Source organism: Leptodactylus fuscus, chromosome 3, assembly GCF_031893055.1.
Source record: "Leptodactylus fuscus isolate aLepFus1 chromosome 3, aLepFus1.hap2, whole genome shotgun sequence".
NCBI lineage: Eukaryota > Metazoa > Chordata > Amphibia > Anura > Leptodactylidae > Leptodactylus > Leptodactylus fuscus.
This window is the reverse complement of record NC_134267.1, coordinates 144,413,928-144,486,016: the sequence shown is the minus strand read 5'-3', so window position 1 is coordinate 144,486,016 and position 72,089 is coordinate 144,413,928. Positions and strand designations below refer to the sequence as shown.

General features: G+C 44.1%; 1 protein-coding gene and 4 non-coding genes across 7 annotated transcripts; all 5 read left to right on the top strand.

The window, feature by feature from the left end:
- The first annotated feature begins 43,866 nt into the window (after window positions 1-43,866).
- On the top strand, window positions 43,867-52,968 carry NCL (nucleolin). Of its 3 annotated transcripts, none has more exons than XM_075268487.1 (16): window positions 43,867-44,018; window positions 44,781-44,873; window positions 45,679-45,856; window positions 46,011-46,118; window positions 46,503-46,595; window positions 47,421-47,573; window positions 47,653-47,742; window positions 48,363-48,486; window positions 48,611-48,756; window positions 49,259-49,385; window positions 50,049-50,206; window positions 50,880-51,003; window positions 51,158-51,291; window positions 51,752-51,884; window positions 52,159-52,424; window positions 52,504-52,968. In XM_075268487.1, exons 1-16 carry the CDS (start codon window positions 44,001-44,003, stop codon window positions 52,551-52,553), a joined length of 1,995 nt encoding a protein of 664 aa, XP_075124588.1. In that variant the 5' UTR covers window positions 43,867-44,000; the 3' UTR covers window positions 52,554-52,968. The 3 variants fall into 3 exon arrangements, with proteins under 3 accessions (XP_075124588.1, XP_075124589.1, XP_075124587.1); XM_075268488.1 differs by having other exon boundaries at window positions 46,008-46,118; window positions 51,755-51,884; XM_075268486.1 differs by having other exon boundaries at window positions 46,008-46,118.
- Window positions 45,013-45,079, top strand: LOC142198697 (small nucleolar RNA SNORD82). Its single transcript, XR_012715370.1, has one exon. It is a non-coding gene; the product is annotated as a small nucleolar RNA SNORD82 (small nucleolar RNA).
- Window positions 46,283-46,351, top strand: LOC142198696 (small nucleolar RNA SNORD82). Its single transcript, XR_012715369.1, has one exon. It is a non-coding gene; the product is annotated as a small nucleolar RNA SNORD82 (small nucleolar RNA).
- LOC142198700 (small nucleolar RNA SNORD20) lies at window positions 50,352-50,427 on the top strand. The gene has a single exon (XR_012715373.1). It is a non-coding gene; the product is annotated as a small nucleolar RNA SNORD20 (small nucleolar RNA).
- On the top strand, window positions 51,347-51,419 carry LOC142198699 (small nucleolar RNA SNORD20). The gene has a single exon (XR_012715372.1). It is a non-coding gene; the product is annotated as a small nucleolar RNA SNORD20 (small nucleolar RNA).
- Window positions 52,969-72,089: the final 19,121 nt, after the last annotated feature.

Here is a 72,089-nt window from a genome sequence, read left to right as displayed (position 1 = left end):
ACAGACTGTAGACTATGGCAATGAAACAAGATTATATAGATGGAAAATAATTGGTGAGCCAGTTTTCATCGATTAATTGAGCTCATTTTTGGTTATTTCCCAATTCATTGTCCAGCTCTATTCACAACTGCTGAGTTCTCGGACAGAATCTTTATATTTCTGTCCATCCCCACTGGCCAGGCTTGATTCAAGGTTAAAAGGACAACATGGAGGCATTCTGTCTAAGGCCCAGGTACCAGATGCACATTGGCTAAGGCCCATTTTAGATTGAAAATTCCTAACAGTTGTCATCAACTATTCAATGTATTGTGAACCAGCGCAGACCTAGACACAATAGACAATAAATAATGTAGGGAAGGTAGCTCAGTAGAAGCACTGGTGCAGACCCAACCAGTCACAAATCTTGCAGCAAAAAACGGTTTATTTAAAAAAAAAAAAACAAATGAACCATTCCGTCAGGCACAGGATAAGCAAAATAAAATACAGCCTTAACTTCAGGCAAAACAAAACCTGCTCATCTGAGCGCTAACTAAACAGAAAATACTAACTGTACATGTGGACTACGATCAGCCACACAATTCAATCAAAAACAATATTGTACTGTAACACTTGTCTCTAAGTATCAGTACAGACCCAGCCACTTCCTCTCCTCCCAGGATCTGCCCTGAAGTGCAGGCTCTGCAGCCTTTTATGGACCAGTATTCAAGATCCGCCCTGGACCACACATATGTCAGAAATCTGGGGGATATATACTGCGACTCCAGCACTCTGCCTGTCACCTTCTCACACTAAATACATAGTATGACAGTGTAATATACAGTACAACACAGTTACCCTACCCTATACATCACACCGCATGCTCCATTAACATCCATAATCAGAAGCACATCAGCTAAGGCCCAGAAGCACACAGGCTGAGGCTCAGATGCACATAGGCTAAGGCTAAAATCCAGAAGAGCTGCAAAACATAGGGCCACAAGGCACCAACTTAGGGGAAAACTCAACAACAAGCTCTGCTACATCAAGCTAGGTTTACTGCTGCTTGGTGAGGTCATGAAAGGGTGTGTGTCTAGGAGCATTTAACTACTTAAGATCCAACAATTTGGAAATATACGTCCCTCTTTTAAACCTATGCATGGTGTTTTTGTATCAGAGTTCTATAGCCCCTGGGTATTTGTCGGGTTTTTCTGTCCGCTTGAAAAGTCGGACATCTTTACATGCGGACAGTGAAGGAAGGGCATGGAGTGCAAAAGAACGCACGCGATCGCCATTTAAATAAATGACAGGTGTCACGGACACAACTAGTGTCCGCTCCTAATGTCCGTGCCAGATTTTGAATGGACACTAGGAGCGGACACTACCTGTTGGACACAGACGGTAGTGTGAACGCCCCCTTACACAGGAGCGACTGGAAACAGTGGCCAGGATTGGAGACAGTTTTAATCATGGACAATTAACCCCTAAATCCTGTGGTCATATGCGACCATAGCATCTGAAATGTTAGTTTCACGTTCAGTCTCCTGTTTGGTTATGGAATACCAACCCCACAGGGGTATTGCTGGAGTTATTATGGCAGTCAGAAGCCTTCTGATGCCTCCCAGGCCTGGCAATCCTACTAATATTAATCACGCCTAAACGACAGAACAGATTTGCCTGAAATTTCACACATACCTAGAATGGCACCCAGAATAGAACATAGGCTGTATACAATTCCTGTACAGCACCGAGCATCCCGACCGTGAGTGACGACATGATGTACGGTGTAGGCTGAAGGACCCGAGATGACGTCATCTCAGGTCCTTGAGGGTCGCGCTATAGTGTGGGCGTACAGAGCGAGCTGAAGAAAATAGCATGTCCTCGGCGGACCACAAAGAAGTAAACATGCATGGGGCTCCAACGTAACCAGCGGGTGAACCATTCTGGTAGAGTATGCCGGAGGGAGGGGAAACTGAGGGAAAGTTCGGCAACCTACGTGTTACGACGGGTGGTGGACGCCATGGTACATGGTACAGCATAGTACAGTATGCCCAGCATAGGCACACGTGTATACGATGCACACGGGGGGGGCGCTGGCGCGTGCGGGGGGGGGTGTTTGAGGCCGGAGGCACGTGGTGGTGGTGGGGGGGGTGGCGGGGAAGGGCCATGGACGCAGGGGTGCGGGGAAGGGGGAATAGGCAAAGGGGTCGGGGGAAGGGCCAGGGACGCAGGGGGGGGGCGGTGGCAAATGGCAGGTAGGGAGTCGCCCAGGGGAAAGAAGGGGGTTGGGGGCGCCCAGGGGGACACCGCTGGGGCGCACACCGCCAAGCATACACCACGCCAATTGCCTAACTATACGCGGCTCAGCGTCAATACCGACCCTCAGATGAAGTCCATCCGGGGAGTCCACTTGGGGACCCCCTGAATGGAATACCGAATGCATTAAAAAGCGGTTAGCAGAGAAACCACATGGACTGTAACAGGGTCCGTTTGATTTCCGAGTGGTGTCTGCAGTCATGTGGAGAGAAAAGTACTTCAAGAACTACTTTCCTCTCCACATGACTCATGTGGATACCGTGCGGAAAACACATGGACCCCATTATAGTCTATGGGGTCCATGTGCTTTCATTGCTCACCACTTTTTAATGCATACGGTATTCTATTTGGGGGTCCCCAAGCGGACTCCCTGAACGGAATACCAAACACAGATGTGAACCAGGCCTGAGATTAAAAACAATACAAATACAGTCCTATGAAAAAGTTTGGGCACCCCTATTAATCTTAATCATTTTTAGTTCTAAATATTTTGGTGTTTGCAACAGCCATTTCAGTTTGATATATCTAATAACTGATGGACACAGTAATATTTCAGGATTGAAATGAGGTTTATTGTACTAACAGAAAATGTGCAATATGCATTAAACCAAAATTTGACCGGTGCAAAAATATGGGCACCTCAACAGAAAAGTGACATTAATATTTAGTACATCCTCCTTTTGCAAAGATAACAGCCTCTAGTTGCTTCCTGTAGCTTTTAATCAGTTCCTGGATCCTGGATGAAGGTATTTTGGACCATTTCTTTCTACAAAACAATTCAAGTTCAGTTAAGTTTGATGGTCGCCGAACATGGACAGCCCGCTCTCAAATGATCTGAAAACAAAGATTGTTCAACATAGTTGTTCAGGGGAAGGATACAAAACGTTGTCTCAGAGATTTAACCTGTCAGTTTCCACTGTGAGGAACATAGTAAGGAAATGGAAGACCACAGGGACAGTTCTTGTTAAGCCCAGAAGTGGCAGGCCAAGAAAAATATCAGAAAGGCAGAGAAGAAGAATGGTGAGAACAGTCAAGGACAATCCACAGACCACCTCCAAAGAGCTGCAGCATCATCTTGCTGCAGATGGTGTCACTGTGCATCAGTCAACAATACAGCGCACTTTGCACAAGGAGAAGCTGTATGGGAGAGTGATGAGAAAGAAGCCGTTTCTGCACGTACGCCACAAATAGAGTTGCCTGAGGTATGCAAAAGCACATTTGGAGAAGCCAACTTCATTTTGGAAACAAAGATTGAGTTGTTTGGTTATAAAAAAAAGGCGTTATGCATGGCGTCCAAAAAGAAACAGCATTCCAAGAAAAACACTTGCTACCCACTGTAAAATTTGGTGGAGGTTCCATCATGCCTTGGGGCTGTGTGGCCAATGCCGGCACCGGGAATCTTGTTAAAGTTGAGGGTCGCATGGATTCCACTCAGTATCAGCAGATTCTTGATAATAATGTTCAAGAATCAGTGACGAAGTTGAAGTTACGCCGGGGATGGATATTTCAGCAAGACAATGATCCAAAACACTGCTCCAAATCAACTCAGGCATTCATGCAGAGGAACAATTACAATTGTAACATCTCTGCCTGTTCGGGCCTCTGTGCCACCCTCTGCTCGCATGCTGCGGCGCCGGAGGCGTGTGCAGTTTGACAATTTGCTTAAGGTTTTTAGTTGCACTGTGTGAACACGGCTCTAGTCCTTAATTGGATTTGCACCACACCCGTCTTCTGCCAAGGTTGCCTCTGTTCATTAAGTGGTTAATCTGTCTTGCCTGTGATTGACAGCTTTTCTTCCTGTCAGGTTCTGGGCGGGTTCTTCCTTCCCTATTTAGTCTTGGCTCACAGTCACACTGGTGCCGGTTATTGCCCTTGCTTTCTGGTATCGCTTGCTGTTATTTACTTGTATGCTTATCCTTGACCTCTGGCTTTCCTACTGACTATTCTCTTGACTCCGATTTGGCACTGCATCGCTCTCTTGTTACCGAACCCTGGCTACCTGACCTCCCTTTGTTGTTGTACGTCTTGTCTGTGTTTTGTGTTTCACGTATTCAGGGAGGGATTGTCCTCGTGGTTGTCGCCTATCACCTAGGATAGGGTCTGGCAATAGGAAGGGAAAGCGGGGGGCTTCAGTTTAGGGCTCACTGTCCCTTGTGCCCCTCCCTCCAGGGTTCACCAGCAGCTTCTGGGGAATTATCATCTGGCTATTCCCTAACAGAATAACCGGCCCAAAACCTACATCCATTGCTTCCCTACAGATAAGCATGGATCCTATCCAGTGCTTTGCAGCCAAGTTGGAGGGATTGACAGGCCTGGTAGTTGAACTTGCTAAACAGGTTCAGACCCTAACTGAGGCTGCTGCACCATCCCCAGCTGTTTTGGCACCTTATAAGGTCAAGATGCTACTCCCTGACTGTTTCTCAGGGGACCGTACAAAATTTGAAACTTTCAGGGAGTCTTGTCGCCTGTACTTCCGTGTGAATCCACATGCTACTCAGGCCCAAATGGTGGGAGTGGTTATATCTCTGCTACAGGGGGACCCACAAGCTTGGGCCCTTAAACTCCCTGCTGAGGCTGAGGAGTGGGTTGATCTGGAAAAAAATTTTAAGTCCCTGGGCTCTATTTATGCTGAACCAGACCACATTGTGCTTGCGGAAACTCAACTCCTCACCATGCGGCAGGGCAAACGCTCTGCAGAGGAGTATTGCTCTGAGTTCCGTAAGTACAGTGTAACCGCAGGTTGGTGTGAGTCCGCGCTAAAGGCTCACTTTAAGCAAGGCTTGTGTGATCGTGTTAAGGAGCTCTGGGTTGGTCACCCAGATCCCCCGACTCTTGAGAAGGCCATGACTTTGGCGGTCCGTATTGACCGCAAGATCCGAGAAAATTTAAAAGAGAGAGTAGGGTCTGTTGCCTCCAAGTTTTCTGTCTCTTCCTCTCTCTCCTCTGAAAAACCTACCTTTCCTCCCATCACTTCTGGTGAGGAACCCATGCAACTGGGAGCTATGGACGCCAGGACACGACGAGAGCATCGTCTCAGGAATAACCTGTGCCTGTACTGTGGTTCCTCTGGTCATGTCATCCGAGACTGCACTATCAGACCCTTGTCACCTGCGCAAAGACTTCAGTGCCTGAGTGGTAATCGGAAGAACCACTCAGGCAACCAGGTATTTGGTGGAAATAACAATAAGATGATGTTGTCTGTGTCTGTGTCCTCTGGGGACAGATCTGTTTCTGGCAAGGCCCTAGTTGACTCTGGGTCTGCAGCAAATTTTATTAAATATTCAGTTGTTGAATCTTTGGGCATTGAGCTTTTGCCACTTGACACACCTATGTCTGTTGCTGGAGCGGATTCTACTCCACTGGCCGGGGTAAAGTCAGTTTTAAAACCCCCCTGATCTCTTTGCAAGTGGGTTCTTCACATTCAGAGGTCATAAGCCTTTTTGTTATGGAGAATCTCTCTGCTGATGTTATTTTGGGGTTCCCCTGGCTGAAGCTCCATAACCCTATTTTTGATTGGGGTAAAAAGGAGTTGGTAAAGTGGGGAGATCAGTGCTCATCCCACTGTATTGCTTTACAGTCTGTTGATTGTGTCAGTGAAGAGAAGGTCTCAGCTACTAAAAGTTGGGAACGCCCCTCTGGTATTAAAACCTGGTGGTATCAGAAGCGCCAGGTGAATAAAAAATGTTTGCCTGGTTCTCAAGCATCTGTGGTTCAAGCAGAACCAAAATACAAGGCAGGGAAAACTCAGAATCCCTCTAGAACTGGTTTGTCTGGTGAGGGTCCGGTGGCCCCTCATAAAAGGGGGGGTACTGTAACATCTCTGCCTGTTCGGGCCTCTGTGCCACCCTCTGCTCGCATGCTGCGGCGCCGGAGGCGTGTGCAGTTTGACAATTTGCTTAAGGTTTTTAGTTGCACTGTGTGAACACGGCTCTAGTCCTTAATTGGATTTGCACCACACCCGTCTTCTGCCAAGGTTGCCTCTGTTCATTAAGTGGTTAATCTGTCTTGCCTGTGATTGACAGCTTTTCTTCCTGTCAGGTTCTGGGCGGGTTCTTCCTTCCCTATTTAGTCTTGGCTCACAGTCACACTGGTGCCGGTTATTGCCCTTGCTTTCTGGTATCGCTTGCTGTTATTTACTTGTATGCTTATCCTTGACCTCTGGCTTTCCTACTGACAATTCATTTGGACTCCGATTTGGCACTGCATCACTCTCTTGTTACCGAACCCTGGCTACCTGACCTCCCTTTGTTGTTGTACGTCTTGTCTGCGTTTTGTGTTTCACGTATTCAGGGAGGGATTGTCCTCGTGGTTGTCGCCTATCACCTAGGATAGGGTCCGGCAATAGGAAGGGAAAGCGGGGGGCTTCAGTTTAGGGCTCACTGTCCCTTGTGCCCCTCCCTCCAGGGTTCACCAGCAGCTTCTGGGGAATTATCATCTGGCTATTCCCTAACAACAATGTTCTGGAATGGCCATCCCAGTCCCCAGACCTGAATATCATTGAACATCTGTGGGATGATTTGAAGCGGGCTGTCCATGCTCGGCGACCATCTAACTTAACTGAACTTGAATTGTTTGTCCAAAATACCTTTATCCAGGATCCAGGAACTGATTAAAAGCTACAGGAAGCGACTAGAGGCTGTTATCTTTGCAAAAGGAGGATCTACTAAATATTAATGTCACTTTTCTGTTGAGGTGCCCATACTTTTGCACCGGTCAAATTTTGGTTTAATGCATATTGCACATTTTCTGTTAGTACAATAAACCTCATTTCAATCCTGAAATATTACTGTGTCCATCAGTTATTAGATATATCAAACTGAAATGGCTGTTGCAAATACCAAAATATTTAGAACTAAAAATGATTAAGATTAATAGGGGTGCCCAAACTTTTTCATAGGACTGTATGTAATGAAATGTGTGACTTTGAGGACATCTAGTGTTATATAATTTCTCAGACCTGCCTGTAGCAGGACTCAATAGTAACACAAGGATTTTACCATAGAATGCAATATTGAAGTATTGCAGTCTATGGTATATGCAATCTAAGACTCATTGGACCCGTATATAATTATATGAATGTAAAACCTTAACCTTGGTGACTTACTCCTTAATACCCAAGAATGACCAAAAGCGTATCTGTGGTATAAGTGGGGTAGGCCACAGCTTTATTTGAATAATAAACCAGAAAATAAACAAACATATGTAAATGTGTGTGTCCATGCCCCTCCTCCGAGTACCTCTTCCTCTTCCTCCTGGATGCTCCGCTGCGATCCAGCGAGCATGTAGGCCAATGTTTCCTGTATCTGGGCATGGACCCTCCCGCCAGCTGTGACAACGAACCTGCAAGACATAAAAACAAAACCAGAAACCGGTCCATGACAAAAACCAGAAGGGCAGGGTGGGTGGGTGTTCCTCTCACCAGCGCTGGTAGAAGGTGAGTTTCCCGCCTACGTGCCCTCTATTATATATGGACTTACCAAAACGTCACCATATTTACCAAATATACAAAAACTCAGCCAATGAGTCAGCAGCCCTTTCCTTATTCAGTTTAGGGCTATTTCGACTCATTGGACCCGTATATAATTATATGAATGTAAAACCTTAACCTTGGTGACTTACTCCTTAATACCCAAGAATGACCAAAAGCGTATCTGTGGTATAAGTGGGGTAGGCCACAGCTTTATTTGAATAATAAACCAGAAAATAAACAAACATATGTAAATGTGTGTGTCCATGCCCCTCCTCCGAGTACCTCTTCCTCTTCCTCCTGGATGCTCCGCTGCGATCCAGCGAGCATGTAGGCCAATGTTTCCTGTATCTGGGCATGGACCCTCCCGCCATCCAAACAGGCAGTGTACCGCCTCCACCCTACACCTGCCTGTTGGCCCCCCCACCTAAAAGCACTAGCGCCCTTTCCAAACCATCCCGAATACCTGACAGAAATATATCGGTACCAATAGCGTTGAGGTGCACCCCGTCTTTCAGAAGCAACTTCTCATTTTCCCCTTCCAACTCCAAGTGGCGCACCGTCACACCCCCCAAAGACTTGACAAATTTAGAGACTCTAATGTTCAGCACTCTCCTGGCCCGTTCGATAGCGGTTAGGTCGCGAGCACCACGCCAACAAATGTGAGGCACAATCTCCGACCAGACAAGTACTACCTGGCCGAAGAAGTCATATACCCGGCGAAGGTCCTGCCTTATCATGGTGATAAGCTCCGCCAACTTGACGTGACCCAAGTCGTTTCCCCCGGCATGGACTATCACCACCGCCGGGCCGGGCGTCAAACGACTAGCCGCCACGATATCCGGCAAGACTTGCCGCCAACGGAGCCCGCGAGAGCCCCGCCAGCGAACATCCACGCCCTCCAAGCCAAAATGCCGACCGCCAGGCCGAACCTCCGCCCTCTTCTCCGCCCAATACAGGAAGGAATGCCCAATCAGCCATACAACAACCGGACCGCCATCTAGAAACAGAAGAAAACAAAGGAAGAAAAACATAGCAAAACAGGAGAGGGTGCAAAAAACAAAATACAGTCTACGTGCCCAAATCAGCACCCCATCACACTCAGCGGACGCCGAGGATCAGGGAGTCATCAGGTCGGGCCTAATATAAGACCTGAAGCAGTCGGACCTCCAGCGCCCCAAGCGCTTCACCGCCTCTTCGCCCAAACCGCACGCATCGGCCGTTGTGGCGGCCCCAATGCGAAACGAATGGGTGCCGAAGTCCCGAGGCTCCAGACCTAATTCCACTAAACAGGTTCTGAAAACCGACAAAAACTGAAAACGGGTCAGAGGCGCTCCCGCCTCATGCAGCAAGAAAACATCGCCCGTAGATCGTCGAGCAATATAACCCCTAACCAAGTCCACCGGGCAGAACTCAGACCCAGTGCGCCTGATAGTCACCCAAGTTCCCCGCCCGAAAACATCCGTTTTCGAGCGGCGAATACAAATCCTGATCTCAACGTCAGAGGCCACCACATCACCCGCACCAAGACCCCCGGGCCTAGATCTGCTGGGGCTGACTAACTCCCCCACCCGGAGGGCTGCAAAAAAGGCTAAAACAAAAGCGGCCCTCAACAAAGCCAACTCATAGCCATCCACACAAACCACGGCTAACACCCGCAACAAATGTTCCAACAAGCTCGCCGAGACCGGCCGGCGCCGATCCCCAGGACCCCTCTCTTTCTTCCACCCCTTCAAAACCTGTCTAACCGCGAAATGTTTAGTGACATCAAACCTACCAAAAAGCTTAAGCATAAAAGCAACACCCGCTACCTTTTTAGCGACAACACAATACGACAACCCCTGACTGCGCAATTTAGCTAAAAACTCCAAGGATACATCCAACAAGCCATGTACGTCCGCGGGTACAACGCCGCCAGACACGGATAGCCAAAGGACCCAGGCATTGTAGTGGCTCTTCCAGGTAGCCGCTGAAACCGATCCTCGGATAAGCTCTAGAAGCTGTTCCCTACCAGGTCCCACAAAGAAACGGGGCAACTCCATCCCTCCGGTCTCGCCGACGGATGCAGGGCACGGAAGTCCTGTAAACGTGAGCGGGACAAAGCATCAGCCATCCTATTACGCACCCCCGGAACATGACGCGCCCTGAACCAAATGTTGTATTGCAAACAAACCAAAACCAAATGTCTAAGCAGCGCCAGCACCGGGGGGGAGGAAGAGGACTGGCTGTTGATAACCTGCACTACCGATAAATTATCGCACCAAAAAATAATTCTATGGTTGGACATTCTATCGCCCCAAAGCACGACAGCGGCCACAATCGGGAATAGCTCCAGCAGGGCCAAGTTCTTAACCAACCCTGTCTCTGACCACATCAGCGGCCAGGACCCCCTACACCAATCATCCCCGAATATGGCCGCGAAGCCGTCGCCACCCGCTGCGTCCGTGAATAGGGAAAGCTCTGCATTCGACACCTCGGCCTTCTGGCAAACCGCCCGCCCGTTAAAATTGGAAAGAAAAGACAGCCAGACTCGGAGATCCTCCTTAAGAGGACGCGTCACTCTGATAAAGTGATCCGACCGTAACACGCCTTTTGTCGCCAGCGACAGCCGACGACAAAAGGCACGACCCATGGGCAAGACTCTGCAGGCAAATGTCAGAAGGCCAAGGAGACTCTGCATCTGATGCAGCGTAACTTTTTTAGCCACAAGAAAATCCCTCACCAAGCATAGGAGACGGTCAAGCTTGTCAGGCGGAAGCCTGAACACCATCTCGACCGAATCTATCTCAATACCCAGGAATGACAGCCGAGTAGAGGGGCCCTCCGTCTTCTCGGCTGAGAGGGGAACACCTAGGCGGGACATCAAAGACTGAAAAGTAGACAATAAATAAGCACAGACGCTTGAACCACCCGAGCCAACAAACAGGAAATCGTCAAGATAGTGTATCACCGATGGGATGCCCGTCTCGTATCTCAATAACCACTCTAACAAAGAACTAAACAATTCGAAATAATAACAAGAGATGGAGCAACCCATGGGCAGGCACATATCGACAAAATAGCTATCCCTAACCCTACAGCCCAACAAATGAAAACAATCCGGGTGCACTGGGAGCAAACGAAAAGCCGACTCAATGTCGGATTTAGCTAGGAGAGCACCCGGACCCGCCTGTCTTACCAACAACACAGCCTTGTCAAAGGAGGTGTACGACACTGCCGCATCCTCCTTTGAGATGCCGTCATTAACAGAGGACCCAGGAGGGTACGAGAGGTGATGTATGAGCCGGAACTTGCCCACCTCCTTCTTAGGAACCAAACCCAAAGGTGATACCCTCAAGTTCGGTAAAGGAGGGTCCGGAAAAGGGCCAGCCATCCGGCGCAAAGTCACCTCCTTCATGACCTTCTCCCAGGCCTCGTCCTCGTTATCCCTAACCGACTTTAAATTGGGTGAAAGCAACATAACAGGAGAAGGGACATGGGGGATATAAAAACCTACGGAAAATCCCTCAAGGAGCAGGCTTGCCTCCCGCCTCTTGGGATACAACGCGAGCCACCGCCCCAACAGCGGTACGTTCACTGGCGTTCTCTGCGGAGCCGGCAACACCCAGCTTGCTACCTTGCCGATTACGGCGGAAGCATCGCAATGCTGAATGTCCCCCTCCGCAGATAGAGCATTCGTGTCGGAAACGACAGGATGCATGGAAACGGCAGTGGCCCTCGTTGTAGAGCCAGCACGATCCACTTTGTCTCGGTGTGGTCGCCGCGGGCTGTTGCCCCGCACCGGCGGCACCGGACAGAAATGGCCGCTGAGGGCGTTGGGAAAGGATCAGCTGGATCCATACGTCGGTGGCCTTAGAGGCCCAACCGACTGATGGGGAAAGAGCCAGGCGGCGACGATACTCCTCATCGTATCGCCACCAAGCTGTGCCCCCGTGCAATTTATGGGCACTATAAACTGTATCCATGTAAACGAAGAGCTCAGGGCCCTTCGCCGGATAAGCCTGACAAGTGATGTAAGCCAAGGTGGCGAAGGCCTGCAGCCAATTGCCGAAAGTCTTGGCCACCTTTTGCCTACGCTCCGGTCCCTTCTCAAAACTCCGTTCCTTGTCAACGGCGATATGATCGGCCGACAACAAGGACCATATATCCACGTACTCACCCTTGACTATTTTATCACGAGTCTCCGCCGGGACATGAGTCCCCAGCGGAGCAACGCCACAAAACATCGAGTCCCTAAACATACAAGCTGAGGCTACATCTACGGCCGGGGCAGGAGCAACCCCCCCAGGTACAGCAACCACCTCTGAATCCTTCCTAGCCTTAGAACTTTCGGAGACACTTAATAACTGCCTAAGAAAAGAAGACATATCCTGTCCTGGAGCGAGTGTAGCTGTGGTGTGAGGTGCCCAAGCCGAACGGCAGGCGTACTCACCGTGTTGCGATCCCGCCTGGATCGGTAGAGGTTCAGCCGGAACAGGAGCGGTCGGAAGAGGCTGTAGCTCCTGACGTCTTGTCTGGGATGAAGAAGAGGCAGCCCTCTCCGGTCGAACAGCCGCTGGAGACCCCCGACGACTCTCCTGAAGTGTGGAGGAATGACGTGACCCGCCATGCAGCCTCCTGTCTGAACGGCTGAAGCTCCGCCTTGACCTTGAGGACGAACGGCTGCGCGGGGTACGACGTCTGTCCAGGCGTGCCCGACTGCGATGGCGTCGTCGACTGCTGCGTCTTCTGGAAGATTCTCTGTGGCGCCCACTGCTGCGGCGGTACCTGGAGTCTTCTGAAGAAGAAGACTCAGAAAAAGAGGACACATTATCACGGGACCCTGGACCCCTGGCCGACCTCCCCCAACCTTTAACCCCTTCATCGCGGCCGCGGCAATGAAATACAGATGAGCCCCGATAAGCCAGAGCCGCCCGTCTATCAAAACCGCCGGTACCACCCACAGACCGACCAGCTGCAGAGGATCCCGGGGCTAAGATAACTTCCCCCACTGTGGTGACACCCGAGGCCCCGCCCCCCCCGGGGGCTGCTCCCGATACACCCGGCCCACGCCGCTCTGCTGCACTATGCCCTCCTGCTGCACTATGCCCCGTTACTGTCCCAGCAGAGGCAGCACCCACCTTAGAAGTGGAGCCTTCGCCAGCAGGATCAGAGAAAACAACAGGCCCAGGCAGGGCCTTGTCCTGCACGGAGCTCCCGGCGGTAAGCCCCGCCCCTTCCGCCCCGACACTTCCGGCCGCGTTGCCGACGTCACACGCAAGCCCCGCCCCTTCCAGTGACGCGTCCCCGAACAGGAGAGGAGAAGCTCCTCCCCCAGGCAACTCAGCAGCGGCCATTTCGGACGACCTCGTGGCGTCCGCCATGTTGGACACAGCGGAACCTATTCCCGGCTGCACAAGTGACCCACCCCCACCTGCCGAGGGCCGAACACGCTGGGGAACCCGACCCACCCGCTCACCTTGTCTGCCGGAGCCGGACGCCGACTGTCTCCCACGCGCGCGTGTATCCCTCCTCTGTCTGGAAGCGCTGGAAACGCCTCGAGCAGGCGGGCTAGGACTCAGCCGCGACGGCGGGCGAGACACCCGCTGCGGCCGCCCACTTCCACCAGACGCCGATCCCCCGGCCCCGTCGCTGCAAGTCTGCTGTAGGAGGCCTAGAAGCCAGCCAGGGCCCTGGCTAGCCACCCGATCCCTCACCATCTGCTCCAAAGAGTCTGCCATGGCAGGTCCTGTTCCTCTCACCAGCGCTGGTAGAAGGTGAGTTTCCCGCCTACGTGCCCTCTATTATATATGGACTTACCAAAACGTCACCATATTTACCAAATATACAAAAACTCAGCCAATGAGTCAGCAGCCCTTTCCTTATTCAGTTTAGGGCTATTTCTGATTGCTAGCTCAAGTCCCATATGCTAAAAAATTAATATTTAAAGAAAAAATTTCCAATATGAAAAAAAACATAAAAATTTAGATCACATATAAAAGTATATAAACAAAAATAAACATAAACAAAATGGGTATCTCCACATCTGATATTGCACCCGCACTATTAATATATAAAAATATTTATTCCAGTCACTGAACACCGCAAAAGGAAAGCAAATCAAAATTACTGAATCTCTGGGTTTTTTTTTTCCTTTTCACCAGCAAAAAAAGATTTTAAAAAGTGATCGAAAGATCACACATTCTCCAAAATGGTACCATTAAAAACTTGATCTCATATTGCAAAAAAGTTACCATAAATAGTTTTGTACACAGAAGTATATAAAAGGTAGTGATGTCACAATATGACTACACAACAACATTTAAGATTTTTTGCAAAGTTGTTAAAACATAAATATATTTTTGGTATTGCTGTGATGACAGTTACCTGCAAAATATATGCAATGTGTTTTTTCCCCAGACAGTGCAAAATATTACAACAAAACCAGTAAGAAAATCGTTCATCTACATTTTTTTCCCAAAGTTACAACACTGTGAATTTTTTTCCAGCTTCTCATGACATTGAACAGAATAGTAAACAGTGCCATTAGAAAGTGCAATTTGTCCTGAAAAAAATAAGCCACCCAACAGTTGTATGAAAAGTAAAAAGTTATATACAGTATCTTGGAAGGAAGAAGGTAAAAGATGAAAACACAAAACTGAAAAATTTCATGGTCCTGAACCGGTTTAACGCAATATGGGGATATTAGATATTGCTACAGCTGGGGCTCACATTGATTTACTGAGGGAATTATGCCATTAGCTTCCTTAGTGCGGTACTAACAATTATCCTAGTGGTGTAAATACTGCTGCTATGGGGCCTGCGACTTTAAAGTGCCTGGTGGGCCACTGCTGCTTTTTTTTTTTTTTTTTTTCTAAATTGACCATTACCTCTTCAGACTCTGGAGTATAATGATTGGGAACCCAGGGAAGGTGAGCGAACATAAAATCAGACATCATGTGGGTCAGGCCGGCATCCCAACATTTGCAACGAACACTGTAGGGGCCACAATATAATACATACTGTACATACATAATACTGTAAGGAGAGTCCACTATATGACATTATACTGTGTGGGAGGGCCACTATGGGACATTATTCTGTGTACAGAGGCCACTATGGGACAGTAAACTGTGTGGAGTAGCCGCTATAGGATATTATACTATGTGGATCTTCCTCTATGGAGTGTTATAGTGTGTGGGACCAGCTATAGTGCTGCGTTTCCGGCCTGTGAGGCCTTAGCCTAAGGGTATATACCCCCACTTTGTCTCCACCGTACTGTATATGGGATCACTGTGTGTGTGTGTGAATGGTGACCTGTATATACTGTATTGTACTTAAAGGGATTGTCCCATCTCAAGGATCCTATCAATAATGGTATCTTATGTAAATTGAAGAGTTTTCCAAAATATATTGCTTTAGAAATTCTGCTCTGTTCTCCTGCTATGTGACCTTTTTCCTTCCGTTGTTTACACAGCGTTGCTACAACCAGGGACCTGGGAGAAAGGACAAGTGATGTCACTTACTGCTGGCAGGACAATTCATTCAGCTAATTGCACTTTGCTGATAAAGCCAAGTCTCTTATCTCTATATGTTAACACACAGATAACACTGAGTCCATTCTGTACAAGCATCTGCATGTTAGCTGATCTGAAGTGTTGTGGGACTTCTCCAGCCCATTTAGCAAGAGGGAGGGGGGGGAAGGAAAAATGCAGGAAGTGAGATGAAAAGAATTAAAGGCAGAGCTGAAACAGTGAGATAGGAGAACCCCTTTAACTGGAATAGTTTCTTCTCTGTGGTGCAGTGGCTTACACTTAATATGCTGCCACGGTGCCACCTTCATTATGAACTCCATTTTTTTATTTTATTAGAATATTTAATAAAGTTTGTTTTTGACTATTTTAATTAGAATTTCATCATAATTAAACATATTGAATGGATACATCATCTTTTTGGTTTTGTAGGCTGTAATAAGGACTGCTGAATACTCAGTATAGTAATACAATATAAAATCTCCATCATTTATAAAAAAAAATAAAAAACCATGCCAGAGCTTATCTGTTTTGCCTCTGAGGGTTCTGGGAAAGCTGGATAGCATACCAGGTAATGCAGTAATAGGGACTGCTGAATAATAAATATGCCTACAAAAATCTCCCAGCTTGCTCCTGAATTAAGTCAAAGCTTGCAAGATTTGCCTTTCAGGGTTCTGGTTAATGCTGGGTAGCGTAGCAAGTGGAGCTGTAATAGGGAATACTGAATACTATATTTATCTGAATTGTGCCATAGCTTGGTAGATCTGCCCTTCGTGTTATGTTTCTCACATTTCCAGTTAGTGCTGTAATAGGGACTGCTGACTCAATATCTACCTTTATGATTAATAAAGTGTAAGAGAAAGGTGACTTCTGTGACGCTTCAGCAACAGCGACCTTTATCAAAGTCACAAGGCTGCTGGTGCAACGGGGGCAGGACTTCAGCTTTCTAAAGCACTGCTCTTGTAGTTCACAGGGAGGCACAGACTATCTCCTGTCTGTGCCTCCCTGTGAACTGGGAGACTTAACCTAAGAACAGTGCCCCCTGGCTAAGGGCCCACCGCCAGAGGATCAACTGTCTTATTTGCATAAGACTTCAAATTTTATGCAGGTCTAACCAGTGTGGCCAGCCTTGGGGGTGGGAGGGTTGATGTGCTCTGACAGTATAATGCCAACAATAGAATCTCCAATTGTGTGAACGGAGTTCTGCTCATGAGTATTACAGAGGCACCTTGTCCTGATGCTTAAGTCCCCTGCTACTCTAAGGTGAAAACGGTTACCAACGGAGTAGAAGATATTGGATATTTATAGCACCTGACTGGCAAGCACAGCTGGAGTTGTAAGCAGCTGCAAACACTCTGGCCAGTCACATTGGAGCAAGCACTAGAAGAAATGCAGACAAAGGCTGATTATGAGTGTTATACAAGCATGAAGCAATGTATTCATATTTGGCGAAAAGAAGCTGTACTTTTGGTCAGTAACACATTGTATAAGGATGCTATAGTTTTTATTACCAAATACAAACACATTGCTATGACGTACTGAATATAGTGAGCAAGATTTAATAATAAAAATGCATTACTCTAGTCACTTAATCTTGCACTCATCTTTCATTGAGCACAAATCACACCCATCACAGTCTATTTACCCCAAATATAGGCTGCCACCATCTATTGAATTTTAGGTCAATAGGTGCTCAGCACAAACTCACCCCAGCTGTCAGACTGCTAAATACATTTTAAAAAAGCAAAAAATCTGTACAGCATACATGGAAGAAGAAATATAGCTATAAATGACACAATGGGGATACCCCTCTAAAGTCTGGTCATAAAGGGTTTAACAGTTACTTCATTGCCATATTTACACATTGTTCCAAATGCAATTAGAACTGCATTCACTGCTGTGCCGCAGGTGCTTCCACGCATAAATGATAGGAACACTTATTGGTAATTTGATTTCCTTGATCCCATGGCAGCATGGACATGAGAGAAGATCTGTCTCCTGAGGGACAGGAATCCTACTTCCTACTGTCCCTCCTTTCCTTGCTCAGTGCGATTGATCGAGTGTGGGGGCCACTGTGAAGCATATAATACTGTCTGGGGACTATTGTGGAGCACACTGTACCGTCTGTGGGACACTGTGGAGTATATAATACTGTCTGGGGGGCCACTGTGGAATGCATTGTACTGTCTGGGGACCATTGTGGAGCACATTGTACCGTCTGTGGGACACTGTGGAGTATATAATACTGTGCGGGGGCCATTCTGGAACATATAATACTGTGTGGGGTCAACTGTGTAGCATTTAATACTGCGTGGGGGCCACTGTGGAGCAGATTGTACTGCATGGGGGCCACTGTGGGGCAGATGGCACTCTGTGGAAGTGCTTCACTATTTATATCACACAGTATCAGTTTTAAAGCAGACATGTGATATTAGTACGGGCTGTAATAACATTGCATGGACATTATAAAACAGATCCTGTGTAATGCAACTAGTGAACATTAATTGTTGAAAAGTATACAAAATGAAAACTTCTACCTTTCACTACAAAGTTGTTTGTATTACTTGAAAGCTCTGTAAAGCCCCATTTATATAACGGTAAATTGTGGGTCCATATCTGTCCACAATTGTGGATCTGCAGAGTATTAAGGTTAAATTACTGTGTTGGCACTTTGCTTCTAATTACACCCCAGTAGCTCAGTTCTCTTGTCTCTTCAGGCCATCCCGATTTCCAAATGGATTCTTCTCATTGGGAATTTTATAGCTAGCATAAAGGTAGAGAATATTGCACAGTTGCTCAACAGCACAATGCACAAGATGCTTTTGCCTTGCAGACCAATTTACTTTTAACCCATATCTTCAGAAGAAGAGCTATGTTGATAAATACTGATTACCGTGGAGTGAAAACCATAACTGCAATCCTGTCTACAACATCTCTATGAGAGTCCATACCTCGCACTACTACAATTGTATACAAACCCCAATAGACTACACTCAAACAGCAATGATCCAATGCAGTGGCGTAACTAGGAGTGGCGGGGCCCTGTGGCGAACTTTTGACATGCCCCCCCTCCCGACCGGCACCGAAGACCTCGACCGACCCCCTCCTACGCATTCCTGTGCGCTCCATTATGCCCCATAGTGGCCCCTTCACACAGTATTATCCCCCATAGTAGCCCCAATACACAGAATTATGTGGCCCCTGCACACAGTATTATCCCCCATAGTGGCCCCTGCACACAGTATTATCCCCCATAGTGGCCCCTGCACACAGTATTATCCCCCATAGTGGCCCCTGCACACAGTATTATGTCCCTTAGTGGCCCCTGCACACAGTATTATCCCCCATAGTGGCCCCTGCACACAGTATTATGTTCCTTAGTGGCCCCTGCACACAGTATTATACCCCATAGTGGTCCCTGCACACAGTATTATCCCCCATAGTGACCCCTGCACACAATATTATCCCCAATAGTGGCCCCTGCACACACTATTATGTCCCACTGTGGACACCCATAAACAATTATTATACTCTGGGGTCTTTTCAGACCCCAGAGTATAATAATCGGAGACCCGGGGGAATAAAAACATAAAAAACTGCTGTTTCTTACCTGTCCCCGACTCCTATGCTGTCGGCCTCCGCTGCCGTCCTTCTTCAATTACGTCGGACGTCACATGACCCGAGACGCAGGCCGGGTTCATTTGACGTCAGACAACTAGGAAGGAGGCCTGGCCAGGATCATGGAGAGGTAAGTATCAGTGTTTTTTATGTTTCTTACCTCTCCCGGTCCACCAATCATTATACTCGGGGGTCCAAAAAGACCCCCGAGTATAATGATAGCAGCGGTAGCGGCTGTCACCGGGCCCCTAATGTCCCAGGCCCTGTGGCAGCTGCCTCTGCTGCTATGATGGTACTTATGCCACTGACCCAATGGATACTCTATATCCCCTGCTAAAAAGCATTGAGGCCGAGGACCTAAACCATGTCTGTGGTCATTTCTACTTTTATAAAGATTTTGCTGTAGAGTCCGCATTTACAGCAACTCACCTCACCACTATAGTCCTATTTGACCCTAAACCGGTGATTTTTGGGTACATTGAAACAGAAGTGTATGAAGTTATTACATGTGATTGCAACTGCAGGGGTCAAAACTAGCCTTCACACATGGATACACCCACAGCCCCCCTCCCCATCTAGACTATTCTTGGAGAAATTATCCAATCTTCTGAAAATGGACTGAATGAAGGCTTCCGATGAGAAGGAAACTCAGGTGGGCAAGTTTTTCATAGTTGGGAGAGCTTTATTGAGATAGTACTGGAATAACATCCAAAAACCAAATTGTGCTCATTCCCCTCTGTGCCCAGCTGTGGCATTGCTAAATCCTGGACACATCATACCGTACATATAAGCATAAACTGCTGTTTGTGCACACAGCAGGATGAAGAAGCACTATGTGGCTTTTGGAGCAAAGATTTAGATTGTTTGCATGGATTTTGGACACCATGTCAAATTTCCAAAGACCCTAAAATGACCCCTACAAAATGGGTCACTTCTTGGGGAATTCCAATTTACTAGCAGCTCCAAAGATCTGCAAAATCAATATGGCATCCAAAAAAACAGTCCCTCCAAATTTATACTTTAAAAACTAAAAAGCAAGGGGGTACTTCCCGTCTGAGCCCTGCTGTCTACCCAAACAGCTGTTTACACCCATGTATAAAACTTTTTTGTACCCAGGAAAATCCACTTAAAAGTTTAAGGAGTGTATGTTTCTGTTGACACATAGTGGGTGCAACATATCAGGCACTGAAATTCCGTATCTCTGGAAAAAATGTAGTTTTCACTATTAGTTATGTACTAATTGCTATAACTAAATGAAAGTAACGCTCAAAGGTTAAAATGCAGTTTATGACTACACACAGTTTTGGCTATAAGTGTTGGCACCTTTGAAATTTTTCCAGAAAGTGAAGGATTTCTCAAAGAAAATTATTGCAATTACACATGTTTTGTTATAGACATGTTTATTTGCTTTGTGTATATTGCGACAACACAAAAAAAGGGAAAAAAAGGCAAATTAGACATAATTTCACACAAAACTCCAAAAATGGTCTGGACAAAATTGTTGTTGTTGCACATTTTCAAATTTGTGGGTAAATAACTTTATTTCAAGCATGTGAAATTCGTTCAAACTCACCTATGGCAATTAACAGGTGTGGGCTATATAAAAATCATACCTGACACCAGATAAAATGGAGAGAACTTGACTCAGTCTTTGTATTGGGTGTCTGTGTGTGTGCTACACTAAGCATGGAGAAGAGAAAGATGATAAGAGAACTGTCTGAGGACTTGAGAACCAAAATTGTGGAAAAATATCAACAATCTCAAGGTTGCAAGTTCCTCTCCAGAGATCTTGATGTTCCTTTGTCCACGGTGCGCAACATAATCAAGAAGTTTACAACCAATGGCACTGTAGCTAATCCACCTAGATGTGGATAAAAGAGAAAAATTGTTGAAAGGTTGCAATACAGGATAGTCTGGATGGTGGCTAAGCAGCCCCTATCAAGTTCCAAAGGAATTCAAGCTGTCCTGCAGGCTCAGGGTGCAGCAGTGTTAGCACAAGCTATTCATCAACATATCAATGAAATTAAAAGCAATAGTAGGAGACCCAGGAGAATCCCACTGCTGACACAGACATAAAAAAGCTAGACCATAGTTTGCCAAAATGTACATGAATAAGATGAGTCCATGACAGAACTTTTTGGTAGAGTATATCATTCTACTGGCACTGGGTGTCTTGACTGTGTGCAACGCATCATGAAATCTGAAGACTACCAAAGGATTTTGGGCTCTCAATGTAGGGGCCCAGTGTTAGAAAGCTGGGTTTGATTCTAGCACAATAACCACCAAAAACATACTTCAAAAAGCACCCAGAAATGGATGGAAACAAGGCGCTGGAGAGTTCAGAAGTGGCCAGCAATGTCTCTGCATCTAATCCCATTAAGACCTGTGAAGAGATTTTAAAATTGCTGTTGGAAAGCACTCTTCGACATGAAAGACCTCCTTCTCCTCTAGCCCTCAGTATTCCTGATATGTTATTTAGACTCTGTATTGTCATGAGGGTGGATTGAGGCACAAACAGGCAAGGGGGTGTGATTCTGAGCTCCGACACGGGCTGCCTCTGATTGGAGCTTTGAATCACACACACACCCCTTCCCAAGCCTGACACCGCCCTTCCAACTTTATAGAGCTTAAAGGGGCTCTATCAGCAAAATCATGCTGATAGAGCCCCACATATGCGTGAATAGCCTTTAAAAAGGCTGGGCGGGCATTCAGGGTGTGTCTTCATCTTCATCCACGCCTCTTCTTCCTCCGATGTCCTCGGGTCCCGTCTTCCTCCGGCGCTCGCGAACGGACATTGATAAAAAAAAAAATGGCCTGGGCGCATTCGCAGCAGCATGCGGCTTCTTCTACGGCTACTGCGCATGTGCCCAGGGTATTTGTTTTTATCAATGTCCGTTCGCGAGTGCCGGAGGAGGACGGGACACACCCTGAATGCCCGCCCAGCGTGCACAATCCGTAAGTAGAGCACATTCTTTTTTAGGTTATTTTAAAACGGGGGGGGGGTAGTTTAATATAACTCATACGGTGCCTGAATAGCCTTTTTAAAGGCTATTTACGCATATGTGGGGCTCTATCAGCATGATTTTGCTGATAGAGCCCCTTTAAATAGCATATTAGACATCAAAACTATCTGCATTTATTGCTCAGTAATGGTGAGAACTAGAGAGAAAATTCCAACTGTGCTGGAGTCAGTGGAAGAGCCTATTAACAGATGCTAAGAACTTGAATTGGTGGAGGTGGTGAGAGGTTTTCTTTAAAGGATTGTTTCTTTCTGGGGACATTTTAATTGATGACATATCTTCAGAATAAGTCATTAAGTGCCGCTTCTGCTTTGCAGGCCATACGAAGTCACATACATTGGTCACATGGCCTGAACACAGATCCGTCACATTCAAGTGAAGGGGCTCAGCTGTGATACCAAGCACAGCTGTTTCATGAATGTACAGCACTGTCTTTGGCAAATACTGAAAATAGTGCAGTGCTCATGTGAATGCTGCAGCCTCTTCTGATCATCTAAGTGTTGGAACCCTGCATATTTTAAATTACCTATCGTAGCAAATGGCGCTGTTCCTCACAGCGGTTGCTGCATATCATTATGCAGTCTTCTCATGGTGATCAAATAATATGATAAAGGTCCTTATGTTGGACCAAAATGTCATTAAGGGCTCGTTCACATCTGCGCCTGGTCTCCATTCTGCAGGTTTCCGTTTCCTGCACAAAACAGAGGCAGGATACGGAAAGCTGCAGGACTCTTTCATACCCATTCATTTGAATGGGTTTGAAAGATGTCCGGCCGTGAGCGCCGGTGAGCGTTTTATACTCTGCCGCGAGACCGTTTCTTTAAAATCGGACATGCAGTACTCTGTGTCCAGTTTAAAAAAACTGGTTTCGCGGCGGAGAGCATAAAACGCTCACCGCCGTTCACGGCCGGACCCGGTCTAACAGGTTTCCGTCTTCTGCATGCAGAAGACGGAAACCACAGAACGGAGACCCGAACGCAGGTGTGAAGCTAGTGTAAGCAAGTTTCCAAACTGTAATAAAATTCATATCTATGTTACACTTTACTTCTGAGTACTGAATTCTTTCTGTTAGGTTTGTCAGGGAGTGGAATCTCTTCCAGGCACCAGCCTGTTGGGAGTACTGTATATACCTCTCTACTATCCTTCATGTCCCATTCCTTATTACCATCAGAAAATTTAAAAAGAATAATATATTTATACATAGACTAACACTATTAACTTTAACGCAGACTAGATGGAAGTTTGCCAGGCTACATTTTCCCAACAGCGCCCTGTACTTTTTTCATTGTCGAGGGTAATCAGTTTTCACAGATCCCTCATGAATCTATTATGGGATTTGTGAAATCTGCCTGAGAAATAGCATATCCTTTTTCTGTTCACACGGACAGTTAAAACAATGATTGTGTGAATAAATCTATTAACGTGTACAGGACCCTTCTATTAACAGCCAGCACAAGGAATCCTGTCCTGTGAATAAGGCCTCACCCTATACAGGGAGACTCCAGAAAGAGGGGCTGTGTACTTGAGGGTCCATGCACATGTAGTTTTCTGGAGCGGAGTCTGAGGCAGAGTCCGCGTGGAAAAAAAAGCCTCCCATTGACTTCAATGGGTTCCTTGCGGAAAAAGGAACCCATTGAAATCAATGGGAGGCTTTTTTCCATGCGGATTCCGCGTCAGAATCCTTGCCAGAGTACTACGTGTGCATGGACCTTCACAAGATATCTCAGCCTAACAAGGCAGACATAATTCCCTTTTCCTTCTCATCTCAACTGCAAACAGGATCAAGTTACACTGCCCTGGAAACTGTGAAGAAAAGTAAAGTGTGGGAGGGGATGAAGGAAGCAGAAGGAAACTATACATCGGTATACCTTGCAGTTGCTGATGAACCACAAGCAGATTTGCGACGTGGAAACTGGCTGAAAATTTCTTTTTCCAGGTGAAACACATTTATTTTAGAATTGTCACCTGTAGAAGCTGCCAGTATTACAAAAGTACAGTAAACAAGCATAGTCTATGGCTGGCAGTACCGGGGCTCACCAGCAGAGCCGCCGGGAAATGCAGTTTTAACTGCAGGCTAGGGATTCGACAGGGCCCGCAGTATCTCTATTTAGGACTCCATAGTGATGAACTGATAGGTGGTTGTGCCTTACAGAATATCATGCATTTACACTCCTTATGAACCTTTAGCGCAGTAGCAGAGGGGAAATGCGTTGAGAAATAGTTAGCATTTTTGAGTCACTGATATCGCTAGAGATATAGAAAGTAATATTGAGTCATGAGTATTACCATTAGATCAGAGGTATACAAATTATCATTTAGCCATAGATGTTGTCGCCAGATCTAGAATTATAAAATAAAGCGCTCTAATGAGGTCACATCCTAGGATCCAGGGGTCTAATTCCTTAAAAAAAAAACTTTTTGCCATATATCCCATGTCCTATCAGTCAGGGACTTCCGTGCATCCCTCATTATATAGTGCTGTTCCTGGTATAACTTTAGGGTAGAGCGTTTTTTTTTCTTTTTTCTAATTCCTCCCTGTTGGGAGTGGATTGCTTATTTATTAGTAATAGTGGTTGCAGGAGTTCATAAATCTAGTCGCTCTGTGCTACTGGTGTTAAGCATGTGTGCTACTGCCCGTCCACTGGTATAATTCACCCACTATTTAGTACGACACATTTGTAATCACATGTGGTCCCAAGTAGTCTGAAAATTCAATAGAGGATAGTTGTGTTTATCTGTTCCTATCCTCGCTTAACTATCACTACTTGGAGAGACCATTGTGTTCACTTTAGACTTTTTGCAGTTTTATAATTATTTATTACTAGCTGGTACCCGCGACTTCGTCTGCGGTGATTGTAGAAGTGGGTAAATACAGGGTGAGGTAAGGTTTTAGTAGTGTGCTAAAGCTATGAGATAAGAAATGTACTGTTGTATCTTGATTTTGTTGTAATTTAGAGAACACATGAGACGTTTGTGTTGAATGTAATTTTTATTACAGCTGTTAGAGGGGTTTGTTAAAAACTGTACATAGTGTCTTTGGGACAGAGGTATTAAGTTAATATACTGCGATATACGATATTGTATGATTTGTTATTTTCCGCCAGTACATGTAAGTTTTGGGCACAGGATACTCGTGAGCAAGCCACATAAAGTTGTCCATGTGAGAAGCACGGTGTGGCTAAATGTATTCCTGCTACTTTCAGCGTTTGTCCTTGGGATTTATTAATGGTCATTGTAAAAGCCAATTTAAGGGGAAATTGTAGTCGTTTGAATTGAAATGGGAAATTATTTGGTATAATTGGAATGCGTGGGATTAACACACTGTCACCTTTAGCTGCTCCTGTAAGAATAGTGGCTTCAATGATATTTGTTCCTAGTTGTGTGACACGTAGCCTCGTGCCATTACACAATCGTGGTGCATCCAGATTACGCATGAGTAGGACAGGGACGCCAATCTTGAGTTCTAGTTTATGTGATGGGACGCCGGGTAATTCTAAGGTGTTGAGGAATTCCACAGGGTAACTTGTAGTCTCTTCAGAGGTTAATACTGTGTCTATGGATTTATATATGGTGGATTCACCAAGTAACTGTTGTAATATCTTGCGGTTGATGTTATTGACCAAGTCATTTTTGGGCGCTAGCAGTGCTCTTTCGCATAACCATTCTTCGTTGCTGATATTTGTTTGCAAAGATGGGAAAACATGTGTAATCAGTTCTTCTTCAGTGGTGACGGGATTGCAAAATTCGTTAGTAAATTGAATTTGGCCATGTAAGTCTGTTTGTAGTCGGCCGTCTCCGATTTCAATCAATTTAGAGGCAAAGGCACCTGATTGTAAATCATTGTATAGGTGGACTCGCATGTTGCATGTTAGGTGTAGTTTTTCGACTTTTGACCAGAGTGGTGATGCTTTTATACATGCATTCATCTCATCCGCTGGTGTACCTCTTTCGATGACTGGCAGGGTTTGTCTGAAATCGCCAGCAAGCAAGACGACCACACCTCCCATGATAGCTTTGTTGGTGCGAATGTCTTGAAGACTGCGGTTTAATGCTTCGACAGCACGTTTGTGTGACATGGTGCACTCGTCCCATACAATTAGCTTACACTGTTGTAAAAGAGTGCCGCGGCTGCTATTTTTGGTGATGTTGCATGTAGGAGCTTCGTCAGCGGCAAGATTGAGTGGCAATTTAAAAGTTGAATGCGCTGTTCGACCACCATTGAGCAAGGTTGCTGCAATACCTGAGGAGGCTACAGCTAGGGCTATGTTGTGGTCTTTACGAAGGGAGGCCAGTAGAAGGTTGAGTACAAATGTCTTACCAGTTCCTCCTGGAGCATCGAGAAAGAAGAGTCCCCCATTGCCACTATTTACGCAGTTGAGGATGGAATTATAGACGTGACGTTGCTCGGGTAGTAAACGCGGCACCATTTCATTGACTAAAGTAGTCAAGGCCTCTGTATCGTAATGAAGTTCTTTCAGCACTTCGCTTGTTAATTCTCCAGTTCGTTGTGGTTTTGGCAAACCAAATTCTGTTATGTTTTTGCCTGATAAGTTAATGATTTTGTCTTCTAGTAATTTGAGAGATTCATTGATGATAATGTCTTCATGCATGCATTGTAGCCTATGTCTGATATCCTCAGATAGCGCCTCTTTGTATTTATTCCATAGCTGAAGTGGGTTTGAGAGTCCGCAAGCGCATAGTAAAATAGCAAAGAGCTCTCTGAGTTTTGAGGCAGAGCGACAGAGGACAGCTTCTTCCATAGTTTTGTCCCAGTGATTGTCATTTTGTAATAGGCCACGTGCTTCACATGCTTCTTTGAAGGTGGTGCACTGTTGGCCATCAATGTTTTTGAGTGAGTCAAAGTTGGCGGGACCTCGCACTTCATTGAGTAACAGCCGTAAGCAGTAGCATTCGAAGTTGGTAACGTGTACGGTATACATACGGCCTAGTGTGTCGGCAGATTTAATACCTGGCCAGGCTTGGAGAGCTGTGCCCTGGACACGACGCTTCCACTCTTTCTTTGTTGGATTCCATGTGTAGTATTTAGGTAGTTCAGTGTATAACAGGGTTTTTGCAAATTGGTCTGTTTGGCACAGTTGGAAAAATGCAGTTAATGTTGTCTTGGGAGGTATGGCAATTTTTTCTCTGAAATTGTGCTCAGTGAAGTAAATGCGTGCGCCATTGGGCAGGTGGACGGCTAAATGGGTGACAGCGGGGTGTCTTTCGTGAAGTGGTAATCCAAAGATGCGCCATACTGCCTCGTTGCTGCTGACGTAGCGTGCTGCTCTGAATGTTTGTATTTCATCTCTGGGGTCTAGATTGGGATATTTTGTGTGTGTCATATTGAAAACTGCCTGATCGGTTCCTTTGTTGATGTACTTGCAAATATATTTTATTGCCTGCACTGAATTACAGAATTCCACATTAATATGGGCGTTGAAGATTTTTGTGAGAAGGGGAGAATAGGGCACAACCCACTTGTTATCTACTGTGACATTTTGTGTGGTGCCACGAATTGTTAGTGTAGTTGTGTGTCCTCCATCGTCAGGTGCTCTGCGGCGGTACAGCGGATATCCATTTTGGTTTGTCTGTGTGTCGTTGAGTAAGGGGCGAGGGTATTTTTTGGTACACTTTCTATCTTTCATACACGGAGATGACATATTCAGTGCTCCACATGGGCCATGGATCATATTTTTCACAACGCAGTCGTATAGTTGTTGGTCAATGTTGGGATTGGGTATTTCGGCACTAATGATGTCGTCAATTTGGTTGGGCCGTAATTTTTGCTTTAGCCACAGTAAAAGATGTACATGGGGTAAGCCTTGTTTCTGCCATTCAATGGAGTACATGAAGCACTGTGTTTCTCCAAATATTTGTCCTTTGGTTAGAAGAGCTACTAACTTCTGTACTTTAATTTTAAAGACTCTGGCAATGATGTCGTGTCTATCAGTGGCTTTTTGTCCGGGCATAAGTTCCCGTGTAATCTCAGGCCAGGCGGAATTGCATGTGAAAGTGATGAATAGATCGGGTCGGCCATAGTTGCGAACGTATGTGAAAGCATCCTGTGTGTACTCGTGGAGATATCTTGGGCTGTTGACGACAGAGGAGGGTAGGATAACTATTTGGCCGACATCAGTGGCGCTAAGTTGTGCGTCTGTTTTGATGGCATCTTGCAAATGAATGTAGTTTTCAGCGCGTAACTTAGTTTGATTTAAAGCAATGTATCTTAAGCGCTCACTTTCCATTTTGACATACATGTCAACTAAAAACTGGTGGAGAAGCTGTCTGCAGCGCAGGAGTAGATTGAAGTTATTCTTTCGAACCATGAGGTGGTAAGAATAGAAATCCTTGCAGGAAACTGTTTTAGTTAGCATAGGAGAGTTAGTGTGTGGATTGGTTTGCGGTATGTTAAAATTATATCCTTCTTGTCCTTTCCAAAAAATAATGGGGTATTGGAGGGCATCATAGAAGCGATGGGTGTCAGCTATGCGGCAAAGTTGGCCATCTCGTGTATGCAAGACGATGTCTCTGGTGCTGGTGTGTTCGGCGATAGCTACCACAGCTGCAACTTCATTGGAAGTGGGAGCATTGTAGCGGCGCTGGTGCTGGCCGTGTGGTACACGGTCAGGGTGGATGACGACTTTGTAGCTTTCATTAGGCATGTTTTCAAGAGAGGTTTTAAATTCTTTGACTAAAATATTGTTAGTGTTCAGAACACTTTGTATTTTGTTAACTATTTCTGTTCGAACTCCTTGCACAATAGAGGTACGCCGATGTGTTTGTGCTGCGTCATCGCCTATAAAATAAATTTGTAAAAATTGTGGTTGTCCATTGGAGTGTGGAAGGAGTGAGCCAATCCTATGATACACTTGGCCTTGGACAGTAAATGTTGGACAGAAGCCTGGCATGGAAACAACAGTATCAGCTCCAAACGATGTCATGTGGAAGCAGGCATTGTACTTTCGTAGATTTTGTAAAAAATGTGTGGATTCTTCAGTGTTATCTGCAAATAATTTGTTCAAGGGTTCGGCAGGCTCTTCTAAAAGTGGGATAACGACTTTACCCCCTGAACAACACATGCCAGGTGCTTCTTCTTTCCATTTCTGCGCATTGCAAAACCTACACGTTGTGTTCATCTGGCTGATTGTTAGGAGTCTGTGTGCGCTGTAGTTGAGAGCGGGATCATACTCCAATGCAGCGTGATGGAAAACACTCCAAGTGTTTTGAGTGAAATTTGTGCGGCGTTGTGCTACTTTTTGCGCAACAGCGTTGCGCCGGATTTGTGCTTCTTCCACAGTCTCAGTAGCTCGTTGTGATGCCATATAAAGAGCGGTTTGTTGGCGTTGATGATCAGCTTCTTCATCTGTTTGGCGAGCTCTTAAGTTGGCTTGACGCTGAACTTGTTTTTGGCGGCGTGTTTTGGTGCGTTGGGTGCTTTCAGCAGCTCTTTGTGAGGCAATGTACTGAGTGTGTGCTTGGCGTCGAGAAGTTGTCTGTTGCTGTGTTTCCGAAGCTCGTAAGGTAGCTTGACGTTGTTGTTGTTGTTTTTTTCATAGTTGTGTTTGAAGTGGGGTTTCGGCTGCTCTCTTGGAAGCCATATATCGAGTTTTTCTTTGTTTGTAAAGAGCTGCTTGCTCCACTGTTTGCACAGCTCTTAATTGTGCCTGGCGCTGAAGTTGTTGTTTGCGTGGGATCTGTGATTGTTGGGGCATTTCAGCAGCTCTGCGCAAGGTCATGGAATGCAGTTTTCTGTGTTGTCGGCAGCGTGTGTGCTGTGGTGTTTCTGCAGTGCGGCGTGCTTGTGCTTCTTGTGGCATTTCAGCTGCTTGTTGGGATGTTCGGTGTCTTCGCCGTTGTACATGCTGTGTGCGCTGGGACGCTATATAATGAGCATGTTGTTGTCGTCGTACATGGGCTTGTTGGGGTGTTTCAGCGTCGCGAAAAGCGGCTTGACGCGTCGCTTACTCTATTCTTCTTAGTTCAGCTTGAGCTGTATTTTCTTGTTTGCGAGCTACTTTCATAGCTGTTTGTTGTTTGTCGTGAAATATTGGATTTCCGTTTCTTGGGCATTGTGTAAATGGAGGAACAGTGAAGGTGTGGGAATGTGTTTGTCCCAACTGTGTGCGCAGATGCTGTTTGGAGAGTGGGATTATGTCTGCTTTGAGTTGTGTGTGGGCAATATCCTGCGGGTGAACATAACAGTTATTTAGTTGACGTAAGAGGTAGATGGGTGGAGATAGAGGATGCAATGGTATGTTTTGGCTGTATAGAGGGCTTGGTGAGGTGAGTGTGTGATGAAGCGCTGATGTTGAGATAGTTGTGGCAGCGAGGGCTGATGAGTTTGCTGTAGTGTTGGGTTTTGATTTGTGGTTTTATTGTGCTGTTGGGTTTTTGAGTGTGGTGTTTGTAAAGTGTGTAAAATCTATTTGTGTGTTGTAGTACGTTTCTGAGTTGTGAATGTTTGTGTGAGAAATGTGTTTGTATGATGTGGCTATGGATTATTCATTAGAAGGTAATGGTAAGTTGTGGGCCAATTTTTGATGTGGTGAATTTGTTTGAAAACTGCATTTATGGGAGGTTGTTAGGGGCTTGTGTTTTCCGCCGTTGAGTGTGAAGGCGACATGACATCGCCCCTGTGTTGTGTTTTTGGGTGAAATTGTGGGGATGGTAACGTCATATGGTTTTATGAATCTTTGCAGTCTTTTTGAAAAAAGCGAAAGTGTGTTGAGCTTTTTTTTGTGTGGAAAAGTTGTGGTAGTGTGAGAGCAGTGATTTTTACACACGTGTGTTGGGGGATGTCTTTTCTTGTGGGCCACGGTTTGGTTCGTACGGTAGGGTCCCGACTATAAGTGGCACATAAAATCCTACAATTTCCTCTGAAAATAAAAGAGCGGCTTATAGTCGGGTGCGCCTTCTATATGGATGGAAGCGAGGGCCCGCGAGGAGTTAAGTGGCGTCCGGTGGCAAAGTCTGGGTGCCGTTTCCATACCTTGCAATGGGAGGGTGCTATTGGAATAGTATTTGCTCATCTGTAACTTCAATTGTAACTGCTTCCAATTGAACTTCGAGATGAGCGAAGAGTATTGGACTAGCACGCTCCTATTGTAAGGTATGGAAGCGGCACCCAGACTTTGCCGCCGGACGCCGCTTAACTCCTCGTGGGCTGTCGCTTCCATCCATATATAAGGCGCACCGGACTATAAGGCGCTCTTTCATTGTCGGAGGAAATGGTCGGATTTTATGTGCCACTTCTAGTCGGGACCAGATTTGAGCTCTAGAAGTTCTATTGCTAATATCAAAATCACTATGAGCCTCTAAGTTCAGGTCACAGGGGCCGCTGTCAGGTGGGAAGACACTTCACACACAAAGATCATATTTTTCGTTCTTAAAACAACCATAGGAAAGGGCCTTTTACTCAGCTCGAATGAAACTGACTCATAGGGAAGTGTATCATTGTGTATGTAGTGAGGTCCCTCTAATGGCAGTAGCTGGTAGCTGCTAGGAAAGAATTATTAGGGAAGACAGGACAATAACCCGTAATGACACCTGCCTTGCCACCTTGGTAGATATGCCACTGTAAATGGTAACTTGTACAGTATAAGAAAAAATAAAGCTTTACTTCTGTATTTACACCCGTTCATTTTCCACACATGGCTAAATATATGCTCTGTTTGTAGAACCTCGATGTCCCAAGGAGCACAAGGTATCATATAATATGTAGCTAATTACATACTGCACCAACACCTGCCACACAAAGGCGTTATCAGGGGAAATAACATATCTCTAGATATAAGAAATGCTGTTTCTATGGGAACAATCTGTACACAGTTTTATAGTAAACCAAGCATCATATCAGAGGTATACAACCTGATACCCGGGAGCAGCATGTGGCACAAGATGACATTCTAGGCATATTCAGCGGCCGGAGACATGAACCCCCTACCTAGTACACATTTGTGCTGTCAATATGCCTTAGGTGGGAATACAGTTTTACATTTTGCTGTAGGCAGAGGTGGTCTTATAATGTGGCTCTTGAGCATGAAAAGGTTATACACGCTCGACTGCAACAATCTGAGGCTAGGTTCACATCCGCGCTCTGGTTTTACGTTCGGGGGGTCCACTTGGGAACTTACAGTCTATGATTGACCAACTATTACATATGATCAAAGCCGGAGCGTCAGTTCACAAAGTAGGAAGAGCAGTTACCTGCCCCAGAGAGGACAATGTGCATGTCCGCCAGGATAACCAAATACATACAACTTAAAGGGAGTCTATCACCTTCCTCGAGCCCTTCAAGCTGGTACCATAGTGCTGTAGGCGCTGTGACATGCTTACATATCTTACTGTCATTATGTTTCACAGTCCCAGGGATGCCGGAAAATAGACATTTTCTTAATTATGCAAATTAGGTACCCAGAGATCCCCGAGCATAGCTATCTCTGTTGAAAGCACGCCGCTGTACAACTTTGTTCCTCCTCCTGGCCAGTGGGGAAGAACAGTCCTGATGTCATCATCTGGTCAGAGAAATCTCATTCATGCACAGTATATGCCACGAAATCTCGCACATGCATAGACACATATGAACTGTATGCTCTATACACCAAACCCCCCTTCCCACTGGTAACATTTTTCGATTTTTGTTTTTGACTCCTCACCTTCCAAATCCAATAACTTTATTTTTTTGTACTCAGAGCCATGTGAGGGCTTAATGTTTGTGGGACAAATGGGGTGGATTTGAAGAAAAAAATGCATTTGTGCGACTTTCTTCGTGTTTACTCTTTCACCTGAATTCTATGTTTCAGTACAATTCCTGGGAAACCAAATTTATATGTTTTTATTTACATTTCTATTAAAGTCTCCATGTTTTTAGACCTTTAACTTTTTTTATATTTCTATGTATGGGTAATGCATAGCACGTCTATTTTTGCGGGGCCAGGTGTACTTTTTAGTTATACTATTTTGAGGAATTGCTTTGATCACTTTTAATTCATAATTTTATCAGATCTGAAACAGTGAAGAAACAGCTCTTTGGCACTTTTGATTTATTTTCCCTGATACCCTATTTACTGTATGGGAAAAATATTTGTATACTTTTGTAGACAGGGCATTTTCGGACAAAGTGATACCTAATGCGTATGTGTTTCACGATAATATTTTACTTTTATATGTATTTTAGGAAAAAGGGGGTTTTTTTTTAACTATTTTATTAGCTCCCTAAGGGGCTTGAACCTGCAATCATTTATCAGTCTATGATAGATTTGCAACATAGCTATTGAGTCTAGTCGTAGATCAGCCTCAATAGCCTAAATGCTATGACAAGTCTGGGAGCCTTCATAAGGTTACCAGCTGTCAGAGTAACAGGTTGGCTCCTGTGAGGAGCTAGCCTTCAACGTTAAGGGCTCATGTACACAGAGTTAACGCGAGCGTATTTTAGCACAATATATGTGTATAGAATACACGTGTAAAAATAACACTCCCATTGACTTCAATGAAATCTTTTACATGTGTAACAAAAACGCATGTAACACATGTAAAAGATTTAATTGAAGTCAATGGGAGTGTTATTTTTACATGAGTATTCTATACACATGTATTATGCTAAAATACACTTGTGAAGACTCCGTGTGCACGAGCCCTAAATGTACGAGGCCAGACCCAATTTTTTAACTTTGGAGAGAGGGGGGGGGGGGGAGCAGGAAACCTGGCCTGCAATGCCCGCTATCAGAGTGAACTTTGATTGTGGGCAGAGCGGCCGCCATCTTTAAAGACCATGCATTCACTGTACTATTACAACAGATGTCTGTAAAGGATTGAAGGGGTTGTCCGGCCTAAAATTTTATCTTTTAATTAGGCTGGGGGAGGTGAAAAAAAAAACAAAAAAAAAAACGATACTCACCTGTCCCCATTGCGCCAGCGCCTCCCAGATGGCAAGAAATTCATGAAAAAGAAGGCATTCAACTGGACCAGACCAACCTGAGAGGTCACTGGAGCATCAGGGACAAGTGAGAATTTTTTTTTTTTTTTCTCACCTCCCCTGGCCTAAATTATAAAATATTATTTAGCCCAAACAACCTCTTTGAATGCATGAACTGGGGAAAAAGTCTATTTCCAATCTATAACTAAAGTTTCCCATTTAATGATTTCAAGTATCAACCTTATTCTTGTTCTTGTATTTTGCCAATTATTTTATTTAAGTTTTCATTTTCATGAAAATCTGTCTAAACATACTCATTGATTTAAAAAAAAAACAAAAAAAACAACCATAATGCACCCATACAGAAATGTTGGATTGTTGCCAATCTCAGCATCAGTGGCATAACTAGGAATGGTGGGGTCCCACAGAAAACATTTTACATTTTTCAGACCCCAGAGTATGATGATCTGAGACCCAGGGGAGGATACAAACATAAACAATATTACTTGCCTCTCCCGGTCTATGGCGCACTCCCTGCTGATCTCTTCAATGTTGGACCAGACTTCACCTGACCCAGGCCAGCATTGCGACACATAATGATTCTGGCCTGGGCCACGTGACATCTGTGTCACCAAACAGGCCTGAAGCCTTCTGGAGCACAGGAAAGATAAGTAACACAGTTTTTTATGTTCCCTCCCCTCTCCTGGGGCTCCAATCGTTATATTCTGGGGTCTGAAAAAAAAACAAAAAAAACCTGAGTATGATATCAGTGTTTGTGGGGTTCACGGGCCCATGGCCTCACTTACCGATCCCCACTCCTGCTCACAGCCGCCTCTGCAGAACCAAAAGCGCAGGAGGTCATGAGCAGCACTGAAGATCGGTAAGTAAATAAGGCTCATTACTTTCTGGGGTTACTCCAACACATAATGGTCTATTAAATTTAAAAAAAAAACAAAACATCATGGGCCCACCGGGCCCCCTAATGTCCCAGGCCCTTTAGCAGCAGCTTCCCCGGTGGTTACGCCCCTGCTCAGCATGCAATCATGTCTCAAGTAGAGATCTTAATGATTAAAGGTGTGGTCTAAGTCTTGCCAGAAGAGGGCATAAAACTGCTTCTCTGCTGCTCAGAGGCTACTTTTGGTGGAATATTGTTGACATTCATCAAAAACGTACTCAAAAGATATTTTGGCCATATCATTGTTCTGAAAGAAGCAGGATGGTAATATTGATGAGTTGCCTACCATCTAGGCCACTCTGACTTAGCTGTTAGGAGGTAATGGGAGTGATGCATATGTGAAGGTATGCACAAATGGCGAACAGGCTCCAGCCAGCGCAGACATACTTCTAGTAGAGAGAATCACTTGGTCAATCACAGTTTCTTTGTCCACCATCAAGACACAGCTGGCACCTTCATTACATACCTGTCTCTTCCTGGACCATTTCCAGCCACTTAAAGAGGACCTTTCATGGATTTGGGTACAGGCAGTTCTATATACTGCTGGAAAGCCGACAGTGGGCCGAATTCAAATGAGCATTTTAATGATCAAATCCCTTTAAAAACAAAAGCACATTGTTCTTGTTCTGCTTAACTTCTTGAAAACTCAATAAAAACCTGATTACACCTAAAAACAAAAGCACTTCTTTCATCTCCTCTGATTCCCAACCATGCCAAGAGTGCCTGGATTCCTGCAGCAGAAAATTTTTCCTTAGCCAGTCAGTGGCCTTTTTCAACTCTGTGGTAGCATCAGCGAACTTCTTCAGAGTGGCCTGCTATGGACAGAAATAGACTTGACAGGCTGGTTAGAAGGGCCAGCTATGTCCTAGGAGCCCCCTGGACCCAGTACCGGTGATGGGTGACAGAAGGATGCTGTCTGTGGTGAGCTCCATGCTGCGGAATAACTCCCCATGTATGAGACCATGACAGCAAAGGGCAATACTATCAGTAACCGACTGCTTCACCCCAAGTGTGAGAAGGAGTGTTATCAGAGACCCTTCCTCCCAACCACAGTCAGACTGTATAATGAACATCAGGCTAATCGAAGATCACTCCGCACAGAGAACTAAATGAGCCTGAAGTCTTTCTTTTTGGCTGCTATGACTACTAGTATATTTTCTATCTGCTATTCTGAGCTTGTATGTGTTTTTTCTTGTAATATATTACTGTATTATCCATGCTGCTGTAACACACTGAATTTCCCCATGGTGGAAGTATTAAAGGATTATCTTATCTTAAAAATACACTTTATTTAGATAGCACCAACACATTCCAAAGCATTACAAATTGTAGGGTTCAAGCACAGACAAAATGGGACATTACAGAATAATAAGTTAATTCACATAATGGGATTGAGGGCCCTGCTCGCAAGAGCTTACATTCTATGAGGAAGAGGGGATGACACCAGAGGTAAAAGGGACAGCTTAGGAGGTAGCATTTCTTATACAGTGGTTCATTCTTTTTTGTGAAAAAGGTTGTTTTCATTACACACATAAATAAAAGTTGTATGAGCCACCAGTTAGTTTCCTTCTATGTGCAGGTGTTGCATGGACATATAAGATTACAGTCCTACATGGCGACATATCCTGTGGGATAATGCGGGAGCATGAACAGTGGAGGGTTTTGCTTTAGGACTTCTGTGGAAGGGTTTACATTAAGAATTGTGATAAGCCTGTCTAAAAAGATGTGTCTAGGCTGTGCTTGAAGCTATAAAAATTGGGAGTTGTCTGGGGTTGAGCATTCTAGAGAAGTGGTGCAACTCAGGAGAAGGCTTAGATGCAGGAGTGGGAGATTCTGATAATAGAGAGAGATGAGGGAAGAAATGTAGAAAGGTGAAGAATTATGGAGGATCTTGTGGATGAGTGTGATAAGCTTATATTGTAGTCTGTATTAAATTGGCAACCAGTGCAATGATTGGCACAGACCGGAAGCATCACTGTAGCATCTAGACCAGGGGTGGGCAATTAATTTTATCATGGGGCCACATGAGAAATTGTAACGGTTCTAGAGGGCCATGCGCGGCGCAGCAAATTTAGCTCCACCCACTTCTCCACTGACTCCGCCCATTCTTAATAATTTTTCCATGTGCCCCACAAAGTAAAATCCTCCTATAGTCACCCTAACATTATACCCCCCACATTATAACGTTTCCCTCCAAATGTCCCACAGTATTAAGTCCCTCTCCTGGTGCCCCAGCATAAACTAGAGAGGACATTAAACTGGGGAAGCTGTAGGGGGACATTAAACTGGGGGCAACTAGAGGCAGACATGTCCCCCTCCAGCTACCTCCACAGTTTAATATCCTCCTCCAGCTGCCCCAGTTTAATGTCACCCTCCATTTGCCCCTAGTAGTTTAATGTTCCCCCTCCATGTGCATTCAGTTTAACTGCCCCCTACATCTGCCTCTAGTTCCCCCCTCTTGCTCACACATACCGTCTCTTCTCTCTTTATCAATCAGCAGCCCCCATTGCCGGCAGCTTGCAGAGAGCACACAGTCCCGTGTGGCTCCGCCCACTAACCAACCATAGCCTATCCTGGTGATAGACTGTGATGACATCATCACAGGTCCTTGAAAAACCTTCCACTAGCTATGCGGGCCAGACAGAAGCAGTCAGAAGGCCGGATGTGGCCCGCGGGCCGCACATCGCCCAGGTCTGATCTAGCCTGATAGATGAGCCTGGCCGCTGCATTCAGAATAGATTGTAGAGGGGAGAGTTTAGTAAGGGGAAGACCGATTAGTAAGGAGTTACAGTAGTCACATCGAGAACGAATCAGAGCAGCAATCAGATTGTAAGGAGTCAAGAAGAGGGTTAGCAGAAACTGCAGATTACTCCTTAAAGACAGAGCCAAATTTAGTTTTTGTGTTTTGTTTTAACTCCACACCTTCCAAGAGTCACAATTTTTATTTTCAGTTCACAGAGTCACATGATGGCTTATTGTTTAGTGGACAAATTTTACTTTGCAATGACACCATTCAATATCCTGTACAATGTACTAGGAAGCTGGAAACAAAAATTCAGAATGGGGGATTGGGGAAAAGAATTGCACCAATTTCATATGGGTTTAAAGGGGCTCTATCAGCAAAATTATGCTGATAGAGCCCCATATATACGTGAATAGCCTATAAAAAGGCTATTCAGGCACCGCTAAAGTTATATTAAGCTACCCGCCGATTTAAAATAAAACCCTAAAAAAAGAATATGTTAATCTTATCTATCGTGCACGTTGGGCGGGCATTCAGGGTCCGACGTCGTCTTCAGCCACGCCTCCTCTTCCAGCGATGTTCTCGGGTCCAGTCTTCCTCCAGCGCTCGCGAACTGCCATTCATAAAAAAAAAACAAATGGCGTGGGTGCATGCGCAATAGCATGCTGCTGGTACTACTACTACTACTGCACATGCACCCGCGCCATTTTTTATCAATGGCAGTTCGTGAGCGCCGGAGGAAGACAGGACCCGAGGACATCGCTGGAAGCGGAGGCGTGGAGGAAGACGATGTCGGACCCTGAATGCCCGCCCACCGTGCACGATAGATAAGATTAACATATTCTTTTTTAGAGTTTGGTTTTAAAATGGGGGGGGGGGGGTAGTGTAACATAACTTTAGTGGTGCCTGAACAGCCTTATTCACGCATATGTGAATTGGGTCTTAGGCTATTGCTGGACAGCTCCTGCGGAGCCTGAAGAAGACACCCGCCCGATGTCGAAACGCGTAGCCATTTTAAACTGTTGTTCATGTCCTTAGAGCAATAAACGGAAACAATTCATCTTAACCATTCACATCCTGATTTTTATACTCAAGTCTATTTTGAATTTGCTGCCATTTGCCCTCTGTCCTTTCCCGGTTTTTCTATATATCCTTTCCAATTTGCCTCACCACCCACTGTGTGGGACGGTGTCCGGGTAAGAGCTGCAATTGGCCTGGAGGGCTCCTGACTGGAGTCTACTATTTCCACCAGATGGGCGCCAAATCACCATTTTTATATTTCTCTAATAACAGCATTGGATAGGGCGGCTTGAACACTTTCCAAATCAAAAACTGCCTGTGGCTCTATTGCTGAGATATGTGTTAGCCACCACTAAATTTGTGGTGGCCCATTGTGATTATTTTAAAAGAAGTCTGGCAGTAGGAAAAACAGTAAAAGTAATACCAGTACCTTGCAGAGCTGATTCTATACTTTGCAAGCTGCCATTCTACCGTATTTTCCGGACTATAAGCCGCACATAAAAACCTACGATTTCCTCAGAAATCGTAAGTGCGGCTTATAGTCCGGTGCGGCTTATATATGGATGGAAGCGGCGGCAAAGACTGCGTGCCGCTTCCATACATACATAAAAGGCACCGTAAGGCTGCATTCACACTACCGAACGCCGGCGTGTATCACAGCCGTACACGCCGGCGTTACAGCAGGGCTGCCGGACACTTCCTATTCATTTCTATGGGAGCAGGCATGCGAGCGCTCCCCATAGAAATGAATGGACAGACACTTCCCATTCATTTCTATGGGAGCCGGCATGCGAGCGCTCCCTATAGAAATGAATGGAAAAAAGCAGTCCATTCATTTCTATGGGGAGCGCTCGCATGTCGGCTCCCATAGAAATGAATAGGAAGTGTCCGGCAGCCCTGCTGTCACGCCGGCCTGAAACAGAACGTGAAACTTACCCAGCGGTGCAGGGAGGGCGAGCGGGCATTCAGGCCTCCTCTGCCTCCGATGTTCCGTCCTTCTCCTCCGGCGCTCGCTGATAATGGCCGGGGCGCATGCGCAATATCATAATGCTTCTACTGCGCATGTGCCCTGGCCATTATCAGCTTGCGAGTGCCGGAGGAGGACGGAACATCGGAGGAAGAGGAGGCCTGAATGCCCGCCCACCCTACACCGCTCGGTAAGTTTCACATTCTGTTTCAGGCTTTTATTTTAAAACGGGGGGGGGGGGGGGGGGGGGGGGGTAGTTTAACCTAACGTTTACGGTTGGGCTCTATCAGCATGATTTTGCTGATAGAGCCCCTCCTCGCCTGCCGAGCGCTTCCAATAGAAGCGGCTGGCACGCGGGGGGTTAAGCGGCCGCTGGCAAAGTCTGCCTGCCACCGCTTTCAATAAGATATAATGCGCACCGGACTGCGGCTTATAGTCCGGTGCGCCTTATATATGAACCGAGACGGACTATAAGGCGCTCATGGGCAATGCGGCTTATAGTCCAGTGCGCCTTATAGTCCGTAAAATACGGTATTTCATGAAAATCAGGATTTTATTTGTATGCAAATTAGCTGAAAAGGGGCTTTAGGGTATGGTCACACAGAGTTTTTTGCAGGTGGATTTTCACCTGCAAAAATGGATCCCATTGACTTCAATGGGAGCAGATCACATTTTTTCCCCTCTAGTTAGTAGTGAAAAAAAAAAAAAAGAAACACCATAACTTATCTTGCCGCGGATTCCACAGCTGAATCCGCCGCAGCGTCCAAGGCTTGAGACACGCTCCTGTTTAGGCCCATTCATTCGGGCTTAATCAAACACGCCAGCATCCTGTCGCCCTTGCGAACAGTTATCGGTACCATTATCATAGCTGTTCAGTGTCAGAAGGGCATTTCTGACAGTCTGAGAGGAACACCCCACCTGACAGTAGTATTCACAGCACTATACTGTCAGAGGGGGCATTCGTTACCACCCAGCGATGACAGGTTAAAAAGATTTTTTCCCAGTTTCATAAACTTCTAACATGTCCTATTTTGCAAGATGAAAAAGCCCATAACCTAAACCTGTGTTCAACAGCAACTACCTAGTTATCGGCACTGCTGTATTCTCTCTTGTAGCCTGAAAAAGGAAGGTTACTGCTAAAGCCAGTCATGGGCCTCAACGGTGACCTGTACATAAACAGCACATCACCGCACAGATTGCCCTCAGCAGGGTTCTTTTTTGCGTGTGTGTGCAAAACATGCTTGCACTAACAGCATTTTTTTTTTTTTAATGACCTGGAGCACCACTAAGATTTTGCTGTGTTTTTTCTGACCCAAAACTAGTAGTGACCATAAATGGACTGGTAAATAAAAAGGAAGCTCTTAGGGTGCATTCACACTGAGTATACGCTGACTGATTCTGAACGTTAAAGGGGCTCTATCACTGGGAAAAGTCATTTTTAACTAATCACATCTTTGCATAGCCTTTAGAAAGTCTATTCCACACCTACCTATAGTATGTAGATTGCCTCAGTGGTTTCTGAATAAATCCGTTTTTATTCATATGCTAATTAGACTGTTGCAGGATACATTGTGCACTCCTCTCCTGTTTTCTATGGGAGGCTGCTGCTGATGACTCAGCTTCCTATTTGACTCACACACACAGGAGATAATAGAAGAGAGGAGGCTGCTGGGAACTTCCTGAGCTGGCTGGAAGCTCATTAGCATATTAATAAAAACGGAGTTATTCAGAAACCACTGAGGCAATTTACATACTATAGGTAGGTGTGGAATAGACTTTCTAAAGCCTATGCAAGGATGTGTTTAGATAAAAATGACTTTTCCCAGTGATAGAGCCCCTTTAAAACACCATCAGAATGAGTGCGTACAAAGCAGATCCCATTTATTTCAATGGGAGCCGGCATACGTGCGCTCCCCCATTGAAATGAATGGGCTGCCTCCCCCCCCCCCTATTGGTTTCAATGTGATACGCACGTATCACATTGAAACCAATAGGAGGGGGGAGGGGGGGGGGAAGGCAGCCCATTCATTTCTATGGGGAGCGCACGTATGCCGGCTCCCACTGAAATGAATGGGATCTGCTTTGTACGCACTCATTCTGATGGTGTTTTAACGTTCAGAATCAGTCAGCATATACTCAGTGTGAACGCACCCTTAGGGTAAGTTCACACTACTGATACGCTGCCTGACGCTAGGTTCACACCTGCGTTCTGTGCTTTCCGTCTTCTGCATGCCAAATGCCAGAAGACAGAAAGCACAGACCGGGTCCGGCCGTGAGTGTTTTATGCTCTCCGCTGCGAAACCAGATTTTTTTAATCTGGACACAGAGTACTGCATGTCTGACTCTGTGTCCAGAATAAAAAAAAAACCCGGTTTTGCGGCAGAGAGCGCAAAACGCTCACCGTCGCACAGCTTTCTCACCCATTCAAATGAAGCCTTTTTGTCTTTTCCTGTGACTGCGTGTTTATATTTTATCCTGTGGACATGAAATAAAGCAAAGTTTTTTATTGGAGGAACTTTCGTTTCGTTGCTGGATGATTTCTCGTACTATTTCTGGATTTTACTCCCAGCCAAGGGAGACAGGCATCCGGGCAAGTCCAAGGATATGCATTTAAATCGGATGACATACACTTGGAGATTTCTGCAGGAGAGCTGAGTATAATCCTCCCCTTTTCCAGTTTGTGATGCATAGAGGAAAAACTGTGACAAAACTGGAAAGCTTCCAATGCTAGCTTAGAGTCAGGTGTCCGGAATCAATAGTTGGTCTAATAAATATACAGTATTACTGAACAAGAAGAACAGAGTAGACTAGGAGTGTCTGCATGCAAACATGTGAACCTGGCCTTATACTTCTACCTTCTGCTTACAATCCCCTCCTGGTTTAAAAAAAAAAAAACAAACACAAAGCAAAATTTGTACGTAAAAATCTGCCAGGCCCCACGTGGAGTAACACTGCAGCATGCGCACAGGGTCGTACAGTCGCAGCAAGGTGGTTGGGATTCTATGTCAAGTTCAGCTGCTCTTTGTAGACTTTAAGAGCCTGAAAAGAAAAAGCCATCATCATTTCATTAGAAATTATTTACAGCTTCCAGACTGATTTGTAAGGAGTTGCTGCATCTGAGTCAGTCAAGTGTAGATTTTCCTTTAATCTTGACTTTTCACAAGTTTGGACACATTTTGGGGTAGTCAAAGACAATGGTTTAAGAAGCATAGCTATGGGACTAGTTATAGTCTCCATATTACTCTGGTCTTTCCACGAGGGCCTAGAAGAAAGTCTCCCACGAGGAAGCCTTCTCAGCACGGAGCTACTTCACAAGTCACAACTGTACATGTGCTGCTTATGGTTGGACACAGCTCACTGTAGAGGGCCAAAAGCACTTCAACACGAGGGGTTATCGTCAGGGCACATGTAGGAAACGCACACCAGATTAAACCATCTTCATAGGATAGAAGAGTCTGACCACATGGAGTACTCTTGGGGCATCGTAGTGACCCCTGTAGAAGTAAATGGAGCAGTGGCCAAGCATGCACACCACCGCTTGTATCATAGAGAATTACTGCAGGCTCTCGGCAGTCACACAGGTGCTCTATGGTGGGTATTAAGCACACCTGAAAGCCACAAGTCAGCGCAGGCTCTATATAGCGCACGTGTGTAGAGAGCGCCAGCCTGGACTCGCATATGCTAAGGCGCAAGCAGACACTCTAGGACTCTGTAACACGGTAAGAGTGTAATACACATTTATAAACAACTACAACACGATTCCAAGCCACCCAATCCCCTCATGGCCGTCTGCAAGGTGGTGTAAGCGGTCGCCGACATGCCTGACCAGAGGGAACAATATGGGCAATTTACAGCAATACAGTAAGCGACACGGCGAGCTTTCAAGCAGACGGTAGCTCCGGCCATACATGTCCCTTTACCACTCAGATAAGAAGCCCGGAACGCGTAGCTGTATACAATAACACGAATAGTTTTACCTGTCCCTCAGAAACCAGCCAACATTCAGGCACTTAGAACCTTGTGAAGAGTGAAATCACCCCTAAAGCTACACTAGTGACCAACAAGCACTTCACAAACATCTACACAATCCCACGTGGGAATCCCCTACCGGGCGGCCATCTTGGCATCAGGGAGAACCGCATGGTAAATATACCCAAAATGGCTACGAAAAGTGTCGCGCTCGGCTCGTTCATTGGCTCTTGCGGGTCTCGTTACGTGATTGGTTGGAGGTGTGCGTTCCAAATCGGATATCTTGCTTCTCATTGGCCACACGTTCACTCAGGATCAGAAATACAGGGAGAGTGAGGGGCGGGGACTATCCCCTTTGTCATTTACGGATTGGCTACTGTTAAACACGTGACAAGTAGTCTTTATTAGCGCCTTCTCCAGATCCTCGCCACCAGTCGGTTTCCAGACTCAGACCCCTTGTGTCCTTCTGAGCAGCTCAGACACGTGACTTATCCATCGACGGGAACTACATATCGACAGCAGACATGGTGAAACTAGCTAAGGTAAATGCGTGTGCGAAGGGTGGTTTTATCTACATACATATACAGTTAATAATGATTATATTCGGATGTTTAGACAATAAATCACAGCTTAGATGTATGGAGCGAGCATAGGTAATCGCAGGGACGGATTGCACGGCTTTGAGGAGAATGCATTTGGTTGTGGCCTGCTCGCCTCGCAGCTGTATGGAGGGAAGCGTTGTAGTACGCATGCGTGTGTGAGTACCGCGCGCGAGCCACGGCCGGTGACGTCACTATGTTCCGGGACCCCTCACGGTCTAATAAGGGCGGTTTTATATCGGCGATTATTAAGTTTTGGTTATAGGTTTCGTCGTCCGATTAGGTTTTTTAAGGCCGGATTTGAGTGGGTGGGGGTTTCTTGGTAAGGTGTGCGAGGCTTTGACGGCGCCATTTTGTTTTCCCGCGAGTCGAACTTCTCGCGTGCGGTCCACGACGCATACTTCCGCTCCCAAGCTCTCCGTGCTTGCAGCACATGGCTATCGACCAGATCGGGAGTTCCACGTGGCCTCAGAGGTCGACACCCCACGTGTTGCCGGTGAGGCCGATCGTCTGCAGACGACACGTGACTGTAGCGAGGTGATCGGGGACACGCTAGTCACACATGTTCTCATGATGGCTGCTCCCCCATCTGGCACCAGCTTACCCAGCAGTGATCCACGGCTTTCTGTAACTTTTAGTAGTTTTGAGGCTTTTTTTTGTATTTTCAGGTTAATTGCATGTTTCATGAGGCTTTTTCTATTACAGGGAGCAAAGGCACAAGGCAAGCCTAAGAAGGCCCCTCCCCCCATGGAGGTAGAAGAAAGTGATGAAGAAATGGACGAAAGTGAAGAAGAGGTGGTAAGTTACATTTGTGTCATTTTAGCATGCGTTTCGGGCTCGTGTGTAATTGGGGGGACATGGCTTCAGATTTACTATTTCAGCTCCTTGCTGTCCTGTCGACTTTGAGTCGGTGGATCTCTTTAACTGCTCTAATAGCGGCACAGATGATGATTTTTTACGGGACTTAATACTGATTCATTTGATGACTTGTTCAACTGATGTGCTGACTGTTTGCCATTGTTCACTTTTATATATTCATTCACTTTTATATATTAAGACCTTTACTGAGGTTTTGTATCCATCAGAGGATGTCTCGGTCTTGGCAGATTTTACCAAATTTAGCTGGAGCTACCAGATAACTATCATTTGAATTGCTAGCTTTAATATTAAAGGGGTATGCGCATGTACATAAACATTTATACATTTGTAGATAATTAAAAGTTAAACATTATAGATAATGAAAAAATTTGCATAGTTTTAAAGATTTTCTCTAAATATCTTGTGGTCAGTCTTGTTTTCCACATTGGTTTGCCGTTGGATGCGACCATGAATGCAAAAATCAGTCGTGATGTTCTTATTGTGTCCCTGCCTGATGACCCATCTACAATGAGGACAACATGGCTCATGATAGAAAGTTTCTGCATTTGTGGTCGTATCCAATCTAGACAACAGTGTCAGCACTAAGATGGTTAGAGAAAATCTTTAAAACCCTGCACAATTTTTAACTACTTATATTTGCAAAAATGTTTTAACTTTTTATCTATAGATATGGTAGTGGGAATACTCCTTTAAGACATTGTACTTGCTATCTTTTAAAATAAAGGTTCCTGTGAAGACACCAGCTAAGAAGGCAAACACCCCAGCAAAGGCAACACCAGGAAAGAAAGCTGCCACTCCAGCCAAAACAGCAGTCACACCTGGAAAGAAGGGTGCTACTCCTGCAGGAGCCAAGAATGGTAAAAAGGCTAAGAAGGAAGAAAGTGAAGATGAAGAGGAGTTTGGTATGTATTTATCAAATCTACTGTAATTTACAGTTATAATCTTGTATAGTCGCAGCTATCTACTTCTTTACAGATGTAAAGCTAAATATAGCGAACAACTTAATCTTAAAGGAAAAGTCTAAGTGTTTTGGGTTGGGTTTTTTTCTTACAGAAGATGAAGAATCTGAGGAGGAAAAGCCAGTTGCCAAGAAGCCAGCTGCCAAAAAACCTGTAGCTAAAAAGGAGGAATCTGAAGAGGAGGAGGAAGATGAAGAGGATGATGGTATGTTGTGACTTACAAATGCACTAAAGCTTTGTTAAATGAAAAGGGCTTCTTGGTGGTTTCCGTTTGTGGATATGTAGCAAGGCAGTGTTGGTCATAAAGTTATTCTTGGAGAAATGTTATATTAAAAGTACACATCAAGGGGTGAAAATCAATTTAGCCAAAGCACAAATGATGAATATTTATGGGACTTAATACTGAAGAATCCATGATGTTGAATTCAACTGATGTGCTATTCAGTTAGTAACCAAAGGAATGCAGGAAGATCTCTTTATAATGTATCCCATAACTCCTGTTTTATAGTAAAGTGGCATCTATTCATGTTATACTGCAAGCTGTCACTTTTGCATAACTGATGTTGCATATTTTTAACACTTGTTATAGAAGAGTCTGAAGAGGAAAAGCCTGCTGCTAAGAAACCTGTTGCCAAGAAAACACCAGCAAAAAAGCCATCCAAGGAAGAATCTGAGGATGAAGGTGAGACCACTTAGGCTAAAATTTGTGATTATGACCCCAGTCTTGTGGCTTTTGAAAAGGTCACCACTGTGACTCCCTGCAATGGTCCCCTTATATACAAATAGGACATCACTGGTGATGTCAGACATGGGGGGGTAGACCTGTGTACAGAGACTAGAGGAGATTTCAGTTAAAACTCTTGGCAGTTTTCTAGTTGTAGAGTCTTGGTAAATCTTTTGGTCCAAGTTATCCCTGGCCCCTTTTAAGAACCATTAATGTAGTGCATCTATGGTGCAGAAGAGGCTGTCATGAAGGAAAAGACTAGCACTTGCTTAAAGAACGTGCCTCATGTATTTTCATTATATTTACACAATAGAGGAGATTTTGATAACTAAAGTTTTGATGACTTGTCCTTTTGACTTTCTAAACGAAGCACTGTGTCCATCCTGTGTCGCTCTGCCAAGTTTTCGTCCTCAGCCCCAAGAAACTGGACAGGGGACGGTTTCACGGCGGTCACCTTTAAAAACTCATTCAATTGAATGGGTTTTAAAGCTAACCACCAAGAAGCCGTCCCCTGTCCAGTTTCTGGGGGCTGAGGACGGAAACTCGGCAGAGCGACAAAGGCGCAAGTGTGAATGCCCTCTTAACTACTGTAGTTCAGTCTTATCAGATAGGACCACGCTACAACGAGGCAGTGACAATGATGGAGCATAAGGTCGTCTGGCAATTAAAATTAGATGTGCCCGATTGCACCTCAATTTTGTGCATTTTACAATAGGTTTGAGTTTTAACCAAAATAGGGAATTTTATCCTTCGTATTGTGACAATATTTAATTTTTAATGTAGATGAGGAAGAGGAGCCAATGGAAGTGGCAACTCCTGTAGCTAAAGGAAAGAAAGCTGCTACTCCTAAAAAGGAGGAATCTGAAGAGGAGGAGGAGGAAGATGATGATGATGAAGAGGAGGATGAGGATGAAGAGGACGACGAAGATGAGGAAGGTATGTACAGTATGACCTCTTCATTTTAAGGTCTGGTGGTTGTTTTTGTTTTTTTAATTTAATTGTTCTCTTCATTTAGAAGCTGTAGAGGAATCTGGAAAGCGCAAAAAAGAAATGCCGAAAAATAAAGCTGCTCCAGAAAAAAAGCAGAGAACCGAAGGATCTGAAGGTATCTATCTGGATTTTTCACTGCCACAGACTGGCATGTTGACTACAATAGCCATTTTTATATTAGGGGCAGAAAACTGACAAGTCATTGTTACTGGTGGCAGAGTATGTGAAGTAAACTCTGTGCTCCTTAAATTTATTGTCCATTTATGGCTGTGTATTCACCACAGTAGTGTGCCACATGGTGTTCATTTCATACTAGACCAGTCTTCATATACAGTATGCTATATATGATAGGCTTGCTGTCATGCCCTTGAGCAATGCCTCATTATGCCTGCAGCACACTTTACATTTATGTTTCCAGTTGTCTGCTCCCATCCGTTAGTAATGCTGTTCTGCCAGTAGTAACTATAAAATGCTAAACAGCTGAGAAGTCCAAATGACTTTAGAGATTGATATCAAGAACACACCTCTGTAGATCCATGCAGACAAGGAGCTAAAACAATCAATGAGCAGAGTTAGAAAAGCTGAAGTAGGTACAAGTACGAAGAAAGATGTCTTACATTGTAAGCTATAAAATTTGCATCTTCTGAACTGCTCAGCAGGAAGAACTGATGTGTTGTGAAGAGAATCATCCCCTTCCATCTGCATTAATCCCCTTTTTTTTCCCCTCCTTTCAAGCTTTTACAGTTTTTGTTGCCAACTTGAATGCTACCAAGGAATTTGATGAGCTAAAGGATGCTCTGAGGGAGTTTTTCACAAAGAGTCGTCTGCCTGTGCAGGATGTCCGTATTGGGGCTTCAAAGTAAGTTTGGGGTTGGGTTTTTTTTTTTTTTTTTTTTTTTTATTGTGGTTTCTGGTGTCTAATTGCAGCTCAATGATTTCTGCATCAGGTAACTTTTTTAAACACCACTTTTCTTTTTCTGTAGGAAATTTGGCTATGTGGAATTCACTTCTGCAGAAGAGGTTGAGAAAGCAATTAAACTGGCTGGAAAGAAGGTCCTTGGTTGTGAAATTAAAATAGAGAAGGCAAATACTCCTGCTGAAAAATCCAAAAATTTGGGACAGAAGAAAGGTATTAAATATAGAAGTCTATTGTTTCCTATTTGTGGAGTAGCTCTGTGGGTTCTTTACTCACAATTAGAGGAGTTACTGTGTTTGCAAAATTGATGTCCTGTCAGTAAACAAGAACAGCAGTTTTAGATCTACCCCATTCAACAACCATGCACATAAACAGTCTAAACTGTATGTCACTTCACCCAACTTCTATGTGCCATCTCTCAAGATCTGCACTCCCTACAGCAGTTACATTTTGAACTTGCAGTAGCTAAAGTGGGCGGTCCTTACTATGAAGCATGTGACTGGTTCATAGTGAAAACTACACTTCCCATGTGCACTTTGCACTGTGTGCTTCCGAACTGCTGCATTGGCCTTTCCTCCTAGTTCATGAATGATGTCTGCTATGTTGCTCTGGTCTTCTTATTAGCTATATGGAAGTCAGACAGTGAGCATGTTTTGTCATGTCCTTAGAGAAGGTGATATTTCATTGAGATTTGTTTTTATTTAAATTTTAACAGAAAGGGATGCACGCACTCTATTCGTGAAGAATTTGCCTTATAGCACAAGTGTTGAAGATTTACAAGAAGTCTTTGAAAATGCCAAAGAGGTTCGCCTTCTTACAGGAAAAGAAGGAAATAGTAAAGGGTGAGTTGATGTAGTTTTGGTGTGATTCTATTGGTGACTAAACTAGAAGATGCATGAAGATTGGCAATACTAAATCTTAGGAAGCAATGCTTGAATGACTTTCTAAAACATGCTGAAATTGTGATAGAAATCAGTTACTATTTGAAGAAGTATATATTTTATTTATTTTTTTAATCTCCTGTTAGTCCACTTGTAAGTAGATAGTGTGCAGGTACAAAACCCCATTTGAAACCTTGCTCTCTAGCGCTAGTCCAGGCACCACAGCCTCTTCAAACAACTGGCTGGGCTGTGGGTAGTCGGGTGCCCACCCATCTTATATTGTTGTCATCAATATTTTGAAACCAGAAAACCCTTTATGGCTCCAGCCACATGTGCCAATCCATTTATCAATACCTTGCAGTTGACTTGCCCACCCAAAAACTGGCTAGTTGAGCCGTTTGCTACATTTGTAGAGGCCAGGACCACTGCAGACTTTTTATCTACAGTATGGATGGATCCATTTATCAGTTATTGTAATTTAAAGTGGGCCAGGCACATTATTTTGCTGAGGCTAACCAACTGGTCAATTTCCATGTGCCTCCAACCTTCAAATGTGTTTCTGTGATTCTAACGAGGAGCTGTTAAATTTGTCAATAGGAGTGCTAATCCTGTGTTCTAATTTAGGGTTGCATATGTGGAATTCAACACTGAAGCAGATGCTGATCAAGCTATTCAAGATAAGCAAGGAACAGAAATTGAAGGCCGCTCTCTGTTTATAGATTATACTGGAGAGAAGAGTCAGAATGCTGGAGGCAGAAGATCTACAGGCGGATCAGCTGGAGGTTGGTGCTGACAAAGTTGCATAATCTAAACCAATAACACCAGAATTTACAAGTGATATAGTTCATAAAACTGCATACAATTCAAAAAAGAGAATCCATTATTGTTCTTAGGCCTGCGGGCTTAGACTGAAACCTAAGTGTTGGCTGGAAATGATGACTAATAAAGAATCTGAATTTTTATGTTGAAATACATACATTTAGATAGTCAAGTTCTGATCCAGCTAACTGGTTATACCTAAATTGATTTTCTGGGTAAAGAGAGCCTTTCACTGCCCCAACAATTCCTACTGTTTACATGACTTTATAGGTTCTCTCCCCCCAATGTTACTGTAACATTCTGCAGGTAGCATATTAGAGCATGAAGTGCTGAGCAGATTGATTACAGTAACATTTATCCACTAAACTATAACTTGTATCTTTGTTTTGTGCTCAGAAATTAAGTGAAAAGAACCATGAGTGATTGCCAGTTGTATTTGTATACTGGAAAGGCTGTCAGTCGCTGAGTAGGACCACTCCTTGATTTCACACAGCGATATGTGGATAAAATACAAGTTACATAGTTTTAGGGGGGAAATTATACATATTCTCCATATTCCAAAGTTCATTTTAGGACCCTAAAAGAAATCTGTCACTATTGTAAATAATGTGATGTTTTTATGTAATTTTTTATTAGGAGATTTCAAGGTACTTGTTATAAACAACTTGGCATACAGTGCTACAGAAGAGATTTTGCAGGAAGTTTTTGAGAAGGCAACTTCAATTAGAATACCACAAAATAATACAGGAAGACCCAAAGGGTGAGTATCTGAAACTGTAGAGAACTTGTTGCATAAGTGGTTCAGTCACAGTTAAAAATTAATATATATTTGATAAAGTTTGCTGTTCACACTTAGGTAAAAGTGTGTGGGACCGTTGCTAGTCTTAATGGATGGAACTTTCTTTTACATATAGGTTTGCTTTTGTGGAATTTTCGTCTGTAGAAGAAGCAAAGGAGGCCCTAGACACTCTTAACAACACAGAGATTGAGGGCAGGTCAATACGTATTGAGATCAGCCAAGGAGGTGGGCCTCAAGGTGGTGGAAGAGGTATGAAACTGTTCCTTCTCAATAACCATGGATATTTAGCTTTGTGTACCTGTACTGGAAATGATGATAACGTTTTCTGAATTTCTGATGAGAACATTTTTTCTCTAGATAGTCAAGTACTGATCCAGTTGTTCTTTCTATATGTCTTAGAGGTTTTCAAGGATAATTGTAAAACCTAGGGACGGGGCTCTAGGGTTGGGTAAAATGTAGTGATGTTTTCTCATGTTGGTGCTGCTGAAAGTGTCGGTACACAACATGTTGCTTCATTGGTGGACAAAGGCTCAGGTGTGCACTGCAGCCAAGCCAGTACAGGCCCTAGAGCATATGAGGCTTTATTTGTTTTTTACACTCGCCTCCTGGTTTTCTTTGCATTATCCTGAAAAACTCCTTTAATTATTGCAACAGGTTTGTTCTAATGCTCAAATACTAATTGTTTACTGATCTTGCTGATCTGTTTTAGGAGCAGCTCAATCAAAAACCCTCTTTGTCAAAGGTCTTTCTGAAGACACAACCGAGGAGACCTTGAAAGATGCATTTGATGGTTCTGTTAATGCAAGAATAGTAACAGATAGAGATACTGGTACATCAAAGGGGTAAGTGTTCTTATATACTAATCCTCAGATTGGTTTTGTTTTTAACAGCATAAGGATGACCTTCTCATTGAGCTCTGTCCAGCCAGTTTATTATGGTTGTTGATGGATTCGCACGAGAAGAATAATAAAAAAAAAAAATATGCACATATGTCATTTTAACTACCTCAAGTGAGGTTTGAATTGCTGTAGTGCAACATGTCGTCCATAAAAGGATTAAGGAATAAATCTTTGTCCTTGCTCATTTTGTTTAATCTACTTTGTTATATCGTTCCAGATTTGGCTTTGTAGATTTTTCTTCAACTGAAGATGCTAAAGCTGCCATGGAAGCAATGGAGGATGGTGAAATTGATGGAAGCAAAGTTACATTAGACTTCGCTAAGCCTAAAGGAGATGGCCAGCGTGGTGGCCGTGGAGGATTTGGAGGCAGAGGTGGTGGCCGTGGAGGATTTGGAGGCAGAGGTGGTGGCCGTGGAGGATTCGGAGGCAGAGGAGGTGGACGTGGATTTGGTGGTAGAGGTGGTGGACGTGGCGGTTTTGGAGGTAAAATTTTGACACTTTACAATATGTTTGCTAGTTGTAGTTTGGGAAAATTACTAAATATTTATTTTACATTCTTTAGGTAGAGGAGGTGGAGGATTTCGAGGAAAGAAGACAAAGTTTGATGAATGAATGGTTTGATTCTTCTGTCTCCAAGCCTCAAGCCATCTCCCTTAACTGAAAGGACTCTGAGGGTAGAAGGGGGGGGGCTACTTTTTCCCCTCCCTTACCACCCCAAATAAAACTGGCATTTGCAGAGCCTTCTATGTGGACATTCCAATGTGGAGACATACCTTTTCCTGTTGACACCTGGACATCGTCATTTCATGGAAGATGTGACTGTATCTTACAGACTTTTTTTTTTTTTTTTTTTTAAGAAGAGTGTGTGTGAGACCCCGTAATGAACTTGTCAAATTGTGTTTTACCTACTGTACATTTATATATTTTTTTTCCCTCCAAATCCTGTAGTATTGCTCAAAATGCAGAATGTTCTGGTTTGTGCTTCAGCAACTTGTCTTCAGATTAAAGGACCTCATCTGGTTATGTATTTTTATTAGTGTAGGTCTTTTTAAAATAATCTGCTTACAACAGTATATTTTGTAGCATTTTATCCTTTTTAGGTTAGTGCTGTTCTTTACGATATTAAATGGTCTACAAATTTAAGCCATCTGCTTAGAGAGCCACTCCAGTAGTCAATGAAGTGATTAATACAGCACTACATTGAAGTCTCAAGTCCCAAGATGCTTACTAAACCAGTAATGTCATGTTAGAGCAGAAACATGCATATGTAACGTGGGGATAATCTCCTTATTGATATGAAAATCTGTCTTCAATGGCATTGAGGGTGGGCACACGTTGGAACGTTCAGAGCACTTGGACCTATTTGTAGGTAAACCAGGCATTCCCTCCAGCATCTTTGCAGGTTGGTTTGCTTACCTGCTTTGCTAGGTATTTTAGAATCCCTCTGGACTGTTTGTAATTACTTACTTTCAATTGCCTGTGTTCTAAGAATGAACAAAGGTTTTTTGTAATAGATCGTTGCCACGCTGTAATAATCACTTATTCTTAGTGAATACATAATTTTTATTATTAGGACTGGCTTCACACTATTTCATAGCAAAATGTTTTGTTTGGTCATAAGATCAGACTGTAATCTGGTAGTAGTCAAGTTACCAAGTAAGGAAGTTCTGCTATTTTATTTCACTTGTGTTGAACTATATTTTAATGTTTTGGAAGGAGGTGTGTATAGCTGCTGTTGATTGTCGCAAATAATGTATTGGCGAAAAACTGACTTTTGCTGGGTTCACACCAGCGTTCGGCACTCCGTATTAGGTTTCTGTCTTCTGCCGGCAGAAGACAAAAACCTGTCAGGCAGAGTTCGGCCGTGAGCGTGTTGTGCCCTCCACGGTGAGACCAGTTTTTTTTAACCGGACACAGAGTACTGCATGTCCGACTGTCCAGTTTAAAAAAAAAAAAAACCCGGTTTCGCTGTGGAGGGCATAAAACGCTTACCGGCGCTCGCGGCCAGACACTTTTTCAAACCTATTCAAATGAATGGGTTTGAAAGATGCCTGCAGGTTTCCATCTCCTTCTCTGTTTCGGGCAGGAAACTGAGGCCTGGGCGCAGATGTGAACGAGCCCTTAGGCCTTATTCACATTTTTTTTGCATGATTATAGTTCTACTCTTCTAGTTTTCAGTTTAGAAACACTTCTTTAGAACACGTGAACAAGGCCTACACATGTATAAAACCATAACATTTACGCTACGTTCTCACTAGTGTTGGGGTTTCCATGCTTGGGGACCTGAAAACCGGAATCACGATCCACATAAAAAGCAGTTACCTGCATACCCCATAGACTATAATGTAGCCCACTAGACCGGCTTTTTTTTTTCTTTGCATTCAGAAATGGTTGTCAGTGAATATACTGACCACTGGTCTACAAAGCATGGAATAGGCTGAGGTTTAAAGGAAATGTCACCGAAATGCTTTAATTTTTTTTAACCGTAAGGCATATCACTATCAGCAGAGAAGCTTGGGCATACTTTTCTACAGAACATAGAATAAATTACAAACTGATGCTAGGTTCACGCCTGCGCCTTGGTTTCTGTTCTTTGGATCAACTTGGGGATAAGAACAACAGACACATAACCCCCTTATAAAAAGTGTTCCCCTGTGGACTCCATAGACCAGTGGTTCTTAACCTTGTTTGAGGTATCCAACCCACCAGGGTATCCAACCCACCAGTTTCATATGCACATTCACCAAACCCTTCTTTAGTGATAAATCAAATATGATTTTTTTTCCAAACTCAAGACATAGGTATAGGTTTTTTTTTTTTTACTTGTACACAAAATGAACCGTGCATAGAGGGCCTAGGGTTCGATTGAACCCTGGTTAAGAACCACTGCCGTAGATTCTACTGAGGTCTGCTGGTTTTCTACCTGAAAAATTCAGAGAATAGTCCGGCTTGCAGGACTTTTCATTCTTCATTTTTTAAGCAGGTTTGGGGACAGAAAACCCGAACAGAATACAGGTGCAGGTGTGAACCTAGACTGACAAAGTTTCACACAAGGTAATCTAGTTCATTATCGGGTTTTAAATAAAATTGGTGCTACATTCCTATTAAATGTATATTATATGTGTTCTGAAGCTTTGGTTACCAAACTATCAATTTTCTCTTTATTGTGTCTTGTGGCCTGCAGATTGGACTCAATGTACCACATAAAAGGAACTCCTTTCAGGGTGCATTCACATGGAGGTAAATGGTGCGGCAGCGTGGAATCATAGAGTTCTATGGGAAGGGTTTTTTCTGTGTAGAACCTGACGTGGATTTGCGCCAATATTTGTGACATTTACCTCCACGGGAATGCACCTTATAGGGAACGTCTCGCTATTCCTAGCACTTTGCTCCACTTATTCCAGCATGGTTGCCTTTTTTAATTTTTAATCTTTTCTCTCTTTGAACTCTTCATTGGATAGGAAGTGCTGATAGTTATGGTTTTGTCAGGTGGGCACAAGCAGGCAAGGGGCCTGATTCTGAACTCTGTCCACTGCTGACTTGCACACCCCTGCCTTCTCCTACCTGACAGCTTAATTAATGTATGAGATGCTAAGGGTAAGTTCATACACGTTTTTTTTGGTCAGGATTTTGAGGCCGTATCCACCTCAAAGATGACTCGTTGAATTCAATGGGAGTTAGTCAGTTTCTTTTTCCGACTCCTGGAAAAAGAAGCAAGTGAGATGCTCACTCTTTCAGGCAGATTTGCCTCATGACATCCGCCTGAAGACACTCCATGCTGACTAGGCCTATTCATTTGGACCTAATCCAGAGAGGAGTGCGCGACTGGATGCCAATTCACTGCACCGGTTGCAGTTACCTGTATTTTGGTCCGGAACCTGAGGCGGCCTCAGGTTCTGGACCAAAAAACAGTGTGAACTTAGCCTAGGACTATTTTGAATGATTGCTTGGTGAAAGGTCCTCTAAATTTGCTTATATAGTATATTGCTTATCTGAAACTATTGTGCAATTTTGTTACCACTGGGTGTTTTTCCCCTGTTAAACTGAAATGTGAGTACTGCAATTTTGCCGTTTCCAATCTGAGCCACCCACAGCATGTTAACATTCTAATAGATAAAAAACAGTTCCTCTTACTGTAAAATATTAGTATCCGTATAGATATCTGTGGTGCTGTATACTTGATGATCTGTTCTATGTTTATTGTTGGAGTACTATTAACGCCTTGTACATGTTATATTCCATGGTGCTGTACATTTGAAGGTTTACATACAGTATACAAGACTAACAGTGACCAACTGGCACAGTGGGATGAGGGTCCTGTCTTCAAAGGCTTACAATCTATGAGGGAAGAGGAATAGAGAGGTGAGGGTAGAAGCTGTTCACATGGTGATGTGGTGGCAGTAGTGTTATTGGGGGTTGTAGGCCTTCCTGAATAGGTCAGGGCCTTCTTGAAGCTTCTGATTTGGGAGGATGGGGCAGTGTTGTGTTTTGTTTTGTTTTTTAATTGTTTAATGGTTTTTATCAATAAAGAAGAACAATAAGACAGATAAGTCTGCATTGATCCACAAATATGACAACAATATAATACAGAAATAAAACAATATAAGACAAAGTCAGGAAAAAAATTATATACACAAAAAAAAGGAGGGGGGCAGTCTTATGTGTCATGGTAGTGAGTTCCAGAGTATGGGCTGATTCACAGGAGAAATCTTGGAGACCATTGTGTGAAGGGTGGAGTAGAAAGTTTTTGGAGGCTCATAGGTTACATGTGGGCAGATAGCAGTAGATTGGTTCAGATATATTGAGGCTTTGTATGCCATGGTTAGTGTTCTGAATTCCTCAGGGGTGAGGAATAGTATATTCCAATGGATGTTCTTGAGTTGGAAGTGTTAAAGGTTTGGATGTGCAGCTTGAAGGATAGGTGAGAGTCCAATGTTATCCCAAAGCAGTGGGACTGGGGTAAGTGTGGTTCCATTATCTTTGATAGATAGGGCTGTGCAAGGTGGGATGTAGATTATGAACTGTTTTCTCCATGTTGAGTTTGAGAAAGGAGACTATGGCTGCTAGACTCTGTACAACAGAGAGGTAATGTCTGGTCCAGAAAGAGACAGTTGAGTTATGTCAGTGTAGCAATAGCTTTGAAAAGCACAAGATTTCTATGTGTTGCCTGAGGGTGTAGGTGGAGAATAGGAGGGGTCCCTACAGAAGGCAGGGTGTGTGGAGGAGGTGGTGTGCGAGTGGGAGATGCTGAATGTGCAGTTGGTATGAGGAGATCCAGGAAAGGGCCAAGTCTGATGTCAAGGGATTAGGGAGCATTCACACGGAGTAATGCGGCACGCAATTTGGCGCGTTTGCGCCGCGTGTTATACGGACCGTGTTTGCCGTCGCGTTAATGCCGCGGCAAACGGTCCGTATAACACGCGGCGCAAACGCGCCAAATTGCGTGCCGCGTTACTCCGTGTGAATGCTCCCTAAGAGCGTTTCTAACAAGAGGGAATGGTTCACTGTCAAAGGCGGAGGAGAGATCAAGGAGAGCAGTGAGGAACACCCCCTCCCCTCCTGATAGTACTTGTCAATGGAGGGGGGGCGGTCTTCACCATTTTTGCAGTACAGTGCGATAGGTGCTGCTGTGAGGAAGGAGTTCCTGACTGACTGTCAGAAACGCCTTGCTGATAGTACCAGCATTGATAGCTCTTCACCGGGAGCACAGATCGCGAAAGCCAACAGTGCGCTGAATTCAGCGCACGGTTTGCTTTCTAGCACTATATAAAACCGCATGTGCCCCAGGTGGTGAAAGGTCCTCTATAAGTGAGCTCGGGATAAAATGGGGATTGGTTCAAGCGTGTGGGAGGTGAGATTAGATTTAGAAATTAGGGTGGAGAGCTGAGAGAAGGGCATGTTTCTTATTAGGAGGTTTAACAGCCTATTCCCTATCCAGGGAGAGCAGTTTGAGAAGTAATACCACCCTCTGCCATATTAACCAGGGTTGCCCAGAGGTGTAGCTAGAGGTTCAGCACAGGGGGGCAAACATGTCCAAGTGGGTTCCTAATTTAAGTATAACAATATTATCACTATACGGTGAATGTATAGTGGTAGGTAGCAGCTCTACAGATGATTTACGTAAATACAAGGTAGTAACATATAGTGACATCTCTGACTAATCGTTCACACTTCCATTCCATTTGTTCTGCCATGACCACTTCTTTCAATCTCTGTAAAGTTTGCAGACAGACAGCTTTGGCTCCTTATTTTTCCAGACACCTGACCCACATTGTCCTCACCTACACACCTGTTATAACGCTACCGCCAATATCCAGGACCCAGCTGTTTGAATGAATTGTGGTTTCAGTGTAAGCACTGTGACGCCTTCTCTGTTTCCACAGTGTCATTCATTTCATAGCGGCCATGTAATGTAACTACAGCCTGGTCTCATACACATGTATGTGACAAGGCTGGAATTACATCACAGGGTCACTATAGACAGTGTATTGGGGCACTCGTCCACATTAGGGAGAGTGTTTGCCTACATAGGCAGTACGGAGACTTACAAGTCATTCCTGCTCCGCTAGGGATTATGGGTAAAAAATATGCAAATCTATTCTCCAGGATGTAATTAGGAGAACAGAGTGCACTCTGTACACCACCCTATAGAGGGCGGCATCCTTAACATCATGAACGACTCAGTTATAAAGTATTTTAATCAATTATGATTAAAAGACTTTATAACTGAGTCGTTCATGATGTTAAGGATGCCGCCCTCTATAGGGTGGTGTACAGAGTGCACTCTGTTCTCCTAATTCCATCCAGGAGATTAGATTTGCATATTTTTTACCCATATAGACAGTGTGTGATATAAACAGGCCCCTTCATACAGCTGGGGATTCACTTCTGAGGATAGATCATCAATAAAAATGAGCTATAAAACTCCTTAAGGATAGATGCTGCTGCACACACTAGCGTTCAAGAAAATGTGATTATTTATTCAAAAGTTGAATAATTATTACAGTGATAACGCCATTAAATGTTCTCTACTTACGGAATGTGCACCCTGGGCGGGCATTCAGGGTGCGCCGTCTTCTTCTTCCCCGCCTCTTCTTCCTCTGACGTCTTCGGGTCCCGTCCTCCTCCGGCGCTTGCTCGCGGACACTGATTAAAAAAAAAATAGCCCGGGCGCATGCGCAGTAGCACGCGGCTTCTACTACGGCTACTGCGCATGCGCCCGGGCTATTTTTTTTTTTATCAGTGTCCGCGAGCAAGCGCCGGAGGAGGACGGGACCCGAAGACGTCAGGGGAAGAAGATGAAGACACACCCTGAATGCCCGCCCAGGGTGCACGTTCCGTAAGTAGAGAACATTCTTTTTTAAGTTATTATTTTAAAACGGGGGGGGGTAGTTTGATTTAACTTTTACGGTGCCTGAATAGCCTTTTTAAAGGCTATGCACGCATATGTAGGGCTCTATCAGCATGATTTTGCTGATAGAGCCCCTTTAAGTTGAGTGTGTGGTACCATTGATCCTTTCTACTATAAAACTCCTTAAGGACAGGGACCCACATGGCGGAAGCACTGTGGTTTTGGTATGTCAGAAACACAGTGGAAAAAAACATGACGGTTTACAGGTCCTACAAAGCAAATCCTATCCACGCATTGTGGAAAAATATGCGTAGTGGACATGCTGTGATTTCCAAAACCATTGCAGTTTTGAAAAACGCAGCATGTCAATTATACCTATGGAAACCCTGGCAGTTTCCTTATAAATATAATGGAAGTAGGAAATCTCTACAGACTTAGCTAGGTTCACACCTGCGTTCTTTCCGTTCTGTGCTTTCCGTCTTCTGCATGCCAGAAGACGGAAAGCACAGACCGGGTCCGGCCGTGAGCGGCGGTGAGCGTTTTATGCTCTCCGCCGCGAAACCGGATTTTTTTTATCCGGACACAGAGTACTGCATGTCCGACTCTGTGTCCGGATTATAAAACCCGATTTCGCGGCGGAGAGCATAAAACGCTCACCGCCGCTCACGGCCGGACATCTCTCTCACCCATTCAAATGAATGGGTGAGAGAGACTCCTGCAGGTTTCCGTCTCCTGCCTGTTTTAGGCAGGAAACGGAAACCTCAAGTACGGAGTGCCGGCGCAGATGTGAACGAGCCCTGACTGTGAAAAGTGCTGTGAAAAAATGCTTTGCATTAGTGCCACAGGTTTTCTTGCTGCACTTTTTTTTTTTTTTTTTTGCTTTGCTGTGGCCTGCTATGTGTAACCTTAGCCTTAATAAAGCAGAAGTGCCACCTTAATTAAATTAATTGCCCCCTTATATAATGCCCCTGATTGCTCTTTCTTCCATTATCCATAAGAAAATGGCACTCGGGCATGTGCAGTAGCACTCAGAAGGGAGCGATTTCAAAGAGCAAGGATCGAGACTACAGACAATGGAGATGCAGTGACAGCTACGGTGGAGGGCGCGTTATAGAGTTATGACGCAGAAGGGGTGTGTGATGGCTTGGGAGAACGCCCAGGGTGCACGGAGAGATTCATTCCGATACTGTAGGTTTTACCGATATGTTAAAAAAAAAAGGGGGAGGGGGTCTTTTCAAAATCTACTAGCATGATTTCCAAATGATAGAGCCCATTTAACTTCTAGTCCTTACTTTATGGGAGATACTGTAGGTCAGGACAAATACTGCATACTATTTTAATGCAATTGGGTTTCTGTATTGGGGTTGCCTTGTAGCAAGAGCAGCAGTGACAAAGTATGGCGTTATCCTGTTCCATTTGTCTTGTGCCATGGCCCATAGACACATTCTACAAAAAGCTCATGAAGCCTTCTACGTTTCTGCCAATATCTGGACAATATTATTTCCTGAACACAAAAAAGATAAAACTCCTCATGCAAAATTTTCCTGCTGATTTGCACTTACAGTACGTAAGAAGCACTTAGCCCATTCTACTAAATGAAGCCATTCTTAATGCAATTTCATTCAGTCCAGTGCTACCAGTATCTCAGGTTTGGGTACTAGATTAAGAAATCTCAGCACCCCTCAATGTCTGGGCAGCAGAAAGAATAGGTATTTAAGGTATTTTCCTATCCGCAATAGCTGGAATCCCATATTCGTTTTGTTGCCTGGATTTTTGTACTGAATCTTTTATTCAAACCTCCATAAGTAATAACAACAGTAGAAAAAAATGTTGTAAGTGCGGTGCTATCAGTTCTTGCCAGCAGAGGTCGCTCCTGACTATAGTATCCCTGCCTTTCTTTTGTCTTTATTAACCAGGGTAAGAAATATGCAAATAAGACCTCATTGGTGAAAAAGAGGAGCTTACTCTTAGTTCCACCTACTTGAAGGTAGCTCCTTAAGATTAACACCTGGTTTTCAAAGAAACCTAATGGCATTATCTGTAAATATAGCCAAGCCAGTATAAGTCTCCCAGAAGGATGAGGCTTCCATCCGCAGATAGCTGTTTCAAGATCTTTGCCTCCCATAACTGCAGAATAGGATACTGGCTTGATGTTTAAACCTTGAAAAAGGACTATACTGTATAAAGCCTATTTACAACTCTCTAAGGCAGGGTGTCAGACTGGTTTTTTTTTTTTGCCAAGGCCAGAGCAGATATGTGGTTGTTTTCAAACAGCCATAAGTAATTCAGCGACTGTATAAATGGAGCTGTGCCATTTATGTGCAGTTACGCTTATAGCCCATTGAAGACAGCCATAAGGCTGATGTTAACATATTGTTAATACACATGGGTAGATAGTGTCCTTGTTGTCGTCCCCATCCCCCCAAACACACACACAGGTAACAGTCCCCCCACAGGTAAGGCCCCCCCCCCTTCATAGTACATCATACACTATTAAGGCCACACAATTCTGGTGAATTTCATACTTTTCACTTTTTCCTGCAAAGAGCTGATGTGACGCCTGGCTGTGCACCTCTTCTATTGTCCTCCTATTGTCTATTGTCCTCCTGGCTACCCTGTCACCTCCACTATGGTACCGCAAGAGATGGCCGAAAGGACATTAAAAGAGGTGCACAGCCACATGCCACGTCAGTGATATGCAGGAGAAATAGGTAAGTATTCAGTTCTCTACACCTGGAGACAGTAGTGTGGTAAAGGGGGCCTATGAGGGGTCACTGCACCGCCATCAAGTCGCAGATAGCCACGGGAGGCGTTTTTTGGAGGCAGATTCTGAAGCGGCTGCCGCATCAAAATCCGGTCCAAAAAAACTCTGTGTCAACTCAGCATTAGAGAGATACTGAGGATGAGAGGGGTGAGTTTTGCTGCAGTGGAGGAGCGATACTGTGGATGAGAGTGATAAGAACTGCTGCAGGTAAGACTCGATCTGTGAGAGATGATGTATGAAAAAGAGACATAATGTGGTGTTTGGGGGGGGGGGGGGAGAGGTACTTTATAAACTAATGGTGTTGTAATGGAGAGGAGAGAAGATATGAAAGGCGAGGGGAAATGTGTTATGGAGGGGAAGACAATCAGTCCTGTATGGGCAGGGGAACATACAGCATAGTGCTGCATTAAGAGAAATTTGGTTCTGTAAAAGGAGATAGTTCAATAAAGGGGAGATGTGGAGATAGTTGAAGCTGGGAAAGATATTGCTTTGTGACTCAATAGCTAGAGCTTTTAGGTTCAGAACAATGTCACACCCTGCTGAAGGTGGACTACATATTTGGTACCCAGAAATGATGCCATTTATGCATTTATATGAATTAACATAAACCTGAATTTGGATATGAAGATATGTGAGTACATACTATGCCCTCATTGTTTGGGCATACATCTGTATGTGTCCATGTAACAGCTAGGTTCAAACTAGCGCTTAGTTTCCATCCTTCAAGTCTGCATGAGGACCTGAAGGCTGGAAACCCTGTCCACCTAAAAAAAACAGTTACCCACGGAAAGCAACGGACCCCATACACTATAGTGTAGTCTGCCCATTTTCCGACGATTTTATACTCAAATTGGCAGAAAGAAAAGTCCTGCTGGCTTAAAAGGGCATCTAAGGAGGATTCGACAGGACGCTAATGTTAACCTAGTGTAAGTCAACAAACAGCCAAGGTATATGCAATGTGGTGAACATCAGTTAAAAAGGTACAATACTAAAAAACTAAGATCTACTGAAAATCAGAAAAACCAAAAAGTTCAAAAGAAATCAAACAAAATTCTGCTGTGAATATAGATACGAGAAAACATTGGTCCCAATGTGAGCAAATGACAGTCTTCAAGCATAATAGCGGCGGCTAGAGGTGCAGTGCCCAGCTTTCTAATACATGGGTAAAATGTCCAGAAGAGCTATAAACAGATTAGCATTTTAGGTAAATTGCTGAGACAATCTTACTGGACTGTGTGAGAAGTAAGGACTCTCAAAGTCAGTCCAAGCTTTGCTATCTGGAGTAGTTAAAATAATGAGCGCTCAAACACGTCAAGGGAAGTCAAGTGATCTCACTTCCGGTCACGGTACTATCACGGGGAGAAGTAAAAGTATCAGAAAAGTGGCCATAAAAGAGAGAGGGGCTAGAGGATAGATAGAAAGCAAATTACGTAAGAAAATGAAAGTTAAAAAACAGTCCAGTTACAGATTGATGGGGCACCTCCTACATTTAGAAATTCTGTAAGGAAAAAGAATTTTATTTTTTTTATTTATTTTTTTTTTAAAAAAGACATCGTGGAGAATCAACGTCAAAAGAATTACATGTAATATTAAAATGAACATTAACTGAAGATACAAACATTGTATTTTCCATTGAGGTACCTTGGTTCCAAAGTTTGGAATTTGTGGATCCAAAAGGGTTTCCCTCATTTTGAGTCTTTTTATACAGACCCCACCCAGTCTGGGCTTTGGGAAAGTAGTATAGTACTATAGTACTATATAGTACTATAACCTGGTATTTTAGCTGAGTGACCTATTGTTTGCCTGATGGATTTTGTTTCTATTTGTGACCTATTTGTTAATAATCGGAATGTTTATTTTCTGTGCGCACATTAAGTGGAGCCTTTGATGTCATCAAAATTCCTTTAGCCCACTAGGATATAATCAGACTCTTGTATGGGCGGAGCTGTCTGGATTGTACAGGACAGAGCACAATACACAATATGTCATACTGTGCGGGGTCCACTGCAGAGCATGTAATCTGTCCCAGTATTGTTTACATGCCGGGCACTCACCGTATTCTTGATAATTGCAGTTGTGGGTACTAAAGCTGTACCCCTTTCAAGTATCTGAGATATCACCCATAACCGCCACTATCAAGAATTACATTACAGGTATAAATTGTTAAAACAGTAAATTGTGTGGGGATTAATGTATAAAATGCAGTTATGTGACATTCCATTCCCTATGAAAGTGCCCTATATCTAGACAGTTTATAAAATGGGAGTTAAGCAGATGCTCCAATTTAGTAAAACAAACGTTTATCCTTAGTCGAGGTCCAACTCCCTGCATCTCCAGTGATCTGCTGCTTGAATGGGCCACATCACTTTTCGTAGTGGTTATTCTGGACATTGCAGCATTGTCCTAAGTACAGCATTTTATATGATGACGGTGTCTTGGCCCTTTCAAACAGTTGATAATTGTTGCCATTCGCTATTCTATCATTCTGTAACTGCTCCCTCCTCTTAACTTCCACTCTCCATAGACTTCTATGGGCAGCAGTTCTAACCTGGCCTCGTGTGTCTCCTATCACGTCACTAGGGACCCCTGAACAGAAGAAAAGTAAGTGAGACGACCATGAGAGGAAATCGGTAAGTAAGGTTTTGGGCAAGCAACTCGATTATTTGTTATTGGGAAAACCCCAACAAATACTGCTTTTATTTAACTCTGGGGTCTCTTCAGACAGAGACCCAGGGGAGGTGAATGAACATAAAAACCAGTTACTCATCTCTCTGGCCTGACTCCATGCTGTCTTTGGCCTCTGTAGTGGTGTTACAGATGTCTCTTGGGTCAGGCCAGCATCGCTACGCATAATGACGCCGGCGTAACACATGTCTGTGACATCATTGAAGAGGATCGAAAACAGCGAGGAGGAGCGTGGTGGAGCACAGGAGAGGTGAGTAACACTGGTTTTTATGTTTGTCACCTCCCCTGGGCATCCGATCATTATATTCTGGGGTCTGAAAAGGCCCCAGAGTATAATAATAGTTTGTGGGTGATTAATTGCTTTAAAAGTTAATTCATAGCATATTCATCCTATAAACGTAGCCATATGATAGAGGAGGCATGAGACTATTCACCTACAACTATGCTGTTTTTATTTTATTTTTTTTAAACTTAAAACTTTAAACTTAAATTTTTTTAAATTGGGTTTAATTTGGGTGGTGTCCCCAAAAATTTCTGGTTCTGCTGAGTCTGAAATTTTTGCAATATTTGTTGGGCCACGATGGGACATAATACTGTGTGGAGGGGCCACAATGGGACATAATACTGTGTGGAGGGGCCACAATGGGACATAATACTGTGTGCAGGGGCCACTAAGGGACATAATACTGTATGCAGGGGCACTAAGGGACATAATACTGTGTGCAGGGGCACTAAGGGACATAATACTGTGTGCAGGGGCCAGTAAGGGACATAATACTGTGTGGAGGGGCCACAATGGGACATAATACTGTGTGAAGGGGCCACTGTGAGACATTACACTGTATGACCGCTGCTATGGAACATTATACTGTATGGAGGGGTCATTATAAGATATATTGTGAGCAGGGGTGCTATAGGACATTACACTTTGTGCAGGGGCTGCTATGGGAGATTATACTTTGTGGTGAGGTCGCTATGGGACATCATACTGTATGAAGACCACTTTGGTTCATTATAGTTATTGTAAATAGGGTGTTATACTGTGTGGGGCCCAGAAGAGGAACGCTATGCTGTGTGTGGGAGGGGGAGGGGGGCAAGTCGAATGTTTGCTATGGGATCCAGACTTTGCTAGATATGCCCATGACCTGATTCCTCAGTAAAGCATAGCATCTGTCGTCTCTGCCTTTCTTAAAGGGGCATTCCCACATCGCATACTCACCAGTCTTCACTGCTGTAAAATCTTCTTTCTTCCTGGTTTCTTGCATCATTTGGTGGGTGGGGTTTCACATGCAACCTGCCGTTTAGCTCTGCCCACCACATAGCGTGATCCTATGGGGCGGCTGAAGGGCCTGTGATGTCATCAAAGGTCCTTAAACACTATATGCACAATATTGGACTATGAAGTACAGGCAACAGCAACTCCATTCTGTGTTACATACAGAGACTGCCTGTCTCTGCCATAATGAACACAATTGAATTAGCTAGCCTGATAACTGGGAGAACAGAAGACGTTCAGAAATGAAAGCAGCTCCTCTCCCCTATCTGATAGCAGGAAGCTAGGTCACATGGAGTAGACACAGGAATAGCTAGAAACACAGGCTGGCTCCCGTGCACTTAGCCCCTCCTCCCTCCCCCCTGAGAGCAGCAGATACATCACTTGACTTTTGAGCAGATAAGTCAAGGGCTATGTCAACAATGAATTGAATAAAGTAAGATAGTGGACAAACAAAGCAGTTTTGCTGAAGCAGTGTATTTAGGAAAAGTCTTACATTCACATTAACAAGCAGTATAGATAGGATCCTTGTGATGGGACAACCCCTTTAAGGATCTAAGGTTGGACACGAACCTGTGCTTTGCTAGTATGCCAGTCATGTTTTGATAGCTAGCTCACTGACCTATTATTTTCCTATTGCCCCGTAACCACACTCATGTATTATCATGGGTCCATAAAGGGGGTTGCGACCAGAAATGATAGGCTTTTTGATGTGTGTGCCAAATATTTGTACCTTACTGCATACAAGCTGTTTTTTTCTCTAAATGTTTTTTTTTGGCTATATGTTTTGCGCCAAATATTTGTCTCATGGAGAAGAAGCTTGACAGCTTTTAGCTGGATATTTGAACCAGAATTTTAGTGCTTCTAAAAGCATTCCATATTCATGAAGGTCTGTACGACAGTCTCATAAATATGTCTAGAACTACGAATGACATTATAATCAACAGAGCTGATAAATGTGCTCCTACATGGTATTTTTTATGCTGCCCATGGCTACATCAACATGAATCTATTGACCAGTTCTTTTAAAACTGAAATTTGTATATAAAATTTTAAATAAAAAAGAAATGTTTTCACATATGAAGATTTCCCTAAAGCCACCAGTGGATGGCAATAGATTCCCAGTAACAGATTTTCACAAAACGCTAACTAATACATGTAAAGAATGTCGTTCATACATAAAATTCCACTATCTGAAGAATTCAAGCACAATTTAAGAACAAAGGTTGTTTAGCATATTTAGACTTGAGAAAATGTAAGAAACTGTAACATTGATAGTCTAGTAATCCTAAATTTGGATGAAAAGACACAGGTCAATAGGTACTTCTCTTTATAAAATATAGGGGTGCTGTCCTTAACAAAGGGCATTCAATCGGTAGATTTGCTACAATTATTACATTTTCGTAGTTAAGGTGCTTGTTGCAAAGAAGTTTAAAAAAGACAGAGAATCTTTCGCCATGTCCACCAACTTCAGTTCTTTGCATTCTTTAATAGGCATGGCTTCACTGATTCTGCCGCACTTGGAATTGTTTTATTAGGAATCACCATTTCTAAGCAGTGCAGTTAGATAGTGTCGAGTGGGTGGACTATTGGGCCAGAGCAGATCAGACCTCTGATATTGGCCACCTCTGATTTGGATAGTCAGAGATCTCTGAATATTATAGCATATCAAACTCCAAAACTAACTGATTGCTCAGGAACAACGGGAGCTAGAGCTAAAACTGTGGAATCAGTGGAGAGGCGCACATCAAAGGGTGCAAAGAACTGGAGTTGGCGAAGGTGTTAGAATGTCCTCTTTAAGCGTTTTATTAGCAAACACAATAATAATAAACAATTTATGTTCCATCATTCTCGTTTACAGTACTTACTTAGTCCTGCTTCATTATCAGTAATAATAGATAGTTTGGCTCAATAAAGGCTTCAGGCTTCATTTGGCCCCATGAAATGTGCCATTAGAGGCAAGACACAGGCAGGTATGATGGTGTCACGGCATCACAACAGACTGTCCGCAGGTCTTAGCACCTTTTCCTTGGTCTCATGCCTTAATTGACTCTTAGCCTTTGAGAGTACATAGTAGGGCAAAGAGCCAGCTACTTCCTTGAAAGTCCTCCCAGTAAGACCTTTGATAAAAATGTTATAACAAGTATATGACTATTTTTAAGAAATTTCAGGGAATTTGTCACCTCTCTTTTGGCACATGTACATTTTGTCAGTGTCCAGCCTAGGAGCTGAGCTGGGGAGAGTGGTAGAGGGCACTCAGCTTATCCAATGGCACGGTATCTGCTACTAGTACTCCCATCCTCTGGTTCTCTCTATCTGGGCTGTGGTACTACTAGCTGCTGTCCAAAAGTGACCCCTCCTCACAGTATAATGCTCCACAGTGGCCCCTCCATACAGTATAATGTCCCATCCAGTGCATTGTAATGTATTGTAAAATAACGGCACCTATTACAGTCTGCATAGAGCAGCCTGGAAGCCTTCAATAGGCTCTCGCCTTTCATATCTATGTATTGTCTCTGCTGGATCTCATTCCATTGGCCGACAATCCACCCCAGTGCTTCAGTCAGCATTGACCAAGGCATTGGGAGGGGAAGGGGGTTTAATGCCCAAAATCAGCCGACTTTAGTAAAGCCAGCCCCTATAGTACAGGTGATTAATTACCTTTGAGATCGGGGGGAAATGTTGGCAGAGCAACCCGGGGAGCCGAATACTGCCTTGGATCATATGACCTAGGTGTTGTGACGTTGCTGGAACCCTGGGCTCATCAATAGCCTCCCTAGGGCCAGGTAAGTTAATTAATATTCTGTGAACAACTCTGATGCAGTCTTCTGTTAGTGTGTAGTGCTTAAATGAGTCAGGGGTTAGAGCCCAAGCTTTACCTGAAAACTAGCGGAGCAAACTTTCCATAAACTTGAGAAATGAGACCTGTGTGAGTTAATTGCATCACCAGTGTAAGTGGAGGGGCCACTGTGTGTTTCCAGGGTACTGTTGCGCTAATATTGTTAAAAGGTTGCTAAGTTTTGAGACTGTTGATAACTCCTGATATGTACAAACAACCTCAGTAAAGTACCAGTGGCAACAAGACCTGCAAGAGTTTGTATGCTTTCTTTGGAAAAACTTCTTAAAGCACTAGAGTAGTAAGGACCTGGCTGTCATGTCCTTCTACAGTTTCAAACGCAAACTAAAGACGCATCTTTTCAGACAGGCCTATCACAATTTCTAACGTAAACCTTTAACCCTCCTCTGTCCCCGCTCCCACATTTCCTCACATGATATGATGTCATCTCATGCTAACTTTATAGGTCCAAGCTCCATCCACATGTTAAAGGACACGACTGTTGACAGCTCATAAAGTATTATGTTTATGTAATGACAGTAACCTCTATTACAGAAGTGTCTGACCTCTGCATAAGCAATACCACCCCTGCTACCTCTTGTGTCACCCCCTCTACCTCATAGATTGTAAGCTCTTGCGAGCAGGGCCCTTAGTCCCATTGTGTGAAATGACTTTCTTTGTAATGTATCTTTCTGTCTGTATTTGAACCCTACAAATTATACAGTGCTGCAGAATATGTTGGCGCTATATAAATAAAATTTATTATTTATTATTATTATTGTGTAGTCCAGGTAAACAAGCTGCACTGACAACCCTGTATGGTGCCCAGAAGAGTGGAGTCCACCTTACAACTTTTTGGTGCAATCAGCAGGATCATCAGTTTCTTAAACAAGACGCCCCAGGTGTACAGCAGGATCATCTACTCCAGTATGACCCTCTTCCCTCCCAGTAATATAGAAGGTCTAGGTTGAGAGCCCATATGGCAGGAATACAAGGGAGTTAAGCGTGGTCTCACTTTGCCAGTCCCACTTTGTTTATTTGAAATTTGATTTTTATTGAGGAAAAAACAAGAGGGAAATTTTCAATATATAAAACAGTAAAAAACAAAAGAAAAATCCACAAAGTTCCGAACAGTAAAGTATTGCATACAAGGTCAATGCAACAAAACGCAAACTGGGTGTGAAGACACCACACAAATAATCAAATATAGTAAGACCAGAAAATCGGTTATACACACGAAGCTTAGATAAGAGGAACCGGTAGAACAGAGATAACAAAGGAAGACAGAAGCTCGGGAAAGGGAAGAAGAGGGAAACACCAAAGGGGAGGGAGACGGGAGAAAAGGAAAATAAAACACGACAACAACAAAAAGAAACAAGAAAACCAAACATATTCAAGAACAGTATACCTGGGTACAATACCAAAAATATATGGATAACAGCAAATATAGAAAACCAAGCCACCTGGAATCTCGGGGCAGTTAAAATTAAATTAAATTAAATTTAAACTTGTTAAATTTGTTAACTGCCAGTCCCACTTTGAAGACCTATGGAGAGACCTACTGATAGAGGGGAGAGGGGCTGGCTAATTGTTCAGTTGCAGTGAAGAAGGTTCTACGACTCAGTGGAAGTGACTCCAATTATGCTGTGGCCCAATGATGGTGATCTGACAGCAAATGGAGCTGGACCAAAGGAATGGGTGCCTGCATGAAGAGGAAGAAGAACAGGAAACTGTCTTTTCCAGGCAAGAAAAGGATGAAGTACTAGAGGACTAAGTACTGCCAAAAGAAGGAGCTTGAGAAGACTAGCATTGGGTTTAGTTCTGCTAAATTGAACTGTTTGTTACAGTTTTGCCTGCCATGTTGTATGCATGTTGAATGTTTGCATGTTGTCTTGATTACTGTGTTTTTCACGGCTAGCACATTGACACATTCATGAATGTCATCCATGTCCCATCTACATGCACACGGTTGTACTAAAATACAACAGAGACAGATGTCTGAATATTATTGTTGGTAAGTGAAGAGAGATTGTTGGCAGTGTCACATGGTTAGCAGGTGATAACTGAGGTGCAGTGCCAGTGCCTTGTCAGTTTGACTCCTTGGGTTTCCTGTAGCAAATGCAGGACCTGAGCACACCATGTGCTTTGGGAGTGAGCTGGATCTAAGTGACTGTTGCATACTAGCACAACCTGCAGTTTGCGTGTGAGCTGGATCTAGGTGACAGTACTATCAGACTTCAATAGCACAACCTGTAATTTGGGTGTGAGCTGGGTCTAATAGACCATAGTGTTAGCTGGGTGTATAGCATGGTCATCTGTTTGTGTATCTTCATGGTCCTGTCAAGTAGAGTGGATGTCAATAATGACAACTGGTAACTCCCTGCCACTAGCCACCCCCTTCCACTAGTATAGACTTTGGCTATGTCCTCACTCACAATAGACTATGTATGCTTTGTGTAACACTTATGTACATACCTATTGGATGTACATTGTACCTGTAAGGTATTTTACTTTGTACTTCTATTCCCTGTTGTGTATTGTGATGACTTTTACTGCGGTGTAAGTTTTGTGCCATTGCCAGTTTAAGTATTATGTTTTAAAATCATCACGCCTTGTATGAAATGATATTTTTTGAAAAGAGGACAAAGAAGTAATTCTTCCAAATCAGCAGAATTTGATTGGCTGTGCAGCAGGAGCTGTTGTTATCATAATGTTTAAGGTACAACCTTTGCACATTATGATCTATCACCTTGTTGTCAAGCCGGGCAGGAAAGTCTCCTATAAATGGAGGTTTTCCCACACCTTATAGGTCTTCTGTTTAGACCCCTGTTGCAAACGTTACAGTCTTCCATCAGTGCAGAGTGCTTGTATCAGTCTAAGGTTGGAGCTTGGATTTTAGCTGAAAGCTATTGGAGCAAGCCCCCTCATGTTTCTGAGAAGTGGGATAAGCAACTGTTATTAAAAGAGTTATGCCATCACAGACATCCCTATCTACAGGGTATGGCATAAGTGTCAGATCACTGGGGGTCAACAATCAGAAGAATGCAATGCAATCACTAGCAGCCCATACAGTAGAAGGGAATGAAGTCCCAGACATGCAAGTAAAGGTCAAGTTTCAGGTCTCTGTTCAACTGACCACTGAATGTCCCAGTTGTCGATCTTCCAGCAATCTTACACTTATCCCCTATCTTGTGTATAAGGAATAAGTGTTTGTAATAATACTGCCCCTTTAACTCATG

Excerpts from the sequence above, each read along its gene's own strand:
- NCL (XM_075268486.1), top strand. Across the intron at positions 47,574-47,652 it reads GGACGACGAAGATGAGGAAG|AAGCTGTAGAGGAATCTGGA; the intron begins GTATGTACAGTA and ends CTCTTCATTTAG. Across the intron at positions 48,757-49,258 it reads AAATTTGGGACAGAAGAAAG|AAAGGGATGCACGCACTCTA; the intron begins GTATTAAATATA and ends AAATTTTAACAG.